At 45.2% G+C, this 71,842-nt stretch overlaps 2 protein-coding genes across 2 annotated transcripts; one reads left to right on the forward strand and one right to left on the reverse strand.

The window, feature by feature from the left end:
- Nucleotides 1–10,448: 10,448 nt before the first annotated feature.
- On the reverse strand, nucleotides 10,449–26,511 carry LOC115464280 (gastrula zinc finger protein XlCGF57.1-like). Its single transcript, XM_030194678.1, has 3 exons — nucleotides 26,485–26,511; nucleotides 19,779–19,905; nucleotides 10,449–12,519 (listed from the first exon to the last, which is right to left on the reverse strand). The coding sequence occupies exons 1-3, from the start codon at nucleotides 26,509–26,511 to the stop codon at nucleotides 10,820–10,822; spliced, it is 1,854 nt and encodes a 617-aa protein (XP_030050538.1). The 3' UTR covers nucleotides 10,449–10,819.
- Nucleotides 26,512–40,848: 14,337 nt separating this feature from the next.
- Nucleotides 40,849–47,915, forward strand: LOC115464302 (gastrula zinc finger protein XlCGF58.1-like). Its single transcript, XM_030194694.1, has 3 exons — nucleotides 40,849–40,884; nucleotides 41,038–41,151; nucleotides 44,989–47,915. The coding sequence occupies exons 2-3, from the start codon at nucleotides 41,100–41,102 to the stop codon at nucleotides 46,644–46,646; spliced, it is 1,710 nt and encodes a 569-aa protein (XP_030050554.1). The 5' UTR covers nucleotides 40,849–40,884; nucleotides 41,038–41,099; the 3' UTR covers nucleotides 46,647–47,915.
- Nucleotides 47,916–71,842: the final 23,927 nt, after the last annotated feature.

A 71,842-nucleotide genomic window follows, 5' to 3' on the forward strand; every position in this document is an offset into this window, starting at 1 on the left:
ATCGGCCTTGAGCTCGCCTGGCAGTGCGGGCCCTCAGCGGGGTCGCCGCGATCTCGTGGCACCCACTTGGCTGCGGTTCAGCACCGGACCGTTCCGGTCAGGTTGGGATGGTGCAGCATGGACCAGGTGGGCTCACTCCTCCGGACCTCAGGAGCTCAATCCCGGAGCTCCTTACAGTCGGCCATCTTGTTGGTACCGGCCATCTTGTTGGTACCGGCCAGTCGCGGATCACCTTCAACTTGTCAGGGTCCATCTGTAGCCCGGTGGAGGAGACAATGTACCCAAGGAAGGGCAGGCTCTGCCGGTGGAATGAGCACTTCTCCAACTTGGCGTAAAGTCGATGCTCCCTGAGGCGCTGTAGCACAGTGCAGATGTGGTTAACATGTTGCAACAGAGTGGAGGAGAAGATCAAGATGTCATCAAGATATACAATCACAGAAGTGTATAGTAAGTCCTGAAATATGAAGTTTACAAAGTTCTGGAACACTGCAGGCGCATTGCAAAGGCCAAACAGCATCACCCGTTATTCGAAATGCCCTTCATGGGTGTTGAATGCCGTTTTCCATTCATCCCCCTCTCTGATCCGCACCAGATTATAGGCTCCTCGCAAGTCCAGCTTCGTGAAGACCTGAGCCCCTTGCAGGCAGTCGAACAGTTCTGGGATGAGCGGGAGCAGATATTGGTTCTTCACGGTAATCTTGTTCAGGCCCCGATAGTCGATGCAGGGGCGAAGGGACCCATCCTTCTTGGTTACGAAGAAGAACCCGGCCCCTGCGGGCGAGGTGGAGGGCCGAATGAACCCCTTTAATAAGTTCTCCTGTACATAGGCCCGCATTACCGGGACTCCTCCCGGGACAAGGTGTACAGGTGCCCCCCGGGTGGATTGGCTCCTGGAAGAAGGTCAATTGCACAGTCGAACGACTGATGAGGAGGAAGCGTGTCAGCCGCTCGAGCTCAGAACACATCCTGGAAGTCTTGATATTCCTTAGGAAGCCTGAGCGACCTCCCCTGCGGAGTCTGAAGCTGGACGGAGCAGGCAGGAATGGATGGCTCGACCTGCTGAAGACAGTGCTGGAAACACCGAGAACCCCATTGCCCGATCTCCCCGGTGGACCATTCGATAACGGGGGCATGGAGTCGGAGCCAGGGCAGTCCAAGGATCACTGGGTGAATGGCTCTGGAGAGCACCAGGAACTGGATCTCCTCCTGGTGAAGCGCCCCAACCTGCATACCCAAGGGTGAGGTAATCCGACTGATAGTCCGGGGAAGACTGTCCCCCTGGATGGAGGTAACCCTGAGGGCTGGTTGGCAGGGCATTGTGGAAGCCCCCAGCTGAGACAGCGTCAATGAAGTTTCCTCCGGCTCCGGAATCCAACAAGGCCATCGTCTGGACCTGGCACCCCTCTCCGTGGAGCAGTACGGGAACTGAGAGCAAATTATCTGGAAGGGACGACAACTGGCCCAGAGCCACTCCCTTCACGGGGCTCTGGCCAGAGGTTTCCCGACCTCCCTGGCTTATTCGGGCAGGTATCCATGAAGTGGCCTGGTTGCCCACAGTACAGGCACAGATGATTCCTTCGGCGGTGATCCTTCTCCTCTCTGGACAATCGATGCCGCCCCATCACCATGGGTTCCTCCTTAGTTCCTTCCGAACCTTCCTCAAGCACCCTAGGCATCTCTGGTCGATGGGAGCGAAGCCTGGAGGTCTGAACGGCTTGTTGGGTAACCATTTCCTGGGCTCGCTCCTCGAAGCGGATGTCAATCCTGGTGCAGAGTGCAATGAGAGCATCCAGAGTGACAGGAACTTCTCTGCCAGCCAGTTGATCCTTTATTTTGCCGTTCAGCCCCTGCAAAAGATGGCTGTTAAGGCTTCCTGGTTCCACCTGAGCTCTGCGGCAAGAGTTCGGAACCGAACTGCATACGCCCCGACCAACCCTGTGCCCTGCTGGATATGCAACAGCTCTCCAGAGGCAGATGAAGGCCGGCCAGGCACGTCAAATACCATTCGGAACTGCCGCAGGAACTCATCCAGGTCCGCCAAGACCGGATTCCGCTGTTCCCACAGCGGGGACGCCCAGGCCAGGGCGGCACCAGAGAGCAAGAAGATGATATAGGTCACCTTCACTTTGTCAGATGGGAAAGCCTCTGGTTGTAGCTCGAACAGGATCTGACACTGGTTGAGGAACCCCCGGCAGGCTGAAGGGGTTCCGTTGAACCGGGGAGGCTCTGGAAGCCGCAACCGGGGTGCAGAAACCTCCGCCCTCTGATCCGGAGGAGCCGCGGCAAGTTGCTGCTGAAGCATGGGTAGGTGCTTGCAGACCTCCTGAAGGGTGTTGGACAAATTAGTTATCTGAGTCTGCTGCTGTTGTAAAACCTGAGCCAGGTTGGAGAACTCGGTCTTGTCTGGCGAGCTCATGGCTTCGGCTTACTGTTACGTCTGGGGAAGTGAGCCCTTGTGCCCCAGCTGAGCACGGCGAAGACGGAGCAGCACCACGCTCGGTCAGGCAGCCAGACAACCCCTAGCTTCACCTGGGAAGCGACCGCCGTTCCCTGAGAGTTGAGCCCCCAGGTGCAGGCGGCCACCAGGACTTCTGGAACCGGTGGGGTTGCACAGCCACTGATCCGACAGGCGGGCGAGCAGACACAGTCCCGGAGCAAGGAGTCAGCGAAGCAGCAAAAACAGGAAACAGTTCGAGGTCTGGGCAGGCAGCAACACAGCGTGTAGTTGAGAAGCAGTCCGAAGGTCTGGGCAGGCAGCAACACAACACGTGGTCAATAAGTAATCCGAGGCCAGGAACACAGGAAACCACTGGAACAGATGAAGACCACAACCTCTACACAAATAGAAGCCTAAGCATGGAAGGACTGGAGGCAAGGCTTTAAATAGTGTAGGGAATTAGGCTCAAACATGTGCAGCTGATTCAAGATGGCAGCCTCCATCAGAAGAGATGCTCTATGCCCAAATATGTACTTCCTTCCTGGGGGCTGCCTAGCACCAAGATGGCCGCCCTCAGAGGCTGATCAAACTGCACTTCCCAAGATGGCCACCCTCACAACTGAACCAACCAAGATGGCCCCCACCACAACTGAACCAACCAAGATGGCTGCTGCCAGGAGTAGCCAGGTAGGAGTGTAACACATCATGGGTTCTGTGAACTGCGGAATGTTGACCTGGGATCTGCCCTGTCAGTGCATGAAGGTTTTTCTTAGTGTGTTTGTTATGGGCTTGGTAGGTTCCCCTCGCTCCTTTGGGCTTTCAGCATAAGTGGAACTGACCTTCGTGTTGGAGGTATTTGCTGTCTGCAGCCTGTCAGGACAGGGTGATCTAGTTCTGTATTTTATTTAAAGCAGGCAGGGACTCTTACTCTTGTTTTATTACAGGCTATCTTGGAAAATTAGTATTATAAGTTTCTGCATGTGATCGAGTAAAACCAGGAATGGCTGTTTATCTGTGTGGTTTGCCTTCAACCCTTTTCCTTCTGTGTTTGCTGTTTCAGTCTGTAGAAGTTTGCTCCTCCGTGTCCTCGTGCTGTAGCTCAGCTGTGAGCTGCTTCTCTGTGTGGTTTCCTTTTAACCCTTTCTGTGTGTGTGTGGTTCTTGTTTGAACCTGTGTGAATTACTGTCCTGTTAGTTCTTCCAGTTAGGCTGTGTGGCACAGCCCTGAGCTGCCTCTTTGCATGCTTCTGTAGTGTTGTTGTTTGAATATGATGTAGAATACCACTTTCTTACTTGGCATCTGTATCCTAAAGTATTTCTAGTCACTACCAAATATCCAAACTGCTCTCAATTTGTTGCGAACCACATACATATGCTTAATACATGGTTGGATATGCAGTCAGCCACACCCCCAGCCAATCCCTCCAGATACAAGCGGGAATTATTGGACACCATTTTAGGGGGCACAGGAACTGTAATGGGAGCCCTTAATACAATTGATATGGAAGTGCTCCGGAATAAGATGGGATCCACAGCACAACATGCTTCTGAAGGGTTTACATCACAACATATTATTAATGAGGCTTCAGCTAAACTATCTAATGTAATTGTAGATACCTTTGCTCTTATATCACCCATTATAGAACAGAAAATTGTGACTCTAGCACATGAAGAATACAGGTTGGGAAAGAATATTTCATGGGCTATGGCCTGTGATCAAATACAGATCGAGCTTATTACTATCTAAAGGAAATTCTGATCACATCTAAGTTAGGCCACTGGCCACCATCTCTTGTTCAGATGGCTACCGGAATTTGCTATAGCTCACCTTGATTGGTGGACAGTTAGTGTTCCAATCTGTTCACAACAAGGATGCTCTATCTGTACTTTGGTCCCATGGTCCGGACAACATACAGTTATTTACCCGGTAGTTAATATTGGTGTGCAAATTAATAATGTGATAATGTATCCTCTGGACCATCTCACATGGGTGCAGCCCCTGGACAATGACTGGACATCATTCAGACCAATGGACGCTAGCCTGTGCCAGCGGACACCCTTTCATTTCCAGTGTGAACCTCATCAGTTTAAAGAGAGTGACAGCTCCTGCCGAACTTTTGTATTCACCCACTGTCTCACATAGGGTGTACTACCTTGGAGCTGGACACTTTTGTTTTAATCTGTTCTTTCCTCTATTGCTCCCCAAGTACATGACATCCACCTCCCTAAGAACACTGTGCTGTACAGTTCGAACTATTTACAGAACAATACTTGGTGCAGTCATACACCCCTGGTGTCCATCACCATTAATGAGACAACATATTCTGCACCTCTGGTTACCAATGACTCTCTTGACATTCCAGATTTTATTCCATATGCTGTACATCCACTCCCTCTGGGCATGGGAGAAGAGACTTTACACAAAATACTGAACTTTACTGAACTCCATGCCTATATGGACCATTTGAAAACAACCTCCACAGAAGTGAATCATACCATCACTTATGAGAATGCACAAATTAGACAAACTGTTCAAAATTTGGTACAAGACTCCCATGTCTCAGTATGGGAACTATTCTTTGGATATTCACCTACTGCTGATCATGTCTTTAATATCTTAATTCACCCTATCATTATTTTAACTAGTGTACAAGTATTGCTATGCATTGTTATGATTTTCATTTGTTGTAAACTTAGACATATGTACAACTCTGTGCAAAGTTTAACCTATAAAATACCCTCACCCCTATAAGGCAGCTATGCACACACATACACACTACTTTCCTTCCCATCTGATTTTTTTTAACTACTTTCTTCCCAGCATTTACATTTTTAATCTGGCATGGTAATTTGGTTTTCTTTTTTAACAGTCCCATCATCTACTTTGGAGCCACTCTAGTCTGGCAGGTTAATTTGAGCTTTGTATACCGGGTATCCTGGTACCAGTAGGCCTTAACCTCCCAAATGCCTGCATCCCTTATGCACTGTCCATTCTGCTCTAAGACGGGTAAGGTGGCATATTAAGGACGGCCCAACCTAAGACACGAGGTTTGGACTCATATTGGGATTTAAACATCTCACTACTGTGGAGATATGAATGAGCAGGAACAAATATAACTGGAGGTATGAGAACAGGAATAGTCTGTCACTACAGTGACAGATCAGGTACCCAGGTTTGCTTCCATCTTGCCTCCCAGGAAAAAAAAAATAAAGAAAAAAGAGGTGTGGAGATGTCAGGATTGCAGGAGGTCAAAATTATTGCTGGACATACTTATATTAATATGAAATCAGTTTGACAATATTAAACCACCTTCTGACCTCTGATAAACTCTCCCCCCTCTCCTGCAGGAACCATTGAGGATGAAATGGGCCAAATGGTGCTCAGAGAGGCCTAATAGCCCTTTGGTTTCTCAATTACTCTTGATTAACATACCTTTTGTTCCATCTGGGAGCAGGGCTTCAGAGCAACCAAAGCTAGACAGTGTGGCTCCAGGACAACCTACTACTACTACTACTACTATTTAGCATTTCTATAGCGCTACAAGGCATACGCAGCGCTGCACAAACATAGAAGAAAGACAGTCCCTGCTCGAAGAGCTTACAATCTAATAGACAAAAAATAAAAAATAAGCAAATCAAATCAATTAATGTGAACGGGAAGGAAGAGAGGAGGGTAGGTGGAGGCGAGTGGTTACAAGTGGTTACGAGTCAAAAGCAATGTTAAAGAGGTGGGCTTTCAGTCTAGATTTAAAGGTGGCCAAGGATGGGGCAAGACTTAGGGGCTCAGGAAGTTTATTCCAGGCGTAGGGTGCAGCGAGACAGAAGGCGCGAAGTCTGGAGTTGGCAGTAGTGGAGAAGGGAACAGATAAGAAGGATTTATCCATGGAGCGGAGTGCACGGGAAGGGGTGTAGGGAAGGACGAGTGTGGAGAGATACTGGGGAGCAGCAGAGTGAATACATTTATAGGTTAGTAGAAGAAGTTTGAACAGGATGCGAAAACGGATAGGGAGCCAGTGAAGGGTCTTGAGGAGAGGGGTAGTATGAGTAAAGCGACCCTGGCGGAAGATGAGACGGGCAGCAGAGTTTTGAACCGACTGGAGAGGGGAGAGGTGACTAAGTGGGAGGCCAGCAAGAAGCAGATTGCAGTAGTCTAAACGAGAGGTGACAAGGGTGTGGATGAGGGTTTTGGTAGAGTGCTCGGAAAGAAAGGGGCGGATTTTACGGATGTTGTAAAGAAAGAAACGACAGGTCTTGGCGGTCTGCTGGATATGAGCAGAGAAGGAGAGAGAAGAGTCAAAGATGACCCCAAGGTTTCGAGCTGTGAAAGTTGTCACCTTTCCTGACTTCAGAAAGTATCTGGAATTCTGTAAAGGAAATAACTGGGAAAGAGAAGTTTTTGATCTCTCTCTGCTCCTGTTCCCTCTCAGTTCTTATTAGGTATAAAGCAGAGCTCACTAGGGCTCTCCCTCTCTCTCTGTCTTTCTCTGTGCAGCAGAGCACAGAGCTCAGCTTGGTGTCTACTGCCCCCCCCCCCCCCCTCTTTGTCCCGGGCACTTCTCTATGTCCAGGGCACTAGCTCTCCCTCTTTCTTTCTCCCTGCAGCAGAGGGCACGGGACTCTGCTGGGCTGTCTTTGTTTCTTCTTCTTTCTCTGCACACCTCCATCTTTAGCCACCAGAGCACCTGGCTCTGCTCCCTCCCTTCTCAGACAGCCCTAGTCCAAGGTTTCTTTCTTCCTTTCTTTCTCCCTCCCTCTAAACACACACACCAAGACAGCTTGTACCCTTTTTCCTGTACTAAGTGCTGTGAGCCAATACATATATGCAAATATAATATACTTTATATATCCAAATCTGTGTGGATTGCGTATTCTTTGGGAACCCACTGCCTCTGTGAAGTGGACCCCGGGACCACCCTAGACAACGATAGCTGACAGTGACGAGTATAACGCCCTGATGACCGAGATAAAGCGACCCTCTACTCCATAAGCCTTTAAAGTAGCATAAAGGAACTCCCATTTTACTCGATCAAAGGCCTTCTCGGCGTCAAAACTGGTAAGTATTGATGGAAGCCCCCTGCGTTCCATATATTCCAACGAGGTCAGTATCCTCCGCATGTTCTTTGCCACTGAATGTCTCCCCACAAATCCCACCTGAGACTCGTGAAGAATATCTGGTAAACTTCTAGCTAAGCTATTCACCATTATCTTTGCCAGTATCTTGACCTCAAAATTCAACAACGAAATTGGCCTATAAGAGGCCGTGCAAGTAGGGTCTCTACCTTGCTTGGGTAACACTATAATTTGAGCTAAATCCAATGATCTGGGCAGTGCCTCCTCTTCTACAATTTTATTAAACATTCTAGTTAACGGCGAAACCACCACGCCTCCCATAATTCTGTAAAACTCTGCTCTAAATCCATCAACACCTGGGGCCCTTAACAGAGGGCTGCGCTCAATTGTTGTCACCACTTCCTCCTCCGTAATTGTGGCATTCAATTTGTTTCTCTCCCTCTGCCCTACCTGAGGCAGTGCAACATTATTCAAGTATAACTCTCCCAGGAGACCCTCATCTGGGGATCCGCATATAGCCTTTGATAATACTCCTGAAAGATCTCACATATCCCTTCATCGGACTGCACCCTCCGCCCCTTGGCATTCTGGATAGTAAGAATTTTGTGTGGCCCTCCTGCTGGTTTCACCAGCTTTGCCATCAGCTTACCCACTTTGTTACCATGCCGGTGAAGCATATATCTGTAAAACTGCAATGATTTGTGGGCCCTCTGATGAATAAGCGTATTTAGCGCCACTTGATATTCTAACAGTCTCCTCCTATACCCTCCCGTCGGCGTTATCCCATAAGTCTGCCTGACTTTACAAAGCAGCTCCCCCAGCCTTAAAATGTCTCTGTCTCTTGCCTTGCGTTTATAATGGGTAGAACTAATTATTTTCCCCCTTAGCACCGCTTTTGCTGCATCCCAGTATAGTACAGGGTTACTCTCATATTCTGCATTCATAGTCTTATAGGACTCCCAGCTATTCAACATCTTTTCCCTCAACCCAGGGTCTTTATACAAATCCAAGGGGAACTGCCAGTGTCCCCTACTTGCTCTAACTCGTCCCGCCTCCTAGTTCATCCAAACCCAGACATGATCCGATATAGCATAACGCCCTATATTTGAATCCCGCACTTTACTAAACTCCCCCCGGGTCACCAGCAAATAATCTATCCGAGACTGTGTGTCATGTGTTCGCGACATGTCGGTGTAATCTCTGTCCGAAGGATGTAACTCCCTCCAAACATCCACCAAGTCGAACTGCTTACCCAACTGAAGCAATCCCTTATTAGCATAGTATCCAGCCACAGGCCCTGATAGAGACATGTCCATCCCAGGATCCCATACTGCGTTAAAGTCCCCTCCCACAACCAAGGGTCTACACTTCTCCATAGACAAAATTCTAGTCATCCTGCTATAAAATTTCTTGTCGTACTGATTTGGGACATATATGTTACATATATAAACTAATTGCTGATTAATGATCGCTTTAACCAAAACAAAGCGTCCTCCCGGATCTTCCCTTATTATCTTTATCTCCTCGGCCACCCCCTTCTTAAACAGAATGGCTACCCCCCTCCCCCACATTTCTTCCCCAGGGCAGCTGCGGCAACAGAATCTCCCACCCACCACGTTTTTAATTTAGCATGTTCCCTTGCATTTAGATGTGTCTCTTGCAACAGAACCACATCTACTTTGTCTGTTCATATGTTGTAATATTTTAGACCTCTTAATTGGTGAATGTATCCCCCCCCCCCCCCCCCCACATTCCAGGTAATGAACTTCACCAGGACATTCCAAAATTTTTCATCTGCATTATACCTGCTTTTTTAATCTGCCATGGTGAGGAACAGCCAGGCCTCCATCCCTCACCCTCCATCTATACCCAGCCAATCACCCTCTTATTGTCTTGCCAACACTTCTCTCTTAACCTTACACTTCTCGTTGGACCTTGATACCTGTAACCCCATCCCCTCCCCCCTACCCTTGGCCTTCCCTCCCCCTCCCTCCCTCCCCTCCTACCCAACCCATCCCCAAACACCGAGGTCCCCCCAAAGGAACAATCACTTCAAACACCCCCCTAGCATCTCCCTAACTTTACATACTGTACCAAACATTTTACAACATGTATTTTTGAACACCCCCCCCCCCTCACCCTGAGCCAGTACTCCACCAACACCGGGGACTTGCATATCCTTCCATTCTTACCCCTATATCGTGAAAAATATTAACTGAAAGTTCAAAAAAACCTTGCTGTTTTAACGTCATCATCCCCTTTTAGTGTTTTTCTCTTGCCACTTTAGTCTATGATGTACCCTCCACGTCCAACTTTCCAACCATAGTCCCACTTCCTGTAAATCCACTACACATTTCCTCCGGTCTTCCTTGTTCTTTCCCCTTCTTTCTCCTCCACTTGACCCAAGAATTTGAGAGCTTCTTCCACCGATGTATATGATGAAGTCAAACCTTCCTGCGTAACTTTGAGAGTTGCCGGATACATTAATGCAAACTTGATATTAAGTGCAAACAGCTTTGAGCATATGGGGGAGAAAGCTCTGCGTTGCACAGCCACCCCTGCGGAGTAATCTTGAAAACATAAAATTTTTTTATTGTCATACTTGAGCATTTTACCCGCTCTGATTGCTTGTAATATCTCACTCTGGGTCTGCTAGATGCCTGTGTCTTCGGTCCAATCCTATGTGCTCACTCGATACGTAAAGGCCCATTATTCTCTGAAAGCTGCAGCTCCTCCATAAACCATTTCTCCAAAAATCCATGTTTCTGTCCAGCAGCACCTCCGGCATGCCCACCAACCTCAGATTATTTCTTCAGGACCTATTTTCAAGGTCCTCGACTTTTTTGTCTTCTGATAGAAGCATTTGTCACACTCAGTACATGAAAACAGTTTCACTCCAGTGTGGATTCTTTTGTGTATAATGGCTGTGCCTTATCACTGTAGCATTTACCACATTCATGCATGCAAATGGTTTCAGTCATATGTGGATTCTCTGGTGTACTGTGTTTTCTCTTGCTATGAAAACTTTTACCACACTCCATACACTTAAATTGTTTCATTCATGTGTAGATTCTCTGGTGTTTGGTGAGGTCTGTCTTCAGATTGAAGCATTTGCCACACTCCATACATATATATGGTTTCACTCCTGTGTGGTTTCTCTGGTGTATGGAGAATGATCCCTTGCCACCGAAGCTTTTACCATACTTAGTACATACAAATAATTTCACATCTGTGTGGGTTCTCTCATGTATAGTGAGGCTTACCTTATATTGGAAGCATTTATCACACTCAGTACACATAAATGTAAATGTCTTCAGTCCTGTGTGGATTCGCTCATGTGTAACACGAGATTTTCCTTGCTAAAGAAACTTTCACCACACTCGATATATGTAAAAGGTTTCACTACAATGTGGATTCTCTGGTGTCGGGTGAGTGATCCCTTCTCCCTGAAGCTTTTACCACACTCAATACAAGTAAAAGATTTCACGCCTGTATGGAGCCTCTGATGTCTAGTGAGATATGCCTTATGAAGGAAGCATTTACTACACTCAGCACAGGTAAATTGTTTCACACCAATGTGAATTCTTTGGTGTATGGTGAGTGCTCCCTTATCAATGAAACTTTTACCACACTCAGTACATGTAAATGGCTTCACTCCTGTGTGAATTCTCTCATGTATCTTTAGTTTTATCTTCTCAGTGAAGCTTTTACCACATTCAGTGCATGTAAATGGTTTCACTCCTGTGTGGACTCTCTGATGTCGGGTAAGTGATCCTTTCTCACTGAATCTTTTACCACACTCAAAACAAATAAAAGATTTCACACCTGTGTGGATCCTCTGATGTCTACTGAGATATGCCTTATAAAGGAAGCTTTTACTACACTCAGTACAGGTATATGGTTTCACTCCTGTGTGGATTCTTTGGTGTATGGTGAGTGTTCCCTTATCACTGAAACCTTTATCACACTCAGTACATGTAAATGGTTTCACTCCAGTGTGTCTTCTTTGGTGTATGGTGAGAGTTGCCTTAGTATTGTAGCTTTTACCACATTCTGTACATGTAAATGGTTTCAGTCCTGTGTGGATTCTCTGGTGAATCGTGAGCTTTCCTTTGCTATGAAAACTTTTACTACACTCTATACACTTAAATGGTTTCACTCCTGTGTGGATTATCTGGTGTTGGGTGAGTGATCCCTTCTCAATGAAGCTTTTACCACACTCGGCACACGTAAATGATTTCACACCTGTGTGGATCCTCTGATGTCTACTGAGATGTGCCTTGTGAAGGAAGCTTTTACTACATTCAGCACAGCTGAATAGTTTCACTCCTGTGTGGATTCTCTGGTGTTGCGTTAGGTGTGCTTTCTGACTGAAGCATTTGCCACACTCACTACACATATATGGTTTCAGTCCTGTGTGTAGTCTCTGGTGTATGGCGAGTGTTCCGTTATCACTGAAGCTTTGACCACACTCAGCACATCTAAGTAGTTTCACTCCTCCAGGGCCTTTCTGCTGGTTTATGAGGTCTACTTTCTGACCAGAAATTTTTCCATACTGAGTACTTGTATATGGCTTCACTCCTCTCTGTATTCTCTGGTGTATATTGAGTATTACCTGTTGTGCATGTAGTTCTCCTATTTGACTGAAGGTTTTCCCACAGTCTGTATATTTAGGTGATCTCTCCACAATGTCAGATCTCTGCCATGATTTCAGAGTTACACGATCACTGAGGAATATCTTGCAAACATCACATAAACAGCTTTGAGCTAGAATCTGGGTTCTCTGCTCTTCCCCTGTATGTGAGAGACTGCTGGTCTTGTGCTCACACAGTGCTAAGCCTTCAGTTGAATTTCTTTGCTTCATTCCTAAGAAACAGTGACTTTTTCCTTTTTCTCCCCAGTCAGAAAAGGAAGCTGTTCCTTTTTTGTCGTTTTCCGATATTTTTTCCTCTCCAGTCTCCTCACTGAGCTTCCAGTGATGCATCTCTGTAGAACTGTTTCTGCAAGCATCTTCTAGATTTAAAAAATAAAAAAGGAAATATTAGGAATTATTCTACAACACAGTTTAACCAATTCAGTAATACAATACCCCTTTGTAAATTTGCCACTCTTTTTCTGCTGGGAATACAGCTTTTCCAAGCTGATAACTGCAAGAGATGAAATAGGATATACGATCACATACAAGGTGAAATTATGTCTTAACTGATCATTTTATAGTAGTAACACTGTAAGTGATGGCAGATAAAGACCTGAACGGTCTGCCCAACAGTCATACTTATTATAAATTCATGATTAAATCAACAATGAATGTGATATTATATACTTTATCACAAATCTTTGGTGTTTCTGGGACATAGACCACAGAAGTCCGCCCTGCTCTGTCCTTATGTTCCACCTACTGGAGTTGCCGTCAAAGTCCACTCCAGCCGATCCGAATGTCTTGTCATATGCAGGACCCAGACTGTAACAGTCTGCCAGCACTGTCCTCGGCTCCAGCTACTGAAGTTGCCCCTGAAGTCCTTTCCAACCTATCCTAAACTTTTATTTTTGTTCTATACCATCTATTTTCTAAATAGAGTTCCTCTGTGTTCATCCCACGCCATTTTTTTGTCATGCCAGGCATTGACCACCCTTCTCCGTGAAAAATGTATTTCCTGACACTGCTCCTAAATCTACCACCCTGCAACCTCAGTTCATGTCCTCTAGTTTTACCATTTCCCCTTCTCTGGAAGAGATTCGTTCCTATATTAATACCTTTCAAGTATTTTAATGTCTGTATCACATCTCCCCTGTCCCTTCTTTCCTCTAGGCTATATATATTCAGGTCTTCCAGTCTCTTCTCATATGTCTTATGGCTCAAACCCCATATCATTTCTGTCACTTTCCCCTGGACCACTTCAAGTCTTTTTACACCCTTAGCAAGATATGGCCTCCAAAACTGAAAACTATACTCCAGATGGGGTTCCACCAGCGACTTGTACAGGGGCATCAACACCTCCTTTCTTCTGCTGGTTACTCCTCTCTCGATGCAACCTAGCATCCTTCTGGCTATGGCCACCGCTTTGTCACACTGTTTTTTCGCTTTAAGGTCCTCGGACACCATCATCCCAAAGTCCCTCTCCCTGTCTGTGCATATCAGCCTCTCACCTCCTAGGATATTTGGCTCCCTTGGGTTTCTACTCCCCAAATGCATCACTTTGCACCTTGCACTATGCATGAAAGTTTTATTGCCAAATGTTAGACCCTTTTCATGCTTTCCACTCCCTCCGGGGTGTCCACTCTATTACAAATCTTGGTATCATCTGCAAAAAGGCAAAGTTTATCTTTTAATCGTTCGGCAATGTCACTCACAAATATATTGAACAGAATCAGACCCAGCACCGATCCCTGAGGCACTCCACTGCTACTCACCTTTCCTTCCTCCGAGTGAATGCCATTGACCACCACCCTCTGGCGTCTGTCCATCAACTAGTTTATAATCCAGTTCACTACTTTGGGTCCTAAAGCCTTTCAAGTTTATTTAAATGCCTCCTATGAGGAACTGTGTCAAAGGCTTTGCTGAAATCCAAGTGGATTACATCTAGCGCACATTCCTGATCCAGTTCTCCAGTCACCCAGTCAAAGAATTCAATCAAATTTGATTAGCACAATTTACCTTTGGTAAAACCATGTTGCCTCGGATCTTGTAACTCACTGGATTCCTGGAAATTTATTATCTTTTCCTTTAGCAAAGCTTCCACTACTTTTCCAACATCTGAGTTTGATGGGCACTGGGTATCCGAAAGACCCTCCTGATACTCAGGGATCACAGCGGAGCCACCCAAGGACTTGGAAACCCACTGATAACTCCTGCAGCACTTGGCTCTTGAAATGGTGCCCCGACCAGAAACTTCAAAGCCCCTACGAGCCTGCCCCTGCTGGTCGAGAGACCAGTACAGTGCTTGCTTAACCATTTGGGTGAAGCTCTGGAGCAAATAAGATCCTGGGGCCCCTGAAAGCCTTCAGGGGCCCCATCGGGACTCTCCCTCGCAGGCAAACCCTGGGTGGGTGACAGAGAAAATCCCCCTGTGCCCCAGGCCCTGATGGGAGCTAAGAGCTCTCCTGCTGTACTGGAATGACAGCAGGAGAAAAAAACCCAAAAGGATCCAACGTGGCTGCTGTTCTCACTGAAGATATCGTGACCATGGTCCCAATCCCTCAGCACGGGAGGAGAGGAAAGTATTTTGGCAGCCCCACCCCTGTTGTAGGAGGGACAGAGAAAGCTGGCAGCTGTACTTGGCAGCTGGCTCTTGCAAGCAGGACAACGCTTGATGAACGGCATGCCCAGCAATGTGGTTAGCTCGTACAAACCTGCTTCAGACTGGCCGTCTTGGCCCAGAACTCCAGCATCTCCACCGTTCCCCTGCTCTCAACAGGTGAGTGCGGGAGGAATTTTTTTGTCCCAACTTTTATTTTTTTTTAATTCAAGCAGTTTTATTCTCCAATACAGGAAATATAGCTAAGCCAGAAAGCACCAGTACATTTTATTTTAAATTAATGCCTGGGAGCTGCATGGAGAGCCTGGGGGAGAAACATCCAAACAGGGTGTGTGGGCAATGAGGGGTGGGGGGGATGGGGATCTGCACCCTTCAGATAGAGCCAATCATCTTGCCCAGTGGATGCCAAAAAGTGCAACTGTGAGCAGCAGAGCAAAGCTCTATGCTCGACCAGGTCCTGTCCAGAGACTGGGTTATCTGGGAGCGACTGTTAGACTCAATCTCGCTATGCGGCCTTAGCCAGCAGAGCGGGGAGCTAGGCCAAGGAGCAGGAGCTCAACCTGAACAACATACCATCAGCTAGAGGAAGAGAAAAGTACTGGAACTTTCCCAGAATATCAGCAGCTTAAACTGGTGAGTTCTCTACCTCCATCTGCTTTTAAGAGGGGATAACGCCCACTTGTTCAAGATGGTGCATCCTAGACCACAAGAAAGTCAATATTTAAAAGCAGCTTTTTGTTTTTTCCACATAGGCATAAGAAAAGCCAGCCTGAACTGGCCCAAACTCCAGTGAGTGCCGTATCTCGTCTCCAATAGCAGCTGGTCCGGGTCACAAGTGCCCAGCTGATCCCAAAAAGTAAGCCTATTTCTCATGGCTCATTTCCAGGGATGAACAATGGCACTCCCAAGTCTACCTGACTAAATCTTTTCTGGACAATAGATTGTTCCTGGCATTTTTCCTATCATAAAGACACAAAGAGTTGGCCATAAGCTGGATGGAAGGACCACAGGAAAAACACAGCAGAATGAACCAACCATTTACTGACTGACACACAGGCCATGTTTCAGCCTCCAACTTCGTCAGGGTTTTAAACATACAAAGCATAACAAATATCAACAATATCAAATTATAATTATAACTAATAAAATAAAGTGAAGGATCATGTGACGCCATGTCCAAGAGGTGATGCTGATTAACGCTTCTCCGGCTTACCTGATATAAAACTCTGATTTTGTGCATACTTACCCCTCCCCCCTTTGATGCCAGTTTGGAATCTTGAGCACTTGGTGACATCGCCCTGTTTCACCTGCAGGCTCATTTTCAAAAGAGATGAACGTCCAAAAAGTGGCATAAATCGGCACTTGGACATCCATCTCTCAGAGACATCCAAATCGGTATAATCGAAACCCGATTTTGAATGTCTCTAGCGGACGTCCATCGCAAAGATGCCCAAATCTCAAGCGTGACCAGCTGGTATCCTGGCATGTCAGGGGGACCAGTGTGCTGGCTCCTCCCACATCCAAATGGCTTGAATTTGGACGTTTTAGACTTGGACATCTTTGGTTTCGAAAATCGCTGAAAATCAAAGATGTCCAAATCCAGGACATCATCTTTTTTCGAAAATGACCTTTTCCCTGCCTCCGAATTTGGACGTCTTACAAAGACGTCCAAATTCCAACTTAGACGTTTCTTTCGAAAATGCCCATCCTAGTGTGTTGCAGTGCTTGGGGATGGCGGCAAAACAACCCAGACGGACACAGGAATGTAGCAAGGTCTTGGAGGACAAGATGGCAGTCCCATCAAGTCTGGTGAGCCAAACTGCCTCTTCCGTCTGGGTGGTGAAGATTACGGCAGAAATGACTGCGGCCATGGACACTATGCTGTTAAAAGGCTGGGACCGAAAACAACACAGCTGGAAACTGTGAAGTCTCACATGACAGACCTCAGTAGGGATATTGTGGCTTCCAGACTCGGACCAGCGCACTGGAAGACCGGCTGACAGGCATGAAGGATACCTAGGCTCAGCTTCTGCGTACCATCACTACACTGGAAAATAAGAAGTTCTGGAAAACAGATCTAGGAGGAATAACTTCTGTCTTGTGGGGCTTTCAGACAGCGTTGCCGATAGAGAGTTAATTGGATTCTTGGAACTTTGGCTGGTTCACAAACTTCAACTTTCAGACTGCTATGGGCCCTTGAGAATAGAGCGTGCACATCGTATTGGTTCCAAGCAATCCATGACCACACGGCTGTCACGACTGTGGTCATGACTCCTCTTTTACTCACCTTATTTCCTGATGTTCAGCTTCCAAGATGGCTCCTGTCTGTTCAGCTTCCAAGATGACTCCTGTCTGTCCAGCTTCCAAGATGGCTCCTGTCTGTCTTTCCTGTGTGCTCACTTCCTGTGTGTTCCAAGCCTCTCTCTGGTGTCAGTGTGTTCCCTGCTCCTGTCCTGTAGTAGGTGACATCATTAGTGAGGGCCTTTATAAGGAAGTGGTGTACTTGCTTTCAGGGCCTTTGCATTGCCAAGGGTCGTCAGGTTAGTTGGTGTGCTGTTGAACGGTTTACCTAGCCTTGTTCTGTGGGCTCTTGTCCTTCTGCTTTGTCTTGCTCTTCTCTGTGGGCTTCCAGTCCTTCTGTTTGCCTTGTTCACTGTCTGTGTTCCTGTTTGTGGCTGCCTTGCAGCCTTGGTTCTTGTGTCTGTGCCTATGTGTGGAGCTCTGGTCTGTCATTCTGAGTGTCTGCAGTAGCCAGCTTGTGTGTATATCCTGAACCCTTCAGGCTTAGTTCTGTTCTTTCCCTATGTGTTTCTGTTTGTGGCTGCTTGGCAGCCTTCAGTCTTGGTTCTGTTCTGTTGCCTGTGTGTGGAGCTCTGGTCTGTCATTCTGAGTGTCTGCAGTAGCCAGCATTGTCCCTAATTAGCTCTCTGTTGTGCAGGTGGTCTGCTCTTGTTCTACCCTGTCTGCTTTCAGCTTTCTTCCCTCTGTTTGGGAACCCTGCTTCTGCCCAGCTTGTGTGTAAATCCTGAACCCTGCTTCTGCCAAGCTTGTGTGTATATCCTGAACCCCTGCTTCTGCCAAGCTTGTATGTATATCCTGAACCCTGCTTCTGCCAAGCCTTTATGTACGCTCTGTCTGCCTAGTCGGTCTTTGAATCCTGATCCAGTCTAGCTCCGTCCTGTAAGTCCTGCAGGCCACCCGCACCTAGGGGCTCAACCTCTGGGGAACGGCGGTCAGAGCGGGTGAAACCCGGAGCTGCTCCAGTCCTGTTTGCCTCCTGTTATCCCAGTCCTGTCTGCCTACAGCCGCAGTTCCAGTCCTGTCATTCTGGCCAAGTCCATTCCAAGATTCCAGCTCCAGCCTTGCTTGTTTGCCCAGTCCCGGCTGGGGGTTTCTGCCTGCTGCTGCCGCTCCTCGACAGTAGCCTAAGGGCTCACGTTCTAGTGACTGTATGTTTTGAACCTGAGATCGTGACAACGGCCCAGGGTGGTTATTTGTAAAGTGCTTAATTTTGCTCACAAAATAGCCATTTTGCAGGCCATTCACTCTGGGAGGCAGTTAAGCTATGAGAACCGACGTGTCCTGTGTTTTCACAACTACTCCATCTGGGTGGCCACCCAACGTAAACTTTTTGCACCTACCTGCCCTAAGCTGTTCAATGTCAAGATTTATATAGAGAGAAGATTTTGCAACCTATGTGGCTCACAAAAAGATGGTAAACACAGGGCTCACTCAGTTCAATGACTGCCCTGCAAAGTATAGAAGATGGAAATCTAACTTTAAGGAGGCCATGACAATCATGAAGCCTACCCCGAACCAAGAAATGAACAGATAACGAAATGGCTGGGAACAGAGTCAGCCGAGCGTGTGCAGGGAATTCCAGATGCATATTTGCACGACCCCTCCAGAGGCCTGAAAGGAATGTGGGAGAGACTTGATCAGTACCATGGCAACTTGGAAGCTATTCAACAAGCACCGATGAAAAGAATAAGGAGTTTCCCAAAGGTCACAAATAAAGATAATAACAAGTTACAGGGACTAGGAGATCTCTTCCAGGAAACGGAAGCACTCGAGGCTGATCTGAACTTTCCTACCTGTACTACTTGGACACAGCTTGGGGCATAAATTAGATTATATCAAAACAGACACGTGACATAAGAGAAAAATGGTCGTCAGTAGGGCGCCAAGTATAAAGACAACCACCAAGAGAGGTTTCCTCCCTTCACACAGTCTTTGTGAAGTTCACCAAAGGATTAGGAATGGGTGAGGTAGGGATAGGCTTGTTTGCATGTTTGTCAAAACATTTCAATATAATTGGGTTAGTGACTTGTGCATCTCTATTCTCCCCTTCCCATAGTGGCCTTAACATGTCTAGCCCCATAGACAGCGCTGCTGCCAAAACCGAATGGCATGTTTGAAGATTTGGGCTCATTCCAACCCTACGGTCATTCTGTTTGTTTAAAGGAACACAAATCGAAAGTGCCCTCATCACATTTTGCCAGTGTCATGAGCAGATGAGAGGCTGAGGGCCACATTTTTGCGATCTGTTACTGCCTGGTCCTGATTATTTATGTTCCTCAGCTCCTGGATTTCCTGCTCCAGATACTGGAAGAGGATTTGTCTTTGATTTAAAGGGAAGACAACCAGCAAGACACACAGGACAGTCTAAAGCAGGGCTGTCCAACCTCGGTCCTCGCCAGGTCGGGTTTTCAGAATTTCCACAATGTGTATTCATGAGATCTATTTGCATATCATGGAGGTAAGTGCATGCAAATAGGTCTCATGCATATTCATTGGGGCAATCCTGACTGGACTGCGGCCCTCGAGGATCGAGGTTGGACCTACCCCTGGTCTAAAGGTTCCTCAGTCCTGGCTCTGCCATCCTCAGATAGAAAGCAGGGCTGAGGCAGGCTGTGATTATACTTCTGAAGTAGAAGAGGTACTGGAAAATGTCAAACTATTTTTATAAAATAAGCCCCTGTATCTGCTAAAACTGTAAAATAACACAATCCTTACCTAGAGAGATCAGGGTCTCATAATTCTCCTTCATCACCTCCCTGTAAAGCTCCTTCTGGCCTTCATCCAAATACTCCCATTCCTCCTGGGAGAAAGAGACAGCGACGTCCTCAAACGTGACCCGCATCTGAAACACAAACCAGAAACCACTGAGGGACACGTGGAGGTGCTCAGAATGCATTAGAGTTTACTTGACTTTATTCTCCTATTATACCATAGGAAAGAGGACTTCAGGACCCCTCTTCCACTAAAAGTGTATTCATGGGATCGATATATATATATACACTGCCTCCTTTGTATGCAAATCAATCTCATGGATATTCATTGCAGGTATCCCAAAAACCTGGCTGTCTGGGGTTTCCCTAGGATAGGTTTGGGAACCCCTGCTCTATGTATTCCAGTGTTTGCAAATGTAACTATGAACTTAGGTGCAGACACTTATACCAACTAGTATTAACTAAAGGGAAGTAGGTACCTATGTTCCTTCATAGAACAGGCTCCTATCAGACACCTATGTACAGTTACACAATTACCCTCTTAGGCCCAGATGCACTAAACTTTAACAACCCTTTTAAAGACCCTTTACTGACCCTTAACGAAGAAATTTTCAACCGTAGCATGCATCAAAGGCCATTTTCCGACGACTCTAGCAGCTAACGAAAACGGAATGCAAACGAGAAACTACCATTGAAATGTGGACAATTCGGAATGCACTAACCATACCGACGATTGCAACGAATCATCTACCGTCAGAAATTTAACCTGAGCTCAGACCTGTCGTTAAGGCCTGAGCTGTCATCTCCCCGCTGCCCCCTGCACCATAAAAATCATGTTTAAAAAGAAAAGTGAGCTCCCCGCTTCCCTCTGCCTAAAATAAAAAATGAAACTAACATCAAAAAAGGATCGGGAGGGGGCAAAGGCGCTCATCAGGAGCGTCCTGTATGGACGGCCTTGCCCCCCCCCCCCCCCCCGAGGTCGCCGCTGCTCCCCGCTTCTCCCTGTATGAAATAAAAACTTTTAAAATAAAAATCAAACTTTTGCAGTGCCGGGCCCCCCTCCCTTCCTGTCTCTCTCTTCTCCTTCTCCCACCACTGCTCCGCCTCCCGCCATCCTCTGCCCCCGTGCCACGCCCCCCTGAGTTCGTCGCCACCGCTCCCCCCCTCCGCCTTAATGGCTGGTGCAGTGCCTCTCACCTGTGTGTGAAGGCGCTGCACGGGATGGAACAGCTGATCGGCGATTGCTTCTGCCTTCACCGACGTCTCTCTCCTTCTTCCTGTGCCCGCCCTCCTCTGACGAACTCAGGGGGCGTGGCACGGCGGCGGAGGCTGGCGGGAGGCGGAGCAGTGGTGGGAGAAGAGAGAGACAGGAAGGGAGGAGGGCCCGGCGCTGCAAAAGTTTGATTTTTATTTTTAAAGTTTTTATTTCATACAGGGAGAAGCGGGGAGCAGCGGCGACCTTGGGGGGGGGGGGGCAAGGCTGTCCATACAGGACGCTCCTGATGAGCGCCTTTGCCCCCTCCCGATCCTTTTTTGATGTTTGTTTATATTTTATGCAGGGGAAAGCGGGGAGCCACGTGTTTGTGTTGTTTTTTGTTTTGGTTTTGATGTTTGTGGTATGCGCAGAGCAGGCAGCATAACGCTTGGCTGCTCTGCGCATGCTTTAGGGGCCGATTACCGACGGGGATTACACCAATTTAACGTATCTTTAATGCAAGCTACTTTACAATACCGTACCGAGCATTAAAGACTTGTTTTTTTGGTGCATTCTTCGTTCTTTAAAATTCGTTAAGGACTTTTACGTTTCACATTTTTTTACGAACGGTTGATGCATCTGGGCCTTAATGTGCTTGTCAGTCCTTTAAAGGTGCAGGGAACTGCGGCAGAATCACAGCCAGTCTTTAATCCTCTGTACCTTTAAGGGGCTAATCTGATTAGGAAATATCACTGCCCTTAGGCTATACATCTCTAAGAGAGAGGAAGGGATAATTGATAGCCTGGATAAGCAGACTTGATAGGCCATATAGTATAGTAACATAGCAAATGATGGCAGATAAAGACCTTTACGGTCCATCCAGTCTGCCCAACAAGATAAACTCATTTTACGTGGTATGTGATACTTTGTATGTATACCTGAGTTTGATTTGTCCTTGCCATTCTCAGGGCAAGATTGTAGAAGTCTGCCCAGTACCACTTTTGCTTCCCAATTTATCTGCCTTCATTTTTCTGTGATTTGCAGCAGTAATATTACTGCCACACCCTGCAGTTAATGGCATTAACTCTTGCTTACTTTAAGGCAAGGCTTTTAGATTACCTGCTTGTGACATGGTCTATATCCTGGCCTGCTCAAACAGTTAGGGTAAAGACATGGGACCCTGTGTGGGAGGTAATAGCTCATCAGAGAAGGCTGTATGGGAGGTGACGGGGGAACTAACCCTTTTGGGATTGGTTTGGAATTCTCTGAACACTGGAAGCAAGTGGCAAACATCAAGTAACTAATGTAGGATCTTCATTTGCATAAGATTTGAATAAGCAAGTTAGACTATGGGCATTCCTTGCTAGTAAGATTGTGGAAGGGAGGTAAGACCCCTGTTGGGCATAAGGGGGGATATTCTTTCTTGCAGGTCCTTAAAGGATCTATAAGGGGGGGGGGGGGTTGCTAGGTAGCTCCAAATCACCTTCACCAGAAAGGAGGATTCAGTTCAAGTCCCCAAGGATGGTGAACCATTGGAGTTGATTCTGTTTTTTAAAAGTGTGAGGCTTTGCTGGGAAAAGATCATAGGCTGTCTGTTGATGTATTTGGGCGAGGCTTGTGGACTACTTGGTGGTTGATTCTGGTTGAGGAACATAGATTTCCATTTACTTTGGATGTTTTTTTTCACTAAGGAATGGTGGATTCAGCTTGGCTTTGGATTATTACTACCAAAAAGATCATGAATTTACTAATCGTACTGCATGATCCTTGTGGGACGGAATAGTCTGGAAGAAGACAGAGAGATCTTCATGGATACTTGGCCCATACCTTCAGGTGGGCGGCGGTATGACATGGGTTCCAAGAGGGAGCTTGTACACCAGTCCTGCACTTCAAGCAATCCTGTCCTGCTGTAATATGGCAGTGCTTTTCAATCCAGTCCTTGAGGCACACTAGCCAGTCGGGCTTTCAGGATACCGACAATGAATATGTAAAGGATAAATCTGCATATATTGCCTCCTTAGTACGGAAATCTATGTCATGTATATATATAGGTACTACAGAAAGACACGGGGATGGGGTCCTGCGATAACCACAGGGACAGAGCCCATGTGGACAGGGCGGGGATAGAGCCCGTGGGGACAGGATGGGGTGGGGATGGCGACAGAACCTGTGGAGACAGGGACAAACTTTGACCCCGTGTCATTCTCTACTTTGAAGGCTGTCAATGAACTGGACAGTTATTTATGTTCAAGTGATGCAGACGATGACTTCATTTTTTGGAAAAACAAGCAAAAGGGCTGGCCACAACTGGCAAAATTTGCACAGGGGGATCCTAAGCATTCCTGCTACCAGTACAGCTTCTAAGAAGACATTTTCTACTGCAGGAAGGACTGTGGAAGACGGGAGACTTAGACTGAATCCTGAGACTGCTGAATTCTTATTATACATCCACAGATTAAAAAATCATAATAGCGCTTTGTAGGGCATATTTCTGCCCCACTAGGACATATAGAATGGGTTGTATTTTGGAGGCCTGGACATTTTAACAGGGTGGATTAGGGTTTCTTGGGGTAGTAGAAGTCAGCTATTGTTGGGGTTGAAGAGTAGAGGGTAGTGGAAGGGGGGTTATTATAGCTGCTCGTTGTGATTATTGTTTTCTATTTGTGATTTATAAACATCAGTTGCACAGCATATTGTTCCTTTTTATACTTTAACTAGTAAAAAAGGCCTGTTTCTGAAACCAATTAAACGGGCGCTAGCAAGGTATTGGCTTCCTGCAATTAATGTTTTGAGAGTCAGTCTTCCACAGGTGTCCCCCTTCCCTATGGATTTCAGCACTGAATAGGATTCCTAGGCAGGGGAGAGCGTGTTTCCCTACTCCTCCCCCTCCACATTGGACACTCGCTGCTCCCTGCATCACGGCTCCTCCCCTCTCCCTGACGTCACTATTATGATGCGCGAGGGGGCGAGGCTTCTATTCCTGCTGCTATGCATTCCCCGTGTTGTGCTGATTCGCTGCTCCCTGCATCGCAGCTCCGCCCCTCTCCCTTTTACTGGCCAATCTGGTGTGGGATGTGTGGCGTCACTTTTATCTACTCCACTTTCCTGGGCAGCTCTGGCCGGAAACCATGGTTCCAGGCAGCCTCAGAACGTTGGAGGTGAGAATTATTATATAGGATAACAAGATTTAAATATAAAATCATAAATGTTTGAGGTTTCTACAGATGAGGAAGGAGCCCACAGGGATTGGGCGGGGGACAGGGACACAGCCTGTGGGGATGGGCGGGGATGAAGACAGAGCCTGCGGGAACAGGTGGGGACGGGAACAGAGCCCACAGGGACAAATTTTGTCCTCACGCCATTCTCTAGTAGGTACCTATGTTCCTTCATACAATAGGCTGCTACCAGGCACCTATGTACAGTTATAGATTCCCTTCTTAGAACTAGATTCAGAGGCACAGAAAATTTTATCCGTTGAGTGCTATTCTATAAAGAGTATCTGCAATGTATAGAATAGCGCCTAAGCGCCTAATCCACGCCTAACTTAAGCAACCTGCCAAGATAAGCTGTTGTTGATGACCCCTTCAATGGACTGTACTTGTTTGGTGGCTTTATTTGGCACCTTTCCTATGGAATAAGCTTCCATTGGAAATTCAGGTGGAACAGTCTGTGAAACGATTTAAACGATTATTGAAGGCACATTATTTTATTCTGAGTGCAGCGTCTCTCTCCCAAGGGGATAATGGAGGGGGGAGTGGATTTGGGGTATTGCTGCTGTTGATTTTATTATCTGTTTTGTTTGATTATTGTTGGTTGTTTGTTTCTTTCCTATCTGAGAATTGTAGTAATTTTATTTTTTTTAATGGTTTTTTTTTACATTGTACACGGCTGTGATCTTTCTGTGGTGGTATAGAACATGTAATAAACTTTATCTGTAGATCCTACACCCAATCCCACGAAAAAGGCTGCATCCACCCCGATCCTGCACCCAATCCCGGCAAAAGTGCTGGATCCATGCAAAAACAGCTCTCCTTCATCTCTCTCCTTCCATGTTTTCTAGCTTCTCTCTCCTGCCTTCTCTCCCCCTCCCCCCCCAATCGCCAGCTTATCTCTGCTTCCTTCCCTGTCCCCTTGATGTCCAGCAATAACCAGCATGCCTCTCCTTCTTGTCCTGCCTCCTTGATCTCCAGAATATCTCTCTTCCCTTCCAACCATTAGCCACAGAATCTTTCTTTCTCTGCCCCCTACCCCATGTTATCCAGCACATCTCTCTTCCTCCTTCCAAGAAAACAATGCCATTATCCAGCTTACTTTAACCCTCCCTCCCTCCCTTTCTTTCCCACTTCTCCCTGCAGCAGCTTCCCCTCGTTTTCCTTTCCTGTTGCCACCTGCTATTAAAGGTCTCATTTCCCAGCCACAGCAAACTCAATTCTTCGGTGCCAAGGTGCCTGCCTGTCATTATCTGAAGGGTCCTGCCCCCTCTCATGGGCTGTTTACTTCATGTAAGGCTGGACTGAGCAGAGAAAGGCAGAACACATCAGCAAGGGGATGCCACATACCAAATGTATCCTGGACTGTCAAAAAGAACAGCACTCCATTTTTTAAGGTAGTACTTTACAATTTTGGAAAGAGAAAACTACTCAGACATTAAGGTAGCAATCTGAAATGCAACTATGAAGATAAGGAAAGAGAGAGGGAATGAGGAGGAAGAGATCAGATGAAGCAGAAACTGAGAGGGTCCTAAAGCCAAAAAAAAAAAAAAAAAGATCAGAAAGAAGAGCCTGAGTTGCTGCAGGGAATATAAAGCGCAGAACTGTCTTTTGTGGAGCCCCAGGAAGGGATTGAGCAGTGCCAGGCTCATTTTTTGTTCTGCTTGTGTATCAGAGGCTGCCTGACATTGCCTGGCACTGCATCCCCTGCTGCCCACCTCCTACCTGCTGAGCACAAAGCCCTGCAGCCATTCTCCTGCCCTTCTCCACAGCACCATTTCCAGCACCTGTGAAGGGAGGGGAACCAGGAAGAAGAACTTTCTTTTTCGTCTGCTTGCTCCATGCACCATGTGTGTATCAGAGGTTGCATGACATTGCCTGGCACTGCATCCCCTGCTGCCCACCTCCTGCCAGTCTCCTACCTGCTGTGCACAAAGCCCTGCAGCCACAGCCCCGGCTCAGGAGCAGCAGCCCTGTGAAGGGAGGGGAACCAGGAAGAAGAACTTTCTTTTTCGTCTGCTTGCTCCATGCACCATGTGTGTATCAGAGGTTGCATGACATTGCCTGGCACTGCATCCCCTGCTGCCCACCTCCTGCCAGTCTCCTACCTGCTCAGCACAAAGCCCTGCAGCCATTCTCCTGCCCTTCTCCACAGAACCATTTCCAGCCCCGGCTCAGGAGCAGCAGCCCTGTGAAGGGAGGGGAACCAGGAAGAAGAACTTTCCATGTACCATGTGTGTATCAGAGGTTGCATGACATTGCCTGGCACTGCATCCCCTGCTGCCCACCTCCTGCCAGTCTCCTACCTGCTGAGCACAAAGCCCTGCAGCCATTCTCCTGCCCTTCTCCACAGCAGCGATTTCCAGCCCTGGCTCTCTCCCTCCCTGCACGGCTTTGCTGCGTCAGTACAGACGCTCTCAGCGTCTCCCTTAGTAGGCAGAGCTTATCATCCTATCAAATATGTTGTGTTGGGTGTATCAAGATGGCGGTGGCTGCATTTGGGAGAATGAATACTTCCTTGTATGAAGTGGCTTCAGCCTTTTCACATCATGCCATCTCCTTGACCACACCAGGGGGAGGAGCTCTGAACATGCTTTGTTGTCTGTTCTTTCTTTATCTAGTGTCAGCAAGAGCTGCAAAAAGGGGAGAAAAAAAGACTGAGAACAAAAGCAAAAACTTTCTGTCTCTGGGGTCTGGAAATCCCTGCAAGACCCAGTCTCAGATCTGCAGAGGGAATTTATCTGAGACCTGGAATCAGCTCAACCTCCTCCTGTTTTATTTATCTGTCAGGAAAAGGGAAATCTCCAGCTTGAATCTGTCCAGCAGCAGCTGCAGAATTCAGAGGGGAAACAGCAGGGAAATGTCTGCCCTGGTTCCTGATCAGGTAAGAAATTATTCTCTCCTCTTGCACACAGGGTTCCAGCACTAACAGGAAAATATTTCTGTACAGTTTTTCCTGCTTTCTCTTCTCTCTCCTTATTTGTCCATGTCGTGAAGCAGTAGGTCTAGTTTAAGTTTATTAAAACAATATACTGCAAAGGTAAACAAAAGATTAAAGCTGTTTACAGCCAGCCCCAGGGTCCTTCCCTCTGTTACCATGTGGGAAGGAGGCAGCAGAGGGAAAGCTTCAGGCCAGCTGGAGAGAGCAAGGCTGCCAACCTTACCTGCCAGTGCAGCTGAGGAAGGGGACAGTGGGAGGTAGGAAGGCATGTGGGACCTCTAGGGGGGAACAGGGTGGGGGCCAGAAGTTGCACACATGGATGGAAGGCAGAGGGGAAGATTCTGCATATGGATGGAAGGGAAGTGGGGGATCCACATGAAGGAAAAGAAAGAGGAGAGGGGGAAATGCACAGGAAGGGAAGTAAGAATGTAAATGAAGGGAGAGGAGACAGTTCTGTACATGGATAGAAGGAAAGTGTGTGTAGAAGAGAAGGCAGAGGGGAAAATGCATATGGATGGAAGGGAAGGGAGAAGGGGAAATGCACATGAATGGTGCCATAGTAGGAAAATGTTGACAGACTGGGACAGACTGAAGGTCCATCATGCCCAGTATCCTATTTTCCAACAGTGGCCAAACCAGTTTACAAGTACCTGGCAAGATCCCAAAACAGTAAAATAGATTTTATGTGTTTATCCTACAAATAAGCAGTGGATTTTCCCCAAGTCCATCTTAATAATGGCTTTTGGACTTTTTTCTTTTAGGAAGTTAGCCAAACCTTTTTTAAAACCTTGCTAAGCTAACTTCTTTTACCACATTTTCTTTCAATGAATTGCAGAGTTGAGTTACACATGGAGGAAGAAATATTTTCTCCAGTTTGTTTTAAATGTACTACTTAATAGTTTCATTGTGTGTCCCCTGGTCGTAGTATTTCCAGAAAGAGTAAACAAGCGATTCACGTCCACCTGTTCCATTCAACTCATTATTTTATTGACCTCTGTCACATCTCTCCTCTGCAACCTCTTCTCCAAGCTGAAGAGCCTTAGCCACTTTAGCCTTTCCTTGTAGGGGAGTCGTCACATCCCTGTTATCTTTTTCATCGCCTTTCTCTGTAAAATTTCTAATTCCGCTGTATCTTTTTTGAGATGCGGTGACCAGAATTGCACACAGTATTTGAGGTGCAGTCGCACTGTGGAGTGATACAAAGGCATTATAACATTCTTATTTTCATTTTCCATTCCTTTCCTTTCCTAATAAATACCTAACATTCTATTTGCTTCTCAACATTAGGTACGCTCTTATCAAAACATTGTGTATTAGAATCTGCATTCTCCAATTTATTTACCACCACTTGAGAAAAACTGCAATCTGAGAAACAGTGGACTTGAACATACTCTCCATAAGCTAAATTGAATCCCATAAATCTCTTAACGTAATTTCCTGGTGTTTTTCAATAGCTGAAGGCTGCTGAATTTGGGGTAGGTGCCTGAATAAGCTGTTGGCAACTTGACAAAAGTTAATGATGAAACTGCTTCTTCCAACTGAACCTCCAGCCTGAGGAATGGGCACCACCTGGGAAGCCCCTATCTGACAGGAAAAGGGATGGAGAGGTGGTGTCTGCTCCAGTGAGCTCAAAGAAGCTCCAAGGGGAGAGAATACCTGATTAATTGATGGTCCAGAAGAAATCAGGTGTTTGTCCATAGAATCCGGGACACTTGGAGTTGCTGTCTTCGGCTTCAGTTTACGCTTCCCTTTTGAGAATTATAGTATAGAGTGAAAACTCCCAAGGGGCAGGGTGTGCACCTTACGGCACGCCCCTTTTGGCGTGCCCTGCGGCCTCACACCTGCGGCACAGATCTTTTCAAGGCAACAGGACCCTCGATATCTGCGGGTGTCCAATAGGGTGCCTGTTGGAATCGGCACCGACTGTCCCTCACAGGAAGGCTCCTCCCACTGCAAGTTGACAACGGCAGAGGGAGCTCCACCTCACACTATATTGCCTCAGGCATACCACCACCCCCTAATTAAAGTTTGAAAAACCCTTTGTACTTAGAAATAAAAAAAAAACCTCTCAATGTTGATCACCTGATTCTCATAGCATGATGTCTATTTTGGTGGCCCTTTACTAGATGAAAAAATCTCAGCACCAATACAAACCCTCAAAATGACAGTGATAATGATTTAGGACAAATTACTACTCTAATTGATGAAAGCTTATTCCGTTGTGACAGTTCCTCTGTGTACATATGCTGCACACACCGTCCTGTTTCTAAATATAACTGAGATAAAATAACAGCTGATTGTTTGCTTTGTTTTCTGTGTACCAATGTGGCAGCTGTTGGGCTAAACCGGCTTCAGCTTTGTGACGTCATGCCGTCTCCTGTTCTTTCTCCAACCTTAGCTGCCCTAACCCACAGCCTCTTTATCTCCCACCTCTGTCTTCAGTTGTTGCTGCCTCCTCCTTCCAACTGCTACATCAGTCAACATGACAGATTTCCAGTGTAAGGACCAGGAAGTCTGTTCAAAATATTGGAGATTTAAGGGGACAGAACTCGTACTATATACTTCATACTATAATGTACTGGAGCTCTGATCTTACTGACTGAGGTCATATAACAAAGTCTGTTACACAAACATAGTAACATAGTAGATGACGGCGGATAAAGACCTGCACGGTCCATCTAGTCTACCCAACAAGGTAAACATTATAATGAAATTGTGACTGACGGTGTCTTGTCTGTTGTTCCAGGCCTTGTTCAAGGATGTCGCTGCTTATTTCTTGGAAGTGGACTGGGACATTCTGGGAGAATGGCAGAAGGAGCTGTACAAGAAGGTCATCAAGGAGATTCATGACATCCTCACATCACGAGGTAAATATGTCTTTTTTTATCATGTTTTTTTTTAAACTGGCTGCCGGGTAGCGGACTCAGGAGCTGTTGGCTCCTGATGCCATCGTCGCTGTGGCCCGTTGGCTGGCTGTGTTTTGGCCCGATTTCCTCGGTGTTGTCATCATTGGGAACCGGGGAGCTTTGCTTGACCTCAGTCGCTTGTTTGTTTCCCTTCTCGCTGCTGGTGTCTAGCGGAGACCTGGCACGATTGCATCAGGGGCGTGGTGACGGCTGCAGATGGGAGTGGACCGGTACCGGATCACCCAGCAGGGGCCAGCGCGTTACAGAGGGCTCGTTTGGCCCACCAACAATGGGCTTCTCACTGTTCCTCCGCGCCGCTGGCTTCTTCGGTGCTGTGGTTCTTCCCCCATCGCCGGTCTGCCACTTAGTCGGTTGCTGACCGTTTGGAGGTTGTAGCAGCGCCGTTGGGTCCTCTTGAAGGGTGCTGCCCTGCCGATCCCAGCTGCGAAGGCGGCCTGATTTGAATGCTTCTCGGTTTCCGCTTCTCTCTTAGCTGTTTATCGTTGAAGAGGTCGGAGAGTGTGTGGGTCGCTGCACTAGTTGCCATGGGAGCAGGAGTGGCACTTAATGGACTCCATTTTCATCAATCAGGGTCATCTTGGTGTGACCAGTTGATGTACCTCTCTTCCAGCCAGAAGAGGTTCAGCCTACTTCTCGGATTCAACTTATAACCTGCAGTTCTTCCTACCAGCATATCTACAGACCATTTTAGACTCATTTACCCTTTCCCTGTTATCTACTTTCCCTGTTTCCTCTATTCTCTAATTTGATTGTAACCATTTCATCTCTGATCTGGCAATAGCCATTCAGTGCATTGTAAGCAACTTTGAGCCTGCAAAACTGTGGGAAAAACGTGCAAAATAAATAAATAACATCTACCACACAGGCACATTAATGGAATGGGTGCTGTTATTTTATCAGAGCTTGAAAAATCCCAGGTACCAGGTCCTGTGGGCACCTGAAATTGAGACCTGGCTTCTGTTGCAAAATATAAAATGTTTACCTTAAACTGGAGGCTTCATACAAGACCAGCTGCAGTCTGTCTCCCTTTTCTGTAAAACAAAATTTTGACCCTTCTTCCTGAGAACTACAACTTCTGTGTAAGAATATAAACCAGGTTTCAGTGGGCGTAAATCCTTGTACCCAAAATTGGTCGCAGATCTCGGCGCAAAACACTATTCTATCAACTTTTTATAGAATAGCGTTTAGCTCCAATTTTTATCAGCATCATTTTTTTGGCTACATATACAGAACTTAGTCCTATGTGTACACACACACACTTTCATGCACTGCTTGTTCATAACAGGAAACAGATGGAACCTCCCCAGTGCTTCTACATACATATTTAAATGCTATTTTCCTTCTTACTTACAGGTTATTCAATTGTTAATCCTGAGGTCATATTCAAGATTAAGAACGAAGATGAGAAATATTTCACTCAACATTTTGAGTGGGAGGAAAAAGAAAACCCAGATGATCTCATTAAGAGTAAGTAAATGTTTTGGGTTTGAAGGTCTCTGAATTTTCAGATCAAAGTCTCCAGGCATTTAGAGACTTAAAGTCCATTTCCTAATTTAGTATTATTGTATCTTTGATGACTCCTTCTAATGTATTTTCTCTTAACAGACCTTCCAGTTGTAACATCTGTGATCTCACTCGATGTTAAACAAGAGGAAGATCTCCCCTCGATGGATCCTCCTAAATCAGAGACGTCTGAACAGACTCACCCTCCTATAACAAGTAAGTATAAAATTACTCCTTCACATCTTAATAAAATCTGCCGGGATTATTTAGGAATTCAGAGTTGATGGGGTAAGAAGTCATTATCCTCTCTGTAAAGCAGATACTGCCGGGAGGTGTAATTGAGCAGCATTGCTATTACTACTAGTACTACTACGTATAATTTCTATAGCGCTATTAGACGTACACAGCACTGTACACATGAACATGAAGAGACAGTCGCTGCTCATCAGAGCTTACAGTCTATTCAAGACAGACCAGTTAGAGATTAGGGAGTTAACATTTATTGTCAAAAGGGTTAATTGTAGAACAGAAGAGAATGGAGTAGCAACATGGAGCGATACAAAGGCATTATAACGTCCTCACTTTTGTTTTCCATTCCTTTCCTAATAGTACCTAACATTCTATTTGCTTTCTTAGCCGCCACAGAACAATGAGTAGAGGGTTTCAACGTATCGTCAACAACGACTCCGAGATCCCTTTCTTGGTCGGTGACTCCTAACGTGAAACCTTGCATTACGTAGCTATAGTTCGGGTTCCTCTTTCCCACATGCATCACTTTGCACTTGCTCACATTAAATGTTATCTGCCATTTAGATGCCCAGTCTCGTAAGGACCTCTTGGAATTTTTCACAATCCTCTGGCGATTTAACAGCTTTGAATAACTTTGTGTCATCAGCAAATTTAATTACCTCACTAGTTACTCCCATCTCTAGATCATTTATGAATATGTTAAAAAGCAGTGGTCCCAGCACAGACCCCTGGGGAACCCCACTGACTACCCTTCTCCATTGAGAATACTGACCATTTAACCTTACTCTCTGTTTTCTATCCTTTAACCAGTTTTTAATCCGCAATAGGACACTACCTCCTATCCCATGACTCTCCAATTTCCTCTGGAGTCTTTCATGAGGTACTTTGTCATACGCCTTTTGAAAATCCAGATACACAATATCAACCCGTCTTTATCCACATGTTTGTTCACCCCTTCAAAGAAATGTAATAGATTGGTGAGGCAAGATTCCCTTCACTAAATCCATGTTGGCTTTGTCTTATTAATTAATCCATGCTTTTGAATATGCTCTGTAATTTTGTCCTTTAAAATAGTCTCTACCATTTTGCCTGGCACCGACATTAGGCTCACCGTTCTATAATTTCCCAGATCTCCTCTGGAACCTTGGTCCATAAGATTATCTACGAAGTCCCGGGTTACATGGTTGACCTGATCAATCTCCCAGTCAGAAATAGTACCAGTTCATCACGGTCTTACCTGAATCTCCACTACCCAAATTGCAAAGGACTAAAATACAAGACTACCCATGTGTCCAACTTCTCTTACATAAGCACGCGTCTGTGGAACGCACTGCCACAAATGGTGAAAACAACTTACGATCACCTAAAATTCAGAAAATTATTAAAGACTCACCTATTCGGAAAGGCATACCCGACTGACCCAACTTAAATGCCTCAACCCTGCAACACTTCACTATCAAAGATCGTACTGGACATTATCAAATCCTTCTACCCTAACCCAACTTGACTGAATCTTATCTTCCCTATCCCACTATAACATCTTTTGTACTTGTCCCCTACTGGACTTGGCGAATGCCTTTACGGTATTATGTAAGCCACATTGAGCCTGCAAATATGTGGGAAAATGTGGGATACAAATGTAACAAATAAATAAATATCAGCGTTACATGGGCTACCCTCCAATCTTCTGGTACCACACTCAATTTTAAAGATAAATTACATATTATTAACAATAGTTCTGCCTGTTCATTTTTAAAGTCTGTCAGTACTCTGGGATGAATACCTGTCCAGGAGAGTTGCTACGCTTCAGTTTGTCAAATTGCCCCATTACATCCTCCAGGTTTATAAAGATTTCATTCAGTTTCTCCAACTCGTCAGCTTTGAATGCCATTTCTGGCACGGGTAACTCTCCCAAATCTTCCTCCGTGTAGACCGAAGCAAAGAATTCATTTAATCTGTCCACTATGACTTTGTCTTCCCTGATCGCCCCTTTTACCCCTCGGTCATCTAGAGGTCCAACTGATTCTTTTGCCGGCTTCTTGCTTTTAATATACCTAAAAAAAATTTTAGTATGTGTTTTTGCCTCCAACGCAATCTTTTTTTTCAAAGTCCCTCTTTGCCTTCCTTATCAGTGCTTTGCATTTGACTTGACATTCCTTATGCTGTTTCTTTTCAGTTGGTTCCTTCTTCCATTTTCTGAAGGATTTTCTTTTAGCTCTAATAGCTTTCTATACCTTACTTTTTAACCATGCCGGCTGTCGTTTGGTCTTCTGTCCTTCATTTTTAAAACGCGGAATACATTTGACCTGGGCTTCCAGGATGGTATTTATTTTTGAACAGCATCCACGTCTGATGTAAATTTTTGACCCTCACAGCTGCTTCTCTAAGTTTTTTTTTTTTCACTCTTCTTCTCATTTTATCATAGTCTCCTTTTTGAAAGTTAAACGCTAACATTTTGGATTTCCTGTTTATACTTACTCCAAAGCTAATATCAAACCTGATCATATTATGATCACTGTTATCAAGTGGCCCCCAATCACCATTACCTCCCGCACCAGATCATGTTCTCCACTAAGGACTAGGTCTAGAATTTTTCATCCTCTTGTCGGCTCCTGTACCAGCTGCTCCATAAAGCAGTCCTTGATTTCGTCAAGGAATTTTACCTCCCTAGCATGCCCTGATGTTACATTTGCCCAGTCAATATTGGGGTAATTGAAATCACCCATAATTATTGTATTGCCATCTTGTTAGCTTCCCTAATTTCCGATAACATTTCTACATCCGTCTGTTCATCCTGGCCAGGCGGATGGTAGTACACTCCTATCACTATCCTTTTCCCCTTTACACATGGAATTTCCATAGGGATTCCAAGATGTATTTTGTTTCCTGCAGAATTTTCAATCTATTTGATTCAAGGCCCTCCTTAACATACAGTGCTACCCCTCCACCAATTCAATTCACCCTATAGCTACGATATAATTTGTACCCTGGTATGACAGTGTCCCACTGTTTATCCTCCTTCCACCAGGTCTCAAGAGATTCCTATTATATCTAATTTTTCATTTAGTGCAATATTTTCTAACTCTCCCATCTTATTTCTTAGGCTTCTGGCATTCGCATATAGACATTTCAAATTATGTTTGTTGTTCCTATTTACATCATGCTCAGTACTTGACAATATTAATTTGCAATCTTTTTTGTCTGATTTTTATTTAAGGATACCTGATCTACTATGGTAATTTTTGCAACCTTACTATCGGGATACCCTATCTTCCCTGTTTTGGTGATATCTTTGAAAGATACCTTATCCCGAACCATGCGCTTTTGAGTGACTGTAGGCCTTCCCCAAGTTTCTAGTTTAAAAGCTGCTCTATCTGCTTTTTAAACGCTGATGCCAGCAGCCTGGTCCCACCCTGGTTAAGGTGGAGCCCATCCTTTCGGAATAGGCTCCCCCTTCCCCAGAATGTTGCCCAGTTCCTAACAAATCTAAAACCCTGCTCCCTTCACCATCGTCTCATCCATGCATTGAGACTCCGGAGCTCTGCCTGTCTCTTGGGCCCTGCGCGTGGAACGGGTAGCACTTCAGAAAATGCTGCCCTAGAGATTCTGGATTTGAGCTTTCTACCTAAGAGCCTAAATTTGGCTTCCAGAACCTCTCTCCCACATTTTCCTATGTCATTGGTACCCACATGTACCAAGACAGCCGGCTCCTCCCCAGCACTATCTAAAATCCTATCTAGGTGACGCATGAGATCCGTCACCTTTCGCAGCAGGCAGGCAAGTGACCAGGCGATCCTCACGTCCACCAGCCACCCAGCTATCTACATGCCTAATAATCGAATCACCAACAAAACTCGTGATGACAGACATTTCCATTATATTTATGCAGTATTAGTGTGTATAACACATCTGTTTGTATCTGTTAAGAAAGGAGCTGCTCACCACAGCATGAATATATTGGGGTATTTCTGGAATACATTTTTGATGATGATCAGTACAGCAGTACCCCTCTTTTTTTTAATTCTGTACCAGTGGAGGTGCCTGTGAATAATTCTGTGGTAACTTAAAAAAAAAAAAGAACACTTATTTTGCTGTCTTTTTCTTATAACAGGTTTCTACAATGTCAGGCCTGACATTTTAATCCAATTTGAGCAAAAAGGATTAAGAACTGAGCCTCGGGGATCTGAGGAAACTGGAAATCTAACCACAACAGGCAGATGTGAGGAACTGCCTGAAGCATGTGATGAAGCTTCGATTAAAGCTAGTAATGAGGTGATACAGACTTTTCCTATAAGAAAGATTCCCTCCTGTGGACCAGGATTTGAGTGGAGGACTGGCCTAGTGGTTAGGGTGGTGGACTTTGGTCCTGGGGAACTGAGGAACTGAGTTCAATTCCCACTTCAGGCACAGGCAGCTCCTTGTGACTCTGGGCAAGTCACTTAACCCTCCATTGCCCCATGTAAGCCGCATTGAGCCTGCCATGAGTGGGAAAGCGTGGGGTACAAATGTAACTAAAATAAAATAAATAAATAGTGAGAATGAGGTGTTATAATCACAGCCTCTGATTTCTAACTCTTGTTGTGTAGATAATGTGTTTGTTCTATTTTTCATATTTTTACTTTTCTTCTTTCATTTGTGTTCTTTTTTTTGTTTTGTTTTTCGTTTCTTCTTTCTCTTATTCTCCCTCACCCTTTTCCCATGTCGCTGTGTCTCATCTCTTCATCTTTAGTATCTATTGTCTCTTATCCTTTGTTAATTTTTATAATCTTCCCTATATCTCTCACTCTTTCTGACCTCTCTGTATCCACTTTGCAATCTGTTTACTGCTGAATTTTTACTCTAGCACTAACACCCTCCAGTTTAATCCACTCTGTCATGATGATATAATTTCTACCCTTATATGCCTATTATATGAGGTCTTTTCATTTAGTGCAACAAACTCTAACTCTCCCATCTTAATTTTTCAGGCTTCTAGGATTTGTTTACAGACATTTCAAAGTGTGTTTTTTGTCCATACTGTATTTACAACTTTCTTAGTAGTTGTCAGGGATAGTTAGCAGTCTTCATCTGCTCTTCCCTTGAAGGCATCTGGCCTACTTCTGCCTGTGGGGGAACAGTTTTACTATGGTTTTCCTTCTTGTTGGAAAGTTGTCTCCATCAAGTATGTTTTTCTTTTTTCCCCAGGGGGAGTTGCAGTGGTTTAGTATGTGTGTGTGGTGGTGGTGGTGGGGGGGTCTCTGGGGGTTCTGTGTTTTCTGCTGTATTATTTGACATCTGTTTGTCCTCTTTAAGTGATCTTTTGTGACAGAGTATTGTTTGTCAATTTTAGTGAGATCTCAGCACAGTGTGGTCAGAATGGCCTAAAAGACTGAGATGATGGTGGTACCGGTGGTACCCACTGATCAGCTGCATTTTTGTCTTTACCCTCCTTTCTTGAACCTATTCCAATTCAGCATCAAATCTGTTATCTAGGTTTAGTACTTGACTCTGCTGATATTTCACCCACAGGTTTTTGTAATGTTTGTTTTTTGTTTTTTTACCTTTATTTGCTGCTTCATCTTCACACGTCAGATGGTTTTTGTATGCTGACAGAATTGTTGATTTTATCTTCATTTGATTGCCTTAATATTCTATATTTCCTCAACAACCCTCCAGACCGGTCAAGAAGCTTGCGTTATACATGCCTACCAGCAGAGGGAGACTGAGAACACCTGACTTTGAACACTGTGGGGCCCTTTTCGTGGCCTGTGGTAGTGTAGGTGCGTGTTTTGGGCACGCGCTGGGCCAGTTTTTACCGTGTCTACAAAAAAGGGCTTTTACTGGGACAGGAAAAGGGGCCTGCAGTAAAATTAAAACCAGCGCTCGTCTTAAAACCGGCCTGAGCCCTTAACGCCACCCATTGATCTAGCAGTAAGGGCTCACGCACTACACACGTGGTGACCATTTGGCGTACGCCAAGTGCCGATTACCACCGGAACCGGTGCATAGGTGGAAATAAATAATTCATCCACGCGTTGTGGACACGCGTCAAATCTAAAATTACCGCTGTGCTGGCCTGACAGTAGTCTCATTTGGATGTGCGCTGCACACGCGTACAGCCTACCACAGCTTAGTAAAAGGGCCCCTGTATATCTGTCCTGTGCAGAACGCCAACCAGCCAGTATTTCTCATTCTCCAGCAGAGGGTAGACGTGGCGGTCAGTGTAGCCTAACCGGTCTGTTAGGCCCTAGGGAGTGCTTTGGTGCTCTGTGGTTGTTTTTTCTTTGGGGGCTTTGCTTCTTCTTGAGTTTTTAGCCTGGAAAAAAAAACCTCTGTGCTTCTGGAGTTCTGGAGTGTGGGTCCGGTGGGGTCCTGTTTCCCCTTGGGGTGTTAAACCCAAGTGGCCAGGTCCCTCCCCGTTCTCTGCTTTCTGGAGTGGACAGCTTTGTGCCTCTGTTGCCGTGTCTGGGTGGGAGCCTTGAGTGCCTTGCTCAACCTTCAGCTCAAGTTAAAAAAAAAAAAAGAGAGAGAGAGAGTAAACAGCACCAGACTCAGTGCCGGTACGTTTTGGCTGTCCGGGAGAGCAGAGTGTTGATTCTGTGCTGGAGGGGAAGTTGTTTTTGCTTGGTTTGTAGGGCAGGTCGCATCTTTCCTCCTTCCTATTTTTACTGCGGTGATGTGTGCAGCCAAGCTCCTCCACTGCTGCTCGTGTGCGCACCAGGGGTTGAGGTGCCTGGATCACAGTGCCGGCTTTCTGATGATGAGCCAAAGTCGTCTTCTGTGACTCCACCCGATTTGACTGTGGAGCACAGCAAGAACGGCTGGAACAGAGGCTGCCCTGCCAGTGGGTTCACCAGCGGTGGCTCAGTTTTCGGTGGTTCCTGAGCTGCAGGGCCGCCTCAGTTGTTGCAGGAAGATATTCGGTCTGGGCCTCTTTTGTCCAGTGAATGCTGAGGAGGGATGGGGCCCCCTCCTGTCTGGACCTTCTATCAGGCCTGGAAGACAGGTCCAGCCAGTGCTGATGCTCCCAGTGGTGGACAAAAAAATTCGCCTGGATTGGGCTGAGGATCTGGATTCCGTTTCCCTCCAGGGCTCAGAGGAGGTTTTTAGTGAGCTGGAGTTGGAAGAGCTCTAGTGCTGCAAGCGTCCGTTTGTTCGTGGCTAGTGGCCCACACTTGTTTTCGCTGGCCAGATTCGGTCTTGGACAGGGCTGATTTAGTACAGCAGTTGGTGAAGTTGGAGATGGGCTCTTCTTTCCTGGCTGATGGCCTTTGTGATTTGGTACGTGCATCAGCAAAGAATATGTCCCTCGTAGTTGAGGCACGGAGGGCGCTTTGGCTACGGGGTTGTATTACCCTACCCCCCTCAGGTACCCTCCCAACACAGATTAGGCAATAATTTGGAGTCGTTATTCGATATGTGGGCAGATCAAAGAGATAATGCAATCACAACACATTAAGCAGCAAACTTCTTCCCCTAGCGGACAGAGAGGACAGATAAGGGTCCCAGAGCTTCAAAAAATGGGTTTTAGGATTGTGACATCCTCTCGCCTCCCTCAATTTAGAATTGTCCATTTAATGCGTAGTTCATCCATTCTGAGGGATTTGCATTGGACACCTGTAAAATATCGCACACTACTTAAACGTCTTCCTTCTAGAAACCTTCATTCTTAGCAGTGCTGTGGTATAAAACTTCTATGAGACAGTGTGTGTTTTCACTATGATGTACACAGCTGGAACAGTGGGAGTAGCATTATTTGATTTTTTGAAAAAAAATAAAGCCTTCACTGTTTTTCTTCTGCTTAACAATTTTATTTTGAATGATTTGCTGTTCCTGTTATTTCTTTTTATGTGAACTATTACATATGTTTGTTGTAAACCATCTAGAAGTATGTTGATAGGTGTATATTTAATAAAATGAAATGAAAAAATAATGACACTTTGATGTGGAGTGTCCTGTTTGCTGTTCTAGGTATTGGTCACATTCAAGGATGTTGCTGCTTATTTCTTGGAAGTGGACTGGGTCCTTCTGGGAGAATGGCAGAAGGAGCTGTACAAGAAGGTCATCAAGGAGATTCATGACATCCTCATCTCACGAGGTAAATATGTGTTTTCTGTCATCTACCAAACAAGCACATAAAAATCACAGGAACCTAGATACCAAAGGCACCTGAAATTTAGATCCTGGCTTCTGATGCCATCCCATATTCAATACGAGCCTGTGAAAGACTCCACTGCTACAGGATCTGCAAAAGATGCTGCTCTCTGTTGTAAGATAAAATGTACAACTTAAACTAGAGGCTTCACACAGCACCAGCAGGAATCTCTCTCCCATTCCTATACAAAATATTTTGGCACAGAAGACCAGAGAGAGATTTCCTCTGAGACTTCTGCGTAAGGTCATGACATATCAGCTGCACACAAGTCAGCTATACTGTACAACGTATAACCTCTCCAAATGGTAACCAGAAGATTGGCAGCTGCAGTGCCTCCACCTAGGAGGGATAGGAAATGAAATCTCTATACCAGAGAACCTCTATGATATAGAGAACGTGGTGAAGGCGGTTAGCATGGCAGAGTTTAAAAAGGGGTTGGACGGTTTCCTAAAGGACAAGTCCATAAACCACTACTAAATGGACTTAGGAAAAATCCACAATTCCAGCAATAACATGTATAGAATGTTTGTACGTTTGGGAAGCTTGCCAGGTGCCCTTGGCCTGGATTGGCCGCTGTCGTGGACAGGATGCTGGCCTCGATGGACCCTTGGTCTTTTCCCAGTGTGGCATTACTTATGTACTTAATCTTAATCAAGTGTTGGGCCACTGCTGCCTCTTCTCTCCAAGTTTTGTCGGTCAAATACACCCCCCCCCAAGATACCCATACACAGATCTCCATGCAAAATCACGCACTGCTCCTTCAAAATACGAAGCAGAGGGAACCTCCCAAGGGATTCTATAAATACAATTTAAATGTAATTTTCCTACTTCTTATTAACAGGTTATTCAATTGTTAATCCTGATGTTATATTCAAGATTAAAAAGGAAGACGAGAAATATTTCACTCAACAATTTGAGTGGGAGGGAAAAGAAAATCCAAATGACTTCAACAGTAAGTAAATGTTTTGGATTTAATGGGCTTTGCATTTTTAGATCACAGGAGATGGGTCAATAACATCAAACATTTGGACACTTAACACTAAATTAGGAAACTGATTTTATCAGATACCTTGTGAATCCTTGTGAATGTGTTTTCTCATCACAGACCTTCCAATTGTAACATCTGTGTTCTCACTGAGTATTAAACAAGAGGAAGATGTCCCCTTCATGGAAAATCCTGAATCACAGATGTCTGAACAGACCCTGCCTTCTATAACAGGTAAGTATAGAATTCCTCTTGCACATCTTTACTAAAGTCAGCTGGAATCATTCAGGAATTCAGCGCTGGTGAGAAAAGTTTGTCATCTCCTCTTCTCCTCCCTCTGTCTGATCCCCTACTGTGGACAGATTAAACTGTCTGTGGAGATGGAGGAGGCACGGATAGAGGTGGGTATCCCAGCGGTGGGATCTGGTCTGCAAAACCCTTCATCCTAGAGTGTCTTGGGGTTGAGAAATGTGTACTGTTGAAAGGAATTCTGCTACAGTGTAATTATGTCCATGACTATGTTTGATGAAAGAGGGAAACAGCTAGAGAGAAGGAAGCAGCTGGCCAGTCTTTCCATCAGCGCTATATTATGGATGGAGGGTTATGGAGGGAACAGGGCAGGTGAAGAGACCTGGGTGCCTTAAGGCGAGAGAGCAGTGGTGTAGCGAGGGCGGCTGCCACCCGGGGTAGGTCGCTGCTGCGCACTCCCCCCTCCACTCCATTCTCAGATATTCCCTCCTCAACCAACTGTGATCCTTCTCCAGAATTTTCTTCCGTGAACACTGAAGAGAAGTATTTGTTTAGCACATTCACTTTATCCTCATCACTCTCCACATAGCTATTCTCAGCATCTTTCAGTCTTGCAATTCTGTTCCCCAGTATATCTAAAAAAAAGGTCTTGTCACCTCTCTTTACATCTTTAGCCATTTTTCTTCTGCTTCGCTGTCACTAGTTGTATTTCCTTCTTGGCTTCTTTAAGTTTAATCCAATAATCTTTTCCGTGATCCTCTCATTTGTTCTTTTGTATTTCTTGAACAAAACCTCTTTTGCTCCTATTTTTTCAGCTACTTGTTTGGAGAACCACATAGGCTTCCTGTTTCTCTTGTTTTTGTTTACTTTCCTTGTGTAAAGATCGGTTGCCCTATTTATAGCAGTTTTCAGCTTGGACCACTGCACTTGCGCTTCACCTATCCTGACCCATGCCATCAGCTCCTTCTTCAGATATTCCCCCATTTTACCAAAATCAGTACGCCTGTATCTTGAAACACCTAGCACCTGCCTGGGGTTACCCTGCGGCCACCTGAAGAGTCTGCCCATCACTTTTACTCTGTTCCCCTCCCCTCTACCTATACCCTCTAGCCCCATCCACCTACTGCTCCTCCCCCACCCCAGCCCATCTTCTACTTCATTCCCCTCCCCTCTACCCATAACCCCTAGCCCCATCTAACATCTGCTCCTTCTTCCAGTCCCATCCATCTTCTGCTCTGTTCCCTTCCCCACCCACACCCCCTAGCCATTTCTCCTGTTCCAACCCCCTCCCCCACAATCTCTCTACCCCTAGCCCCATCTGCCTCCTGCTCCTCCCCCCACCCCATCCATCTTTTGCTCCTTCCTTCTTCCCCCCACACACCAGTTTCATCCATTTTGCGCTTTCCAGGATCTCTTGTCTATTTGACTTTTTTTTCCACCATCATTTCCTCTGTGTCCCTGTCCCTATTCCCATGTTCAGTATCTGCCTTCTGTGTCCCCATTCCTCTCCCGTCCCATTTCTCCCCTTCTTTCCTCTGCACTTCCACCCTAGCCTCTTCTCAATCTTCTTGTGTCCGTTGCAATGCAGCCTCTTCACTCACTCTCTCTCTCTCTCTCTCTCTCCTGCAGTAAAGCTGCTGCTTCTTCTCTCTATATATATACCCCTTGCCATCCAGCTTCTTCTGTCTCTTTCTTTTCTCTATCATGTTTTCAAGGCTGGAAACTAGGTTGTGAGCCCTTGGGCCACTGCCGAGGAGCGACAGCGGCAGGCAAAACCACCCCACCCCAGAGGCAAGGCAGAAGTCAGATGAAGAGCTAGGCTTCACCTGCACATGGCCACCTTTCACCAGGAGTTGAGCCCCTGGCTGCTGGCGGCCGGCAGGACTTATAGGACAGGGCAGGACTGGATAACAGCTAGGCAGCACAGGGACTGAGGGTCAGAAGGAAAAGGAAATAAACATGGGCAGAAAGGCAGGAAACTGGGCTAGGACTCATAGAATAGACACACAACACAAGGCAGGGAATGGACAAGCTAGGGGACAGAAACTGGAAGCTGCAAGCAGCCACAAAAGCAGGAAACAAACACTGACAAACAAGGGAAAGAACTAAAAGCTGCAAGCAGCCACTGAAGACAGACAACCCAGAAACCTAAGCACTACACAAAGAACTACAAGGAGCAAGACTAAGAAATAAGCAAACCGTAAACTAAACGTAGACTAACTAGAAATAGGCAAGAACTACAGGCAAGCAACTAGAACAAGGAAACAAACTCAGGCTGAAGTGCAACAAGCACCAACATACCAGGGCCTTAGACGATGCAAAGGCAGAGAGGTTCCAAATGGCTAATAAGCCCAGCAGCAGCTGAGGCTCAGCTGCAACAATCACCAGGCAACCACAGGAGCTGTGCAAGGTCAAACAAGACAGACAAATCCGGCAGCCTGGAAGATCCGGACTGGACTAGGCTAAAGTCTGGAATGGGTGATAGTCCATAGCAGTTACCGGTTCTGGCCACCAGAGGGCGAGATGAGCACAGACATAACATTCTCTTTCTGTCCCATGCAATGTCTCTTCTCTCCCTCATTCTCTCTCTGTTCCCCCTGCCATGCAGCCTTCTCTCTTCCTGTGCCCCCTGCCATTTTTCATCTTTACTCTCTCTCTCGGTTTTGTTCTTAGCAAAGTTAAAATAAGCAAGTATTTTGCAGCAAAAATAACGCAGGGTAATTGGGCTACATAGGCAAAAGGGAGAAGCTGGCAGGAGGAACACCTATATCTCATTGTTAGGTGAAACCAACAAGTGAGAGATGGTCAGTGGTCTTCTTGCCCCTTCCTTACAAGAGACTTATGTACAATTTCTCTTAGCTTAGAAGTCAAAGAAGTTGGTTCTGTAAAATGTAATTTTATTTTTGATTGAGAAGGCACATAAAAGATGCATTTCCTGGAACCCAATTGGCCCCATTCTTGTTAGAACTTCTTATCGTACTTATACAAGGTAAGGGGTCATGGTTCTGAGGAAAAGGTGATGTTCTCAGGAACCAGTTGGTTTTATTGTTCCATCTTTTCTCTCTCGCCTTAAGGCACCCAGGTCTCTTCACCTGCCCTGTTCCCTCCATAACCCTTTCAGCAATATAGCGCTGATGGAAACACTGGCCACTTGCTTCTCTCCAGCTGTTTCCCTCTTTCATCAAACATAGTCATGGACATAATTATACTGTAGCAGAGTTCCTCTCAGAGAAAGGGGGAGGTTTCTTCTGAGGTAATTTAATTGCTTTGGCCTGAGTAGTACAGGGGAATATTTTTGTGTTTTGTTTAATCCACAGTAAGTGAAATGTATTTAATATCTTCACGCCTGTAAATCTGTACCCTTCATATTTAATAGGCCATATTCTCAAGAATCCCCTGGGGCTGCCTAACCCCCAATGTTCAGTGGCATTAAAGCAGGTAGTACCAATACCCTGAATATTGCCTCTGATCGCTCACAAAATAAAGTGGCGGTTATGTGGGGGAAGCATATAGGAGGAGCCCGGTGTTATGCGGGTGCCGGCTGGCTCACATAGGACATGAACTACTGAATATCGGGCTGGAACCCACATAACTTTTATTTTCGTTATTTGAACCCCCCCCCCCCCCCCCCCGGCGGCCCTCCTGACAATGTTTCATCCTTTCTTCCCCCCCCCCCCCCCCCCCCCAAGGTTACCTCTAGCCCAGGTGCTCCAGTGGGTTTTCTGGTGTAGGAGCAATTTCTCCTTGCTCCTGCCCACCTTAAGTGTATCCTTTTCCATAGCTGTAAAATTAATGATCGTACTCTTCTATTTTATCCAACAGATGATGGGTTTAGGAATGAGAGTGAGAGAGTGAGAATGTGCGATGAGCAGCAGAAAGAGGAATGGAAACACGAAGATTCCTCCAGAGACAGCACAGATCCTTCAGCAGACTGTGAAGGAGGTATCGGTAGCATAATACCAACCGGTGAGAAAGCAGCAGCTCAGATAGGAGAAAGATCAGAAAGACAAAAGAGAAACTGTAGCTTTTTCCCAAGACTTGTACAACCTGGAAGACTCAACGGTGAGAGAGATTTTAAAAGTGCTGATGTTTGGGAAACCTTTACTACTGACTCCAATTTTATTGAGCACCACGTAAGTGGGCTTAGGACTGAAGTTCATGACTGTCAAGGTATGCACAAAACTTACCTATCTGGATACTCTGGAAACTGTGGAAAACCATTTCAATGTTTAGAATGTGATAAATGTTTCAGAACCAAGGTAAACCTGGAATGGCACAAAAGGACTCATATAGCAGAGAAACCATTTAAGTGTTCAGAATGTGATAAATCCTTTAGCTTCAAAAGGAATCTGAAACGTCACAAAATGATTCATACTGGAGCGAAACGATTTAAATGTTCAGAATGTGATAAATGGTTCAGAAGCAAGGCTGAGGTGAACCTTCACAAAATGACTCATACAGGAGAGAAACCATTTCAGTGTTCAGAATGTGATAAATGGTTCAGAATCAAGGGTGAGGTGAAACGTCACGAAAAGACTCATACAGAAGAGAAACGATTTAAATGTTCAGAATGTGATAAAAGGTTCAGAAGTAAGGGTGAGGTGAAACGTCATGAAATGATACATACAGGAGAGAAGCCATTTCAATGTTCAGAATGTGATAAACGGTTCAGAATCAAGGGTGAGGTGAAACGTCATGAAATGATTCATACAGGAGAGAAACGATTTCAATGTTCAGAATGTGATAAAAGGTTCAGAAGCAAGGGCGAGATGAAACGTCACGAAATGATACATACAGGAGAAAAACCATTTAAATGTTCAGAATGTAATAAATGGTTCAGAAGCAAGGCCGAGGTGAACCTACACAAAATGATTCATACTGGAGAGAAACGATTTAAATGTTCAGAGTGTGATAAATGGTTCAGAAGCAAGGGTGAAGCGAAATATCACAAAATGACTCATACCGGAGAGAAACCATTTCAATGTTCAGAATGTGATAAATGGTTCAGAAGCAAGGGTGAAGCGAAATATCACAAAATGACTCATACCGGAGAGAAACCATTTCAATGTTCAGAATGTGATAAATGGTTCAAAACCAATGCCCTGCTGAAAAATCATGAATGGACTCATACAGGAGAGAAACCATTTCAGTGTTTAGAATGTGATAAATGTTTCAGAACCAAGGGAAACCTGGAAAACCACAAAATGACTCATACTGCAGAGAAACCATTTCAATGTTCAGAATGTGATAAATGCTTCAAATGCAAGACCTACCTGAGTATTCACAAAAGGACTCATATGGAGCAGAAACCATTTCAATGTTCAGAATGTGATAAAAGTTTCATAAAGAAGGCTGAGGTACAACGGCATGAAAGAACTCATACAGGAGAGAAACCATTTCAATGTTCAGAATGTGATAAATCCTTCAAAGGGCACCTGAAACGTCACAAAATGACTCATACAAGAGAGAAAAATATTTAACTGTTCAGAATGTGATAAATGTTTCATATGGAAGGCTGAGCTGCAACAGCATGAAACTACTCATACAGCTGAAAAAACATTTCAATGTTCAGAATGTGATAAATGTTTCCATAGGAAGACCGACTGAAACAGCACAAAAGGACTCATACAGGAGAGAAGCCATAAGTATTCCAAATGTTTCAGAAGGAAGGCCAAGGAGAAACTTCACGAAAACTCATATGGAAGAAAAAACATTTAAATATTAAGTATGTGATAAATGTTTTAATCAGAAGATCCAATTGAAATAGCACAAAAGGACTCATATGGGAGGGAAACTATTTAAATATTTAGAATGTGATAAATGTTTCAGAGGGAAGCACCATCTGACTCGGCTTGCAATAAATCACAGTAGAAAAACCACTTAAATATTCAAGATGTTATACATGTTTCAAAAACAAGGGGTTACTGTCAGAGAGGAAAATCAGAGCTGGCCAATGGCCTGGACAAACAACTAGGAATATCTGAAAAGAGTGATTACGTAAGCCTGTCACATCATAGTTTAAGGCATTAAGACGAACAAGGATCGTGGACCAGTATGTGTGAACTGTGTGGCAGTTCAGTAGCATTGTAAAATTGGTAACATTATAAGCTCTTCTGGACATGGAGTTACATATATTAATTATATTAGCTTTACTTATATAAATTACATTAAGGTAAGCCTGTATGGAGATATGTACTTTACATTTATTCTGTTCATTATTACCTCTGCTTCTAAGCTTGTATTCTAAGCAGATAAGGAAGGTACCAGGAGCAAACTGTCTCTGCAATGGTAGGAATTTAGAGAAAAAACTGTAGCTGGACATGACATAGAAACAAGTTAGAAGATGGGAAAGTTGGTTATGGAATATAGGAGGGATGGAAACTAGTGAGAGAGGATAGGTGGAAAAAACAGATCAGTGAATGAGGAGAGCACAGATAGAAAGGTAGAAGACCTATATAAGGGGATCCATCCTTTGCTCGAGGGAAATCTTCTCCTGATCTTTCTGTTTCATGTTTCAGTAGCTGCTTGCACTCTGCCCTTGCTTATGATTTTTGGGTAAGATGTCCCCATCACAGAGGTGGTGTGAAGAGGTTAAACCTCACAGTGAGTGTATGGTGGACTGGTTACGGAGGCCGAGATGCAAATGGCATATAATGAATCATACAAAAGATAAACCATTTAAATGTTCCTGAATGCCATATCGAGTTGCAACGACATGAAATGACTTATATAATAAAGCAGTTAAATATTCTAAATGTTTTAGAAGTGAAGCTGCAATGGTCTATAGGGTCTAACCGAGAGAAAAATGGTTTAAAACAAATGTATAAAGGGACCATTTTACTGAAGTGCAGAAAGCCTATTGCAGGCTCGCTGCGTGGCAATTCGGAAGTACCGCTGGTCTGTAAGGTGTGTTAAGCTATTGATCTTCAGAGCTTCTACCGATCCTGAGGTCTTTTTTCTTTACCACAGATAAAGTGTGTTGATTCGGGTGCATATGTATTTTGATTTGTAATGTTCAAAGTAGGGTAATAATTAAGGTGTTCCTCACTCTGGTTTGTGTTTGGTTATTCCTAGTTTTTTTTTTGTGGGGACTTTTCATCATCTTGTTGTGTAATTGTCACATGTGACATAAACCATTGAAATGTTCTAAATATGATAACTCTTTCAAAAGAAAAGCTGAACGGAAATGACATGATATGACTCACACAGCATTTGGAGGCAGCCACAGGGACGGTTTCTCATTCGGGTGTTTGATCTCTCGCCTATCATTTTTATGGAGTTCCTTTCCTGATTCTATTTTTTTTTCTTATTTGTAATTTTACCATACAAAGTAGAGAAACATCCAAGAGTAATTCAAAAGTTAGAAAAATAATAATAAAGAAAAAGATACATAGGCTTAGTCCACATCTAGGAAAGTGCAGTAGGCTAACCAGGAAGCTGGAAACTCAAGAGGAAAATGCAAACACTGTAAAGCAGAGCAGGCAATGCAAATATATTCATCTATCACTCCAAAACCTCAAAAACCTGATTAGTAAGTGTAACCCTAAGGGGTTAGAAGAAAAAAACAAACAAACAAAACTTACCTGTCCGGAGGGTGTGACCTAGTTCTGGCCATGTTGCTGGTCTCCGGGGTGTTTGGGGTGTTTTGCAGCTGGGATTGGTGAGTCGGGACCAGTGGTGTGCTGGAGCCGGCTCGCACCTGCTCGCAAGAGCCGGTTGTTAAATTTTCTTCCGGCTTGCGAGCCGGTTGTTGAAAATAGCGAGCCGGCTCTGGCTCTCCTCCCTCCCTCCGGATCCGCCTCACCGCCCGCTTGTTTTTTTGAATTGTTTGGGGCAGGCAGTCTTGCCTGCCCGCTTCCAGCGCTGACTGTCTTTCCTTGCCGATTCGCGCTTTAAAAATGGCTGCCGAGACTTCCAGAGGCGGCCTCGCGAGACTTTGGCTGAAGTCTCGGCGGCCATTTTGAAGCGCGAATCAGCAAGGGAGGACAGTCGGCGCTGGAAGCGGGCAGGCAAGACTGCCTGCCCCGAAGAATTGAAAAAGCAAGCGGGCGGTGAGGGACCGGATCGGGAGGGAGAGAGGGAGGGAGGAGAAGAATTCGTGAAACAACTCGGGAGGGGGGTGGCAGGGGGGAAAAGGGAGTCGCTGCTGGGCATGGGTGGATGGAGGGGGTCGCTGGGTATGGGTGCATGCAGGGCAGGGGAGAGGAGGGTACACTGCTGGACATGGGTGCATGCAGGGGAGAGGAGGGTCACTGCTGGACATGGGTGCATGCAGAGGAGGGGAGAGAGAAGAAATGCTGGACATGGATGGAGGGGAGAGAAGAGTGAGGAAGGAGATGAGATGAGAGAAAAGGAAGAGAGGAGAAAAACTGCACATGGATGAAGAAAATAGGCAGAAGCTGAGGACCAGAAATGAAGAAGAAAGGAGGAAAGAAATAAATGGAAAGGAAGCCCTGGAAACGGAGTTAAGAGGACAGTTAGCAGCAGAATCGGAAACTGGGCCAGCATGATCAGAAAAACAGTCACCAGACAACAAAGGTAGAAAAAAAATCATTTTATTTTCATTATAGTGTTTGGAATATGGCAGGCAAGACTGCCTGCCCCGAAGAATTGAAAAAGCAAGCGGGCGGTGAGGGACCGGATCGGGAGGGAGAGAGGGAGGGAGGAGAAGAATTCGCGAAACAACTCGGGAGGGGGTGGCAGGGGGGAAAAGGGAGTCGCTGCTGGGCATGGGTGGATGGAGGGGGTCGCTGAGTATGGGTGCATGCAGGGCAGGGGAGAGGAGGGTACACTGCTGGACATGGGTGCATGCAGGGGAGAGGAGGGTCACTGCTGGACATGGGTGCATGCTGGGCAGGGGAGAGGAGGGGAGAGAGAAGAAATGCTGGACATGGATGGAGGGGAGAGAAGAGTGAGGAAGGAGATGAGATGAGAGAAAAGGAAGAGAGGAGAAAAACTGCTCATGGATGAAGAAAATAGGCAGAAGCTGAGGACCAGAAATGAAGAAGAAAGGAGGAAAGAAATAAATGGAAAGGAAGCCCTGGAAACAGAGTTAAGAGGACAGATAGCAGCAGAATCGGAAACTGGGCCAGCATGATCAGAAAAACAGTCACCAGACAACAAAGGTAGAAAAAAAATCATTTTATTTTCATTATAGTGTTTGGAATATGTTCACTTTGAGAATCAGGTGCTCAACGTTAAAAGTTTATATTTATTTACTTATTTATGGCATTTTATCCCACATTAAACATGAATTAGATTGGAACCTGGGATCATTTAATTTTTTATTCCTGGAGAGAGTAATGCATTGCCCCCCCCCCCCCCCGGCTATAGCCAGCTCTGCAATTTTGGGGGGTCACAGAGGTGGACGTGGGGGAGCGCAGTGGTGGACGTGGGGGGGAGGCGCCGAGGTGGACCGGGGAGAGTGCCTGTTGTTAAAAATTTACCAGCACACCACTGGTCGGGACACTTTGGGCGTCCCGGGAAGGGGGGATTCCGAGGCATTTTCCGTGGTCTTCAGACCCGTTCTGGGGTGGTGGTCGGCGGAGGCCTGGGATACTCTGAGCGTTCCCGGTGGGGGGGGTCTTTGTAGCCTCGCGTCCAACCGCGATCGCATGGGGACGCCGGAGCAGAAGGCGGAGGGAACAGGCTTTAGGCCAGAAAATGGCCGGTCTGTGGTCTGACAGGCCAGGAGGGGGGTGGAGGAGGACGTTGCGCGTGCAGCGTGCGCAAACTGTCGTCCATCCCGGGAGCTCCGGTAGGCCTCACTGAGGCCTGGGCCTCGATTTTCAATCGGCCTGGCCTGAGTTCCAGGGATCTCAGTGATTTTCGGGTTTTTTTTTGTTTTTGGTCCCAGTTTTGAAAATTGACCTCCGAGACAAGAACTGCTGGTGGACATCATGAGAGGGGACCTTCAGGAAAAAGGTAAGGGGCAAGATGACCAAAAGCTTTATTTAGTTTTTTTTTAAGATTTGTGAGTTTTGGGAATTTTGGGTCTAGGAAGGGAAGGGTTTATGGGATTTGAATTTTTTTTGTAAATTTGGGGTCGGGAAATTTTATTGAATTTTTCTGGGAGTTTAAATTTTAAATTTGGAATGTTTATGGTAGTTTTGATTAGAGGGGTTTAAAAAAGGAGTTTCTATGGGGTTTACAATTATTATTTCGATAGGTTAGTTGAGGAAGGTGTTGATTTAATTTTTGTTCAGTATTTCATTATATTTGGGGATTTTTGGCCAAGTTTAAGTGAGGAAATTATGGGACACCTATTAAATGTGGTTTAATTTCAAAGCTGAAACCATAACTGGGTTAAAAGAGTAGTGCATAACAATAGTAGTGAATTTGGGGCAATTTAATAAAATTTTGGCCTCAAAATTCAGTAATTGGGGTTTTCTCCATTGGTTTCTATGAAAAAGATAGAAAGAAAATGGAGATTCAGTTAGGTTTGACAAGATTCTAAGGGTCAAGGAAAAAAAAACAGGTTCTTAAGGACCTTTTCTATTGGCTGAGAGGGCTCAGCTGAGCTAGCGAAGCTCCAGTTGTCCTAACAATGGGTGTGCAGACAGTTGGGGAAAAGGCTGAGACACTGAGAGTGCGAGAACGTGTTGGTTGTGGTCTTTGAGAAAGAAAGGCAAAAGTTAGAAGTTTTATCTAGGGAAGGTATAAATGCTGAAGAAGGCAGGAGACAAAGGATGTGGGTGACTGGTAGAAGTGAGAGAGACTGTGGTTTCTGTTGGTAATTGTACCAAAAGAGAAAAACTATAAGGGTGTCACGAAAAAGTGTGTAAGGATTTAAAGTGTGACAGAGGGGAGGTTGAAGGTGAATTTGATATTTGGAAAAAGAAGCCATTAGGCTGTGTCTGTGTGAAAGGTGTGTTGTGTGTGAGTGTTCTAAGTTCAGTATAGGGTTTGGGATCAGGCTGCAGGTTAAAGAAAATCCAGCACTGCCTTTGAATGAGTGTGCTGTATTCGCAAGATTGATTTGACAGCTATACAGGGTAATGTTTTGTATTTAAGTGAAGTCTGTGTTGGAATGTTGAAACATCATTTGAATATGGAACGTGGTATTGTGTGAAATCTCTGCATGCAGTACAAGAGCCTTCTGCTGCATCTTAGAATAGGGAATCTATAGTGAGAAATAGGTTTTGGAGTGAGAACTTCTTTAATTTATTTGGTTTTGATTAGAGTGTGTGGCCACAGTGTTGAGAACCAATTAATGTCACCAGAGAGGAGTCAGTTCCTGGACAAGCACAGGGAGTTTAGGGTTTTGTCTCCGTTTATTTTCTTTATGAGCGAGGTTTAGGAAGAAGAGACCTGTGAAGCATCCTGCATCAAAGACTTCTTCAAGGGCCCCCACGCAAGAAAGAATTTGCTCCAATTGGTTACAGACTGAGCAACTACATCTTAAGTGCCAATATCAGAGAAAAACTTTACCCATATGAATTAGTAAAGAGGAGAGGGAAAATGCTTACCTGAGTATTCAGCTGGGTAATTCAGACAACTGAAAGAGACGGTTCTGTAAAACAAAATTGGAACCCAAAGAATCAAATTCTTTATGCATTTACATAAAAGAAACAATTACAGAATTCACAGAAAGTAAAGGTTCACAAATTTAAAATGTTGTAAAAGAAAAAAAACTTATCTGATGTTTGAGTTTTCTGTCTGAAGAGTATAATTGACCTGTTGAGATACAGAACAGACAAAGGTTAAATGTAAAGTTACATATTAAGGAAAAACAGTTTTGTTAAGGGAAGAAAAATTGTTCTAAACATAATATAGCTAAATACCTACCTTGATTGGAAAATATAAAAATAAAAAAAAATAGAATTTACATTCTAAGTTGAAGATTTGATTCTGTAAAGATTTAAAGAGCTGAGTTGAATTGGAAAGAAATTGAGTTTACTTTCCTTCCTCACCTTCTTAAGGTGAGCAAGGAGAATTGTTTTTTTTTTTTTTTAAATCTCTCACCCTGCTTCTGCAGATGATTCAGAGTTTCTGGCATGACTACTGTCAAAGAATACTCTGATTCACTTCACCAGGTCTAAACCACTTGAAGGGGGGTGTGGCTTACAAAAATTGGCGTAGTCGGCAGGATTGGGCCTCATTTTATTTTTAAAAAATAAAGTGAACTTGGGTTACTCATATATAATTCTGTTGTGATAGTCACCTTGTCTAGCTTGTGGTTCAGCATTGACTATTGTAAGAATAATTGTTCATTCTGCTTTGAAACTGTTTTGGGTGTAACTTATTGTGAGGGAGTTGACCTCAAAAGGGGAGGGGAATTCTGCTTTGTGATTCACACATCAGGTAACAGTGACGAAGATGGAGGAGCTGCAGAGGCAGATCAATGAGCTGAGAAACTCGATGGAAGGCTGGAGACAAAGTGGGCCGAGTCAACAACCCACTACCGTGGTTATTCAGAAAGAGAAGAATATTCCTGATTTTTATGGGTTTCCTACTCGTCCAGGAGACTTGACAGTGGAAGAATGGCTAGACACAGCCAGATCTGCCCTTAAGATTCTTCGTGTTCCAGAGGAGGATCAACTGGAAATCCTGAAAGATCACATCAAAGGTGAAGCAAAGGATATGGTGAAATATATGGCTCGGGAACAAGGACGTACAATAGATGCTGTATTTGAGCTGTTGCTGCAAGTTTACGGAGACGAAGTTCCATTGGGGTTAAGAATAAAGGAATTCTATGAGAGGCGACAACAGGACAGAGAAACAATTCGAGCCTTTGCATACCAGTTACAAGAAAAGTTAGACACCATCCAAGCTCGAGACATCACCCATGTGGGATGTCCGGAGAGTGTTTTAAGAGAACAGTTCTTGCTAGGTCTGAGAGATGATGCCCTGAGAAGAGAAATGACTCGTTGCTGGGAGGAAAATCCTGATATCAGTGTTAAAAGTATTTTAACCAATATACTCACGAATACCATCAGGCCAAGTCAGGTTTAAGCATTTTTTATTTACTTGCAAGGAGACAGATCCAATTGCAGCCAGAAGGTTGTCTGACTCTAACGCCCCCCCCCCCCCCCTCTGCTCTTATAAACCTTTCTCTTACAATGCCTATGTGCAGTTTCACAGTGCCTGTGTGTCTGTCATTAACATGTTACAGTTCTAGACTGTTAGCATATCTAAGAACATTCAGTTCTACTTACAAGGTCAGAGCTCCACTGTTCCTCTTTTTGGAATTTACTTAGAAATTGTAAGAATGATTAACCCTATATTAGCAAAACATTTTCTCTACATTTCCCTCCTGTTTATCATTGTTACATATTTTACTCAAGTCTCTAAGATAGATTCCTCTCCAAGACTCTTTCTTTCAGGCCTGGAAAGTCATGTAGTCTTGAGATTATTATACACCAACGGAAGCTATGTAGTCTCTAGAGGAAGCCTGGCTATCGTTGTCTTCATTGTCAGGCTCTTCATGCTGGTACATAGTCTTAGTTAGGGTCGCATCAGTTAGTCTTTGGAGTAGGCCGCAAATACATGGAATGCAGCAGCACCCACATGTTATCAATATGGCTGCATCCATAGCAACAGAAGTCAATACTGAAGTAATTAGGCCACTCCAATTTCCAAACCAATCTTCCATCGAATGGGTCATTAAAGCCTGTCTTCTCCACAAGTTCCCTTGACAAGGCTGTTTAGTCCAGTCAACGCCTTGGTGATGTTTCCATCGGGAGCTGTATTGTTCGGGATGTATATACAGGTACAACAAAACTCTTCAAACATCTGGCAGACTCCGCCCCTCTCTGCCAGTAACATATCCAATGCCCGTCGATTTTTCCATGCCATCATTGAGGTGGCATCATTTTGTTCAGCAATTCCTTTTATGGCGTTTCGAGTGTAGTTGACAAGTCTCTGTTGATTATAATAGATATAGTTAATCCAGTCTACATTTTTATTAATTGTTACCCATCAGAAGAGGAAGGACTCAAAATCCCACAGTAACCTGGTTCCTTGCCTTGAATTCATTGGGTACCCCTCAAGGCACCCTGATGTCATATACATATGTGGGTCAAATGATCCGCCAGGTGTTACTGCCCTCTTCATTCTGTGTGGAATTGATTTTGGCAGTTCCAGTGTTCCTGTGGGTAACATATAAAATGGCATGACAACTTGTATTAATGCACACTCTCCGTACCACATTTTTGGGAGATGGAGTCTAAGATGGAGATCCCCACACATCCACCAGACATCAGCTCTTCCTTGGTCTTGATTCTGGAACCAATCAAGATGGTATTTATGGTTCTGTTTTTCTGTCAAGTTGACCCAATGATTGCAATATGAGTCTGGTAGTGGCTTTAGATTTTGTCGCTTTCCTCATCCTTCTATAGAAAAGCAAATGTAATTACTTGGGTATGATGTTACAGTTGGTGGTCTAATTCTTCCCTTAGTGGGGGGAAAAAGGTGTGACATTATAAGGCAGGTTCCACTGGGTTGATAATTGCTGTTATATAGCTGGATCATGCACTGCAATCCTTCAGGATCATCAGGACTCAATCTGAAGGTATGGTCCCCAAGGAAGGTCTTGCCTTAGCACATGCCACATAGTCAGACTTGTTTATTTTCCCAGTAGTATAGATTACCCGTGCCATCCATTAATCTTTTTCCCTGGTAACCTATTTCAACTTCCAGTTTTTCTTCAATGGTCAGATTTTCAAATCTGATCATTTTAGGCAGGGAAAGTTCAAAGTTCGCTCAAGAAATATTTCTCTCCAATATTTGAATAAAGAAGTGTCCAATGGGATCAGTCCTGGAGACATATGCTCCCACAGCATATAAACGTTCATCTGCCTTCCAGGGTGTTTGTAAAGTAATTAGTAGTTTATTGCAGTTTGTTTCATCACTACAGTCGGACTCTTCTTTGGATCTTAGTATCATCTTGTGTTTTTAGTAGGTAATACCCCCAAGGTGTGGAGCTCATGCTCCAAATAGCTGGGTCCCATACAGTGCATTGACGGGTTCCGGGAGTATTTGTAGATAGGAAGCATACATACTTGTCAGACCATGTAAGTCTCGCAGCTGCCTCTTGTCCTACACAGCGAGTTAGTTAAAAGAAATCTATTTCCACTGTACTGGTCTGACCCTCTTAAAAGGTAATGTTCTTAGGGGGTTCTACGTGCCCATTCTGTGGGTTCAGTGCCTCTGAGTAGTGCTCGAGCTGCACCAACTCGGCATGTTTCCCGAATGAATTCCCCCTGCATTCGATTGAAGTGGTCTTGGGAATTATTCCTTTTCTGGTCTCCAGGATTTGATGTCCTTTTCACTGCGTCTATGACCTGGAGCAGGAGGATGATAAGGGCTATACCACAGGTTTCTCCTAGGACCAACCTGACTGTCCTCTGCCTGTCAATCAAGGTCCTAATTGCTCTCCTCCTTTCCAGTCATCCGAAAGGACTCCAAACTATTGTCTCAGTCAATTGTTCACATGGGTCGTCTGGATCAGATGTTAAGACCTCCATTTCAACCCTAAATTCTTGCTTGGGTTGTTTCCTTCACCGGGTTTGAGATGAGGGTTCCTATTGAAGCACCTCCCCTTTGCAGCCGGGCTTACCCTTGCGAGAAGTTGGTCTACTCTGGTTGCCTAATCTCAGCTCCTAGATCTGCTACCTTCTTGCAGTGTGATTGGTGCACCCACGTACTTTGTTCAGCTATTTTTACAGTCATGGGGGGTACTCAGGAGTACTTGGTATGGACCTTCCCAGTGGGGTGATGCCCACTTTTCCTCTTGATGACCTTGATTAGGACCTCGTCTCCTGCTTGGACCTTTCCAAGCTCAATAAGTTCAGGATCTGTGGACTGAAGAGCACTAATGACCAACAATAGAAAATGAAAAACAGTCAGAATGGAAGTGGTAAGGGGATGGCCCCCCCCAATGGGTTTGTGTGTGAATAATTTCAAACAGCTCAAAACTATCTCCCCTTTGCCTATAGAAGAACCAAGCTAATCTCTATCTAGTATTTTAGATCAGCCAAAAGTGTACCAATTCTCCAGTGTTAGGTCTAGGTAATGGTATGCTTCCCTGTTCAAGTTTAAGTAGACCAATCCCATAGAAGTAAATTGTTTCTAAAGTAAGAGTCCTGGGGCCTGTGGTCCAACTGTCAAGTAAAGGTTCACACAATATACGAAACCTGATGTAAGGACTCCAGGCAGTGTTATCATCAGGACCAGGACCCCAACTCAAAGCAGACATGAGAGAATTAAAATGTTATAACAGTTCTTTCACAAATGTTGGAGTAATACAAAATGTAAATCCTCTTTTTATCAACAAAACTGTTGAGGCAAGGCAGTGAAAATAATGACAAAAGTGAAATAAATGAAAACTCTAGAACCGTAAGTCCCCAATCATCAATGTTACAATGAACAATATCAAGGGGGCGTACTCAATATCACAACATTGAGTATGAAGTATGGCTTATTCAAGCTTTGTTAAATGACATACAGGTAGCAGACTTCAGATATCTGAAGCAGGAAGTATGATTTTTGCAATAGGATCCTTCCAAGTTTTGTGTGTGCAGGATCTTCAAACTGACCTGGAATGACATTAGACAGAAAAACTTCTCTGTTACTAACTACTAACATTTCTAAAGCGCTACTAGGGTTACGCAGCGCTGTACAATTTAAACATAGAAGGACAGTCCCTGCTCAAAGAGCTTACAATCTAAAAGACAAGAGAACAATCTAAAGACAAGTGTACAATCTAGAGGACGAGTGAACAGTTAATCTGATAGGGTGGATAGATTGGGGCATTCTATATTTCTCAAGCGGTTAGGCGCCGAAGGCAGCATTGAAGAGGTGAGTTTTAAGCAGAGATTTGAAGATGGGTAGGGGCATGACATATGGGTAAAGGAAGATTGTTCCAGGCATAGGGTGAGGCAAGGCAGAATGAGCGGAGCCTGGAGTTGGCAGTGGTGGAGAAGGGTACTGAGAGAAGGGCTTTGTCCTGTGAGCGGAGGTTACGAGCGGGAACATAGGGGGAGATGAGGGTGGAGAGGTAGTGAGGAGCCGCAGACTGAGTGCATTTGTAGGTAAAGAGGAGGAGCTTGAATTATATGCGATATCTGATCGGAAGCCAATGAAGTGATTTGAGGAGAGGGGTGATATGAGTATATCGGTTCTGGCGGAATATAAGACGTGCGGCAGCGTTCTGAACGGATTGAAGGGGGGATAGATGGCTGAATGGGAGGCCGGTGAGGAGTAAGTTGCAGTAATCAAGGCGAGAGGTAATGAGAGTGTGGACGAGAGTTCTAGTGGTGTGCTCAGAGAGGAAAGGGCGAATTTTGCTGATGTCTTCATATATGTTGCCAGTGATTCCTCAGCCTCCTCATGACTCTTTTCCAATGAGGCAAACTGAGGGATCACATACTGCTTTCTAAACAAAACTTCAAAGGGAGTTAATCTTGTCCTCCCTGCTGATATACAAGGTGGCCAAGAGGAGGCAGTATATCCAATTCTTTTCAGTTTCTGCCATTATCTTTCTCAATCTGCTTTTGAAGATTCCATTGTGTCTTTCCACCAGTCCTGCTGGCTGGGGTTGGTAGGCACAATGGTTCCTCAGGTCAATGGACAATTGTTTCCCTAGCAGAAAAATGATGGAGTTCAGAAAATGGGGCCATTGTCACTATAAATTCTATCTGGAATGCCATACCATGATATGACTTCTTTTACCAAGGCCTTAGCCACTGTCAGGGCGTCAGCTGTCTTGCTTGGGAACGTCTCTACCCATTTTGAAAACATATCAATGATTATTAAGCAATATTTCTTGTTTTCACATTTATTCAATTCAATAAAATCCAGTCTTCCCTGAAAATTGTGTTTAGCACAAAGCATACATTGTGAACAGAAAAATGTTAAAGTATTGTGAAAACCCGTATGCTGTGAATATTCTTGTTACCATCCCTCCTGGCTCACTATTGCAACATAATATTTTCTTAAGATTAGAAACAAAAGCATTTTCTAACAGCATTTTTCCTATGAATAGAAACATTATGAAACAGGAAACAATCAGTTGCTGTTTACCCCTAACAAGCAGAAAGATATCATTATAATTCAAAATGTACAAAAAACAATATTCCTGCAATCAGACTAACAGTTTAAATGCTGGAGTAGAATTTAACAGTTCATCCAGTAAATGGAAATTTCACAAATAAGTCCAACGAAAGTCTCCTTCCAGCGATGCAGTCTACTAAGAATGTTGGCTCCCTATACGTCCCCATGGCTAGTTTTTCTGTATTTTTCCTTTGGACTCCCCCCCCCCCCCCCCCCCCCCCACACACACACAAAACTGGTCACAAAAGAAAAATGCACTAAATACAACATCTACAAAAGTCTAGGAAATGACCATTTTTTAAACAAAAAGATGTTTTTCTGGTTCGAAAATCACTGTTCCCCACTTGGGCCCCCACCCTTTTTTAAAAACTTTTTATATATAAACAGTTTTTACATATATTATCAAACAATGAAAATTGAGAAAAGCTTGCCCAGCAAATTGGATAATAACCAAGGAAACAGCACACAGAAAAAAATAATAATGAATGAAATATTAATTATTCCCTTGTAGTCCACCAATCAGTGGATCCAACAGTAATACAACTGGAGTAGAAAACTAGGTAACAATAAATAAGAAAAACCTTACGATGCAGTCAGCATCATTTATGCCCATAATTTAAAGACAGACCCCCTGCTATTCAGCTGGTGATAGCGTTTTATTAAGCGCTGAAAATCGCCAGCTAAATTATTCCCTAATATTCAGTGCCAGGCCGTGTCCGGACACCACCACTGAATATTGGGGAATAATTTTGGGTGGCCTGGCCGATATTCGGCTGGACCCGCTTAAGAGAGTTATGCAGATGCCATCACTGAATATCAGGCCAGAACCCGCATAATTAACTTTTCTTTGTAACACTCTCTCTGTCCCCCAACCTCCACCATTGGCAGGGATGCCCTAAGTCCCTCCCCACACCACCACTGATGTCTAGGTAGGCCTCCTGGTGGTCCAGTGGGGGTGTTTGGGGCAGGAGTACAGCCTCCCCGCTCCTGCCCTCTCGTGGCTGCTTCTCAAAATGACAGCCGCAACCCCTTGTTGCAGCTTGCAGTACTACAAGAAGTACCTCAAGCTGCTGTGTAAGGTCCATGCAGCCATTTTGAGAGGCAGGAGCGAGGGGCTGCCCCAAAAGACCCCTGCTGGACCACCAGGGAGCCAGGTAGGTGAGGGGGCCTACCTAGACATTGGGGGTGTGTGGGACGGGGGGTTGTTCAGGGGCAGGGGAGGGAGTTAGTGCATCCCAGCGGGGAGGGGGTGGGAGGAGGGTGTTAGGCCAGGTAAAAGATCAAGTGGTGTTAGAAAGAAAAATTAGTTATACACGTGGTGGCCCAATATTCAGTGCTGGTTCCCGCATAGGTAAGCGGCCTTATTTAGGACAGCTTTTTAAATCACTTTGAATATCAGCCCCAAAGGAATTGACGTTCTCAATGGTATTGCTATTGACCTTTAAGAAATCTAGTATCTAGAAACAGTTTCAGCTGATTAGTATCATAGAAAATATAACCAACATTTTCAATTTTAACTAAACATTTTAAAGGAAAACACAAATAGAAATCACCATGTACTTGTAGAACGTGTTTACGTAGGTCCAGGAAAACGTTACATTTTTCCTGCATATCTCTACATAAATGAGGAACACATCAAACTCTGTGACCTAAAAACACAATCAAACGTTGCTTGAAATAAAATTTCAAAATTAAATCTAATCGACTTACATAAAAACATAGAAAAACATAGGCAGATAAAGTCTGCTCATCCAAGCCATCTACAGCTGGTTTTCAAATAGCTCCAATCTCCTTTGTATCCCTGAGCAAACGTATTCTCGCAAATCTTTTACATTAACTTCCAAATCCTTAATAGTTCCCATAATCGTAGTAGTTGTGGCTTCGAGTGTAGGCACCTGGGGACCCAAATTATCAACTTTCTACTCCACTAGGCTCAGCCTTCTACTCACTTTGTTGTCCAGGTTCACTAGAACTTCCCAAATCGAGAAGATATCATTCATTTGCTATTAATTTTTTTTATACCAAATTAATATGTGTTTTAGTCTAGTAGTGTTGTATTGATAAGCCTATACAGTATGTAAACTGTTTAGGTCTGTAATCTGTACTTTGTAAACTGCTGTGATCGCACATAGCCAGGTGGTATAGAAAATCCTAATAAGCAATAAACAATTTCCATCATTAAAACTGATTAGGCATTCTGATGAGTAGGAATGAGTGAGAATCCACCGGTAGCAAAAGGGAATGAAGCAATAGAATTTGCAAAAGAACTTAAGAAGAGAAAAAAATCTTCTAGGAATTAGGTCAGCAAGTGAGGAACAAGAAGGTGGCAACAGCATAAGTACCACAGGAAATGCAAAGTGTTATTTCAGAAAATATTTGTTGATCAAAATTGGCCACATTTAATGGTTAAGGAGAGGTGAATTGAATCCTAAGAACGAGCGATTGATAACTGCAGCCCAGGACAGCAGATTATAAATGAGATGGTTTGCAGCAAGAATAAAAATATCTTGTTCAATAGACTTCTGTAGATTTTATAAGAAAGAGCTGGAACTGGCCTCTCATCTTGTCGCTGGCTGTGAAGTTGTGATGACAGAAAAAGTCTATACAGCAAGACACAACAAGGTGGTACGCCTTGTAAACATTACAACAGTGCTGTACCAAAAAAGCACTGGGATCATGAACCTAAGAATTATGGAGAATGAAGAGTTATAATTACACCCCTGTTTCAATAAACATAAAGGAATCCTGTTCAGAAGGAATGGATCCTCAGAAGCTTAGCAGAGATTGGGTGGCAGCACCGGTGGTTGGGAGGTGGGGCTAGTGCTGGACAGACTTCTACAGTCTGTGCCCTGAAAATGGCAGATACAAATCAAGGTCAGGTATACATATAAAGTAGCTCATGTGAGTTTATCATGTTGGGCAGACTAGGTGGACCGGACAGGTCTTTCTCTGCTGTCATCTACTATGTTACATTGTATTGATTTTTGAGACCACTCCTTTCTTACATCGTTTTGGGTGTAACATAAGAATAGCCATACTGGGTCAGACCAGTGGTCCATCTAGCTGTCAGACTTGTGAGTTCTTGTCAGGGCCGCCAAGAGGGGGGGGACAAAATTCCTTGGGCCTCCACTCCACTCCCAGTGGTGTACCGAGGGCAGGGCGGTGGGGGCGGTCATGGTGGTGGTGCTGCAATAGGGGTTCCGTCCCAGCGCCCCCTCCAATTAGTGCGATGTATTTCTCTCCTTTCTCTCTCCACCCCCACCCCACTCTCCAGGCCTTTAAACTTCCAAACCTCCGGCAGCGTGCGTCAGCGATATGAGCGCTGCCTTTGGCCAGCCCCGGAAGTCTCCTCTGTACAACGTCCCACCTACGCAGGAAGCTGTACAGAGAAAGATTCCGGGGCAGGCTAAAGGCAGCTCTTACATCGCTGATGCTGCATGCCAGTGGGTCTGGAAAGCTTGGAGGTCTGCAGAGCGGGGTAGGGGGTGGAGAGAGCTGAGGTGGAAAAGTGATCTCAGCCAGACTGCAGGGAAAGGGAAAAGGAGGGTGGACAGAGGAGGAAAAGCAATGCTAGACCGAAGGAGAAGAGGGGGTGGAGAGGCAGAGAGTGATGTCAGACCTCAGAGGAAGGGGGAAGAAGGAGGGCAAGTGATACCAGGCCACAGGGGAAGGAGAAAAGTAAAATATATAGGAGATACTGGAAAGCAGAAGATGGATGGGGCTGGGGAAAGGAGAGATAAAGATGGAGAGAGGGGGAGGTGTTGGAACACATCATGTAAAAAGGACAGAGGGGACACATGCTGGATGGAAGGGGCAGAAAAAGCGAGCAGACACCAATGGAAAGGGGGAGAGGAGGGCAGATGCAGAATGGAAGAGAATGCAACAGTGGATGGAAGGGGCAGAGAAAGGGCAGACGCTGGATGGAAGGGGCAGAGAAAGTGGGCAAATGCTGGATGGAAGGGAGGGGGTAGAGAGAGAGAGAGAGGGAGCAGGTGCTGGATGGAAGGGAGAGAGTGAAGAGAAGATGAGGAAAGCAGAAACCAGAGACGACAAAGCAGTGGCGTAGCTACGGTAGTTGACACCCGGGGCCGGTCATTTTTTAACACCCCCCCCCCCCCCCCAAATCCAGTACTAGGCATACCGAGAATACAAAACACTCAGGACCTATAGAGCAATTCTACCATACCATAAGCAGTCATTTCTACGAGTCACACAAGGAAAATGAAAGCATCTTAAACACTACAGTGAGCACTAGAACATCAATTCACCTATTGTAAAACAAAAACAGGCAGATTAGTACAGATCGTAGATCCTGCACAGTCAATGCCAACTGAAAGCCATGTCTTTTTCACAAACACAGATATACCCTAAACTGAACCCCCAAGATGCCAGACTCTGCATACAATGCAACACCACAGAAACAGAAAATGTCCCCTAGTACTGTGCAAAATATAAAGACAGCAGATGTAAATTTGAAAAAACTAACAAATACCAATCACCACTTTACAAATTAACAAATAGAAATAAAACAAATACAGAAAATAAAATAATACCATTTTATTGGACTAATACATTTAGCTTCCAGAGGCCAAAATCTCCTTCCTCAGGTCAATACAGTATAGTACTGTTACAGTATCCTATCCTGAGGAAGGGGGTTTTGTTCTCTGAAAGTTAAGTCAAAATGTATTAAAATTAGTCCAATAAAAAGATTACCTTATTTACATGTTCTATTTATAAACATTTATTAACACAGCTGCAATACTATATCCTAAAGCAAAAAAATAAAAATATATATTTTATTTACAGTTTATTGTCTCTGGTTTCTGCTTTCCTCATCTTCTTTTCACTGTCTTCCTTCCATCCAGCATCTGTCTTTGCTCTCTCTCTGCCATCCAGTGTCTGCCCTCTCTAATGTCCCTTCCATCCACTGTCTGCCCTCTCTCTCTCTCTGCCCCTTCCATCCACTGTCTGCCCTCTCTCTCCCTTCCATCCACACCTGCCCTCTATCTCTGCCCCTTCCATCCACCATTTGCCCCAGTCTGCCCTCTTTCTCTCTCCCCCTTCCACCCACCATCTGCCCTTTCTCTCTGCCCCTTCAATCCGTCTGCCCTGCCTCTCCCATCCATCCAGGGTCTGCCCTCTCTCATGCTCCCCCCCTTCCATCCAGGGTCTGTCCCCTCTCTCCCTGCCCCCTCTTTTCAGCCCCCAGTTCCAGCCCCCTTCATCCACCACATGCCTTGCATCCCCCCTTTTCAGCCCCAGACTCATTCTCCCACCTGCCCCAGGCATGGACCCATTTTCCCTCCTTGTCAGACCCCAGTTCCAGCTTCAGACCCCTTCTCCCCTCTGAGCACCCCCACCCCTCTTCTCCCCTCTGAGCACCCCTCTGAACTCCACCCCTCCCCAATCCCCTCTGAGCACCCCTCTGAGCTCCCCTACCCTCCCCAATCCCCTTCTCCCCTCTGAGCACCCCTCTAAGCTCCCCCACCCCTCCCCAATCCCCTTCTCCCCTCTGAGCACCCTTCTGAGCTCCCCCACCCCTCCCCAATCCCCTTCTCCCCTCTGAGCTCCCCCACCCTCCCCAATCCCCTTCTCCCCTCTGAGCACCCATCTAAGATCCCCCCTCCCCAATCCCCTTCTCCCCTCTGAGCTCCTCTCCCATCTGAGCCCCCCCCCCGAGCCGGTCCCGTCCCCGTCCCGTCCCCCCTCCATCGAGAGCTGACAGAGCCCTCTTCTCCTGCCACCACCCTGCCTTTTTTTCAAATCCATGCAGCGACGCAGGCAGCGCCTCGCGTCTGCCCTGCGTGTGCTGTGAAAAGAGAAATCGCGTTGTAGCTTCGGGCCTTCCCTCGCTGTGTCTCGCCCTCAAGGAAATAGGAAGTTACCTCAGAAGAGAGTGGGACACAGTGAGGGAAGGCCCGAAGCTACCAACGCGATTTTCTCTTTTCACAGCACACGCAGGGCAGACGCGAGGCGCTGCCTGCATCGCTGCATGGATTAAAAAAAAAGGCAGGGTGGTGGCAGGAGACGAGGGCTGTGGGCTCTCGACGGAGCACCCCCCACCCGCTGACACCCGGGGCGGACCGTCCCCACCGCCCCGCCCTTGCTACGCTACTGCGACAAAGGTAGAAAAAAGATTTATTATTTTATTTTTTTGCTTTAGAATAAAGTAGTATTTTAGTTGTGATGATAAATATAAAATGAAAATAAGGTGATCTTTCTATTAGACTAATTTTAATACATTTTTGACTAATTTTCAGAGACCAAAACCCCATCCTCAGGTCAGGACAGGATACCGTAACATGCTGACCTGAGGAAGGAGGTTTTGGTCTCTGAAAGCTAATTGAAAAATGTATTAGTCCAATAAAATGGTATCATATTATTTTCCATTTTTTGTTTTATTTCTGTTTGTTACTTTGTAAAGCGGTGATTGGTATTTGTCAGTTTTTTTAAATTTAAATCTGCTGTCTTTATATTGCCCAGTACTAGGGGACATGCATCACTGTTTCTGTGGCGTTGCATTGTATGCAGAATCTGACTTATTGGGGGTTCAGTTTAATTTTTGTCTACATATTTCTATTTTTAGTTTGTGTTTACTTATTCTATCCTTGGTGAGGATGTATCTGTGTTCTATGTGAAAAAGAAATGGTATTGTGTTGGCAGGATCATTTTCACTAATGTCTTGTTTAGTTTTACAATGGGGTTTATTGATGTTCTAGCGCTCACTGCAACGTTTAAGATGCTGCCTTTTCCTAGGTACACCCTTATTGTGTGACTCGTGGATTATTATTAAAAATAATATTTTCATATAGAGGAAAGGGGTGTTAAAAATGATAGGACCCGGGTGTCAAATATGCTAGGTACGCCACTGGTCCCACCTGCCCTCCGTTGTCGATCGTCTGCCACTGGGCCGGGCCCCATGCATTGAAATCACAGCGCCTCTCACCTCTGTGTGAAAACGCTGCAGGCAGCAGCAGATCGTCTCCCTTCGGGCCTCTTTCCCTCCCTGTGTCCTGCCCTCGTCTGATGTAACTTCCAAGAGGGCGGGACACAGGGAGGGAAGGAGACCGAAGGGATGTGATCTGCTGCTGCCTGCAGCACTTTCACACGGAGGTGAGAGGTGCTGTGATTTCAATGCAGGGGCCCGACCCGGTGGCGGACGGAGGGGGTTGGGTGGAGGGGGGAGTGGTGGCAGCGGAGATGACCTCGGGGGGGGGGGGGCCCCCGGGGGTGACCTTGTCCCGGGCCCGGCCCAGTCTCTCGGCGTTTCTGGTTCTTGTACCAAGTAGAGCGCTGCTAAGCCCAGTATTCGGACCAGGTTCTGCTTGGCTGCCGGACAACCCCGGGTTTCACCTGTGCTGACCGCCATTCCCCAGAGGTTGAGCCCCTAGGTGCGGGCGACCTGCAGGACTTATGAGACGGAGCTGGAAGCGGGGTGGTGAATGTATCGGCCAGGCAGGCAGCAGGTCAAGAGAGTAATCCAGGTACAGGTAAAGTCAATAGGCAGGCAGCAGGTTAAGAGAGTAATCCAGGTACAGGCAAATTCAGTAGGCAGGCAGCAGGCAAGAGAGTAATTTAGGCACAGGTAAAGTCAATAGGCAGGCAGCAGGTCAAGAGAGTAATCCAGGCACAGGTAAAGTCAATAGGCAGGCAGCAGACAAGAGAGTAATCTAGGTACAGGCAAGGTCAGCAACGAGGGACAAAGTAGAGAAGAAGCAAACTACTGAGCAAGTAACACCTACCAAAGTAGAAGCCGAAGCATGGAGTCCAGGAAGAGCTCAGCTGATAAAGTGCTGGTGTCTGACATCAGCAGGGACCGGTAGGGAGAAGGAGCACAGCCATAGGACAAGAGTAGGGGAAGGAGGAACCAGAAGACCAATAGGAGAGAAGCAAGGGAAGCCAGGCAGAAAGAGAGCAGACCCAGGTGCATGGAAGCAAAGCAATCAAGGAGCCTGCAGCCAGAGAAGAACTACACACACGTGGCTCAGGGCTGTGCCAGTCAAGTGTGCGTGTCGATGGGACCTCACGCAGCCCAAGGATGCTGCTTGCGTTGAGGTAGGGGACATGACACTAGCCCAGCATCCTGTTTCCAGCAGTGGCCAATCCAGGTCACAAGTACCTGACAGAAACCCAAATATTAGCAACATTCCATGCTACCAATCCCGGAGCAAGCAGTGACGTCCCCCATGTCTGTCTCAAAAGCAGACTACGGACTTTTCCTCCAGGAACTGATCCAAACTTTTTAAAACCCAAAGACGCTAACCACTTATGTACTCCAGAAAAAAACAATCTCTTTAGCATGATGCTAATACTAAGATGAGTATTAGCAATAAATGTGAGAGACTGAAATCTTAATCCACATACCCTAGCTTAGGAATGAGGTCCATTACTGTCATAGTAAGCACAAAAATAACCTATTTGGAGACGTTGCTCCTGAGTGAAATCTGTACATGCACTGATTGCAGAGTACCACAGAACCTCCTCAGAAGAAAACTATGTCCATGCGGTGAGTGTGTTAAATGCTTCATTCATAAAAGCATCCTCACAGTGCACTAGAGAATCCATGCAAGAGTAAAACCATCTCCATGTACTGAATGGGTAAAGTTTCAATTGGAAGAGACGTCGTTAACTCGTGACAGGATTGTGAAAAATTACAGAAGGACCTTACGAGACTGGGCGACTAAATGGCAGATGACGTTTAATGTGAGCATGTGCAAGGTGATGCATGTGGGAAAAAAGAAACCGAATTATAGCTATGTCACGCAAGGTTCCACGTTAGGAGTTACGGACCAAGAAAGGGATCTGGCTGTCGTCGTCGATAATACACTGAAACCTTCTGCTCAGTGTGCTGCTGCGGCTCAGAAAGTGAATAGAATGTTGGGTATTATTAGGAAAGGTATGGAAAACAGGTATGAGGATGTTATAATGCCGTTGTATCGCTCCTTGATGCGACCACACCTTGAGTATTGTGTTCAATACTGGTTGCCGCATCTCAAGAAAGATATAGTAGAACTGGAAAAGGTGCAGCGAAGGGCGACTAAAATGATAGCAGGGATGGGACGACTTCCCTATGAAGAAAGACTAAGGAGGCTAGGGCTTTTCAGCTTGGAGAAGAGACGGCTGAGGGGAGACATGATAGAGGTATATAAAATAATGAGTGGAGTGGAACAGGTGGATGTGAAGCGTCTGTTCACGCTTTCCAAAAATACTAGGACTAGGGGGCATGCGATGAAACTACAGTGTAGTAAATTTAAAACAAATCAGAGAAACGTTTTCTTCACCCAACGCATAATTAAACTCTGGAATTCGTTGCCGGAGAATGTGGTGAAGGCGGTTAGCTTAGCAGAGTTTAAAAAGGGGTTAGACGGTTTCCTAAAGAACAAGTCCATAAACCACTACTAAATGGACTTGGGAAAAATCCACAATTCCAGGAATAACATGTATAGAATGTTTGTACGTTTGGGAAGCTTGCCAGGTGCCCTTGGCCTGGATTGGCCGCTGTCGTGGACAGGATGCTGGGCTCGATGGACCCTTGGTCTTTTCCCAGTGTGGCATTACTTATGTACTTATCATAAAATCTATGTAAGGTTGAACCATTTAGTTGTACTTGGTATACTAAAAGCTTCAGTGAAAAGGCAAATTTTATAGTGCACCAGAGAATCCATTCAGAAGTGAAAGTATTTATATGCACTGAGTGTGTTAAAAGATTCTATCTCCAGTCATGCCACTCAACACAAAAGAAAAAAACAGGCAGGTCAGAAATCATTTACATTTATGTTAATGTTTTCAGTTGGATCAACTCTTTCTTATCTGATAGTGCATTTAAAGTGAGGTGAATTGACTAATGGTCTGAGGTTAAGCATTTGAGTTGGTGAGTTCCTCAAGGGTCACCTTATTTCCCTTTGTTGTTTAATATTTATCTGTTGTCATTGGATAATCTAGTGATGGACTTTGGATTCTCCTTTTACACTACTTTCTCCGAGGACATGCAGGCTTATCTATTCTCACAAGTGGGTGACGCCGACCTGCGTCTTAGGTCCGGGACTTATAAAAAGTATAAGTAGAGCTTTGTGGAGCGCAAGACATGCTTCACCACGCATGCGTGAGTGCCCTCCCACCTGCTGCGGAAATGCAGTCTCATTTTTCCCTTTCTTTTTTGCCGTGCCGTGCCTTGCCCCTTTTTCAGGCACCATCGCTTTGTTTAATTTAGCCAAGGAAGTTTTTCCTTCCACGAAGGTTCCCAGTAGCTTTAAATGCTTACCCATTGCAACTGGACAATCTCTGGGAAGCACCCAACTCCCACCCACCACTAGCATAACTCTTTATTTATACTCAGTTACTCTAATTAGGATAACAAGCGAGGAGTGCTCTTACAGATTTTTTATTACATTTCATTACTTTCTAAGAAGAAAACTCTAAACCATATAAGCTAAAGACTTTTTTTATATTAGACTAATATCCTTAATACTTTAGCAATTTTTAAATTATTGAAAAACTAAAAAATGGTAAGATGAAGACAGCAGTCCAGCAGCGAGAAGGGTGCTATCCAGTCTTTTGCAATGAGTGTCACATGTATGATTATCTCCCAGTTGGTGAGAGGTTATATGTGTGTGCCCGATGCAAAGAGCTCCTAGCTCTCAGAGAACGGGTCTGTTCTCTTGAGGCTAGAGTAGCAGACTTGGTGGAGCTGAGGGAGACAGAGAGGTACATAGAGGAGACCTACAGGGATATTGTAGAGAAGTCCCAACTCCAGTCTGGCAGGCCCTGTGCTGCCTTGGAGGAGGGAGGTCTCCTAGAAGGAGACCATCATCCTGGTGAAGTAGGAAGTACTCCTGTAGCCAGGACCTGCCCAACAGGAAATGCAATATCCTCTCACATCGCGAATATGTCTCTGAGAACTTCTGCCCAGGCGGGAACGGTTACAGCAGCTGTTTTAATTGATGATTCGATCATTAGGCATGTAGATAGCTGGGTGGCTGGTGGATGTGAGGCTCGCCTGGTCACTTACCTGCCTGGTGCAAAGGTGCACGTGCACATATAAAAACTAACATGAGAAACTAGCACAGTGCATTGCTTCTCAAAATATTTCTGATGTGATCCCATCTTAGCCACTGAAAATTCATGTGACTCCAGACGATAAAAAAGCCAATTATTATTCAATAAGCGGCAATTCCTTGTGTTAAAGATTCAATAATATATACATATATAAATCTATGGGCCCTGTTTACTAAGCTGCGCTATAAGCACATTAGTGTTTTTAGCGCACGCTAACAATTAGTGTGCAATTATGTGATGTTTTCACCATGCCAGAGACACATAAGTTTGCAAACGTACAGATTCAGAATCTCCCACAGCATAGCCACTGAGCCATTCATTGGGTCAGCGTTCCTTTTTTTGAAGGTGGAGGAAGTGAGAGGGGGATACAAGTATATAGCTGAGGTCTCTGGATGTGAGTGTGAATATGTGAGTGAGTGCAAGGGGTGGGTGAGTCTGTGTGTGAGTGGATTTAGGTAGGGGTGTATGTGACTGCATCAGGAGGGAGTGGGTGCACTGTGTTTGCGTGAGTGGTGAGGGATAGGTATCTGACTGGACACCATGAGATTTTTGAGTGACTGGGGAAAGTTTACAAGTGTGTAGGTGAGGTGGATATATGCATGCTAACCGTGTAAACGCCCATAGGTAGAGTTACCATATTTTCCCCAAGAAAAAAAAAGAGGACACATGCCACGTCCCCTGTCACATCCCCACCCCAGTCACGCCCTGCCCTATCCCGCTCCATCCCCTGTCAATTTGACACCCCCCAAAGAAAGCCAGATTCCCTCTCTCCCCCCATGTTATCCCCTCCCCATAAGTACATAAGTATTGCCATACTGGGACAGACCAAAGGTCCATCAAGCCCAGCATCCTGTTTCCAACAGTGGCCAATCCAGGTAGGGTTACCATACGTCCGGATTTACCCGGACATGTCCTCTTTTTGAGGACATGTCCGGGCGTCTGGATGGATTTGGCCAGCCTGCCCATTTGTCCGGATTTCTGGACAAATGGGCTGGCTGGTGGGCACGGGACTCCTCTCCCCTACTCTACTATCCCTGGTGGTCTAGAGGTATCTCTTCGTCTTCGGGTTGCAATGAGACTCCTCAATCTCCAGCCTGCAGGTCGGCTTCTCAATATAGCTCAAGTGATTAACAGCAACGTTTAAATCCTGCTCCTTTCTCAAGGTCTTAACAGGTACCCATCTTCAGCTCCAACGGGTCTCTTGGTGGGGGTTATGATCTTCTAGAGTACAGGAAACCAATGACAAGTTTACACAGCACTGTCCTCCCTTAAATAGCAATTCATCAGCTCCACCACACACTGGGAATCCACTAATCAGAACATCCTCCAGTGTGTGATGGGCTCATGGTGCTCTCTTATACTAGGTTTCCATCCAAACAGGGCCCAAATGTAACAGTGCGTTACACTGACATATTGGACTTGGGGAAATCCACTGCTAATTTCCAGAATAAGCAGCATAACATTTATTGTACTGTTTTGGGATCTTGCCAGGTACTTGTGGAAACAGGATACTGTGCCAGTATGGCAAACCCTTATGTTCTTATATCTTCTTTGACATTTTATTTTT

The sequence above is a fragment of the Microcaecilia unicolor genome, chromosome 1 (assembly GCF_901765095.1).
Source record: "Microcaecilia unicolor chromosome 1, aMicUni1.1, whole genome shotgun sequence".
NCBI classification, from domain to species: domain Eukaryota; kingdom Metazoa; phylum Chordata; class Amphibia; order Gymnophiona; family Siphonopidae; genus Microcaecilia; species Microcaecilia unicolor.

Bases quoted from the DNA above. Each gene is read 5' to 3' on its own strand.
- LOC115464302 (XM_030194694.1), top strand. From the start codon at position 41,100: ATGGAAAATCCTGAATCACAGATGTCTGAACAGACCCTGCCTTCTATA. The intron at 41,152-44,988 runs GTAAGTATAGAA...TTTATCCAACAG, and splicing joins GACCCTGCCTTCTATAACAG to ATGATGGGTTTAGGAATGAG.
- LOC115464280 (XM_030194678.1), bottom strand. From the start codon at position 26,511: ATGGCTGCAGGGCTTTGTGCTCAGCAG. The intron at 19,906-26,484 runs GTAGGAGACTGG...TTTGTGTTTCAG, and splicing joins CAGGGCTTTGTGCTCAGCAG to ATGCGGGTCACGTTTGAGGA. The intron at 12,520-19,778 runs GTAAGGATTGTG...TTTTAAATCTAG, and splicing joins TGAGACCCTGATCTCTCTAG to AAGATGCTTGCAGAAACAGT.